The sequence below is a fragment of the Amyelois transitella genome, chromosome 14, assembly GCF_032362555.1.
Source record: "Amyelois transitella isolate CPQ chromosome 14, ilAmyTran1.1, whole genome shotgun sequence".
NCBI classification, from domain to species: domain Eukaryota; kingdom Metazoa; phylum Arthropoda; class Insecta; order Lepidoptera; family Pyralidae; genus Amyelois; species Amyelois transitella.
The window spans coordinates 9,252,768-9,310,200 of NC_083517.1; the positions used below are offsets into that span (position 1 = coordinate 9,252,768).

A 57,433-nucleotide genomic window follows, 5' to 3' on the forward strand; every position below is an offset into this window, starting at 1 on the left:
AGCTTTGCATGCCTTTATGAGCAGTCAGAAACTATCCAAAAAGGCTCGACTGGCTGTGCACAGGGGCGTGTTGGTCCCGACATTAATGTATGGGAGTGAAAGTTGGGTATGGCAAAAGAAGCATGAAAGCAGAATAAATGCAGTGGAAATGAGAGCGTTAAGGAGTATGATGGGTGTGAAATTGAGTGACAGGATAAGGAACAGCGTGATAAGGGAATGTTGTGATGTGAAAGAAGATGTAGTTACAGGAATAGAAAAGGGTATGTTAAGATGGTTCGGTCATGTGGAGAGGATGAATGAAAGCAGGTTGACTAAGCAGATATACAAGGAGAGTGTGGAGGGAAAGGTCGGAGTGGGAAGACCTAGACGAACATATCTTGATCAAATTAAGGACGTCCTGGTAAAGGGTCAGGTCAAAAGTACCCGAAACCGCCGAGCTTGTATGAAGAGAGTTATGAATGTGGACGAAGCGAAAGAAGTATGCAGAGATCGTGGCAAGTGGAAAGAGGTAGTCTCTGCCTACCCCTCCGGGAAAGAGGCGTGATTTTATGTATGTATGTATGTATGTATGTATAATACGTTAAATACACTTTCTTTAAGAGACTGATTAGTTAAAGCGTTGCCAGAATGACAATGTTTTAAAACCCGCGAATCTTATGGGGGTTGACAGAGCTAATAGTTTTGAAAAGACTGATAGACCACGTTCAGCTTTTCGGCTTAATATGATAATTCAGATTCAAATCGCTTAAAAAAATAATCCTAAGTTTATAAGCCTATCACCTTTTACGACAATTCCAATAAGTTCAAAGCTATTATATTTTTAAATATCGAGTTTTCGTAGCTCTCAAAAGGATTTTGATAGAATAGTAAGAAGCGTATTATGGTTTTGCTTTTTTTTTCGAATGTGTTAGAAAAGGGAGATGTTTCAACGAACATCTCCCTTTTCTATGCATGAAAAAAGTAATGAGCGTAGTAAATGGAAATCCACAGTCTCTGTCTACCCCAATAGGAGACAAGCATAATAGTATGTATGTATGGATTTTATTGACAACACCTTGAATCTAAAGGGTCTGATTAAGTATTCGGATATCTGATGTGAAAATAACTTTATGGGTACTCTTTTCGATTTGGCTACGGAACTCTAAAAAATTTCGCTTGTAGTAAAGTGATTAATTTTCACTTCACCACACCCCTACTTTGGGAAATTTGCTTGCTCGCTCTCATAAGGTTCACTCACTCACTCAATGAACTTTATTTAGTTAAACAAATCAACCAATCCAATTCCAAGTGTGCAGGCGTACAGAATTTTCTATTTAGTCTGTGGTGTACATCGTATACGAGTGCATGTTTTTCGTAGACCACTTGATATTGTTATTCGCTTTTGTTATTTCTATTGTATATAAACGTGTCTTTCGTGCAAAGATTCTTGAATTCTGAAAATATTTATTTTAAACAATGAAACCGTTCTTCTGTTGTTAATTTAAACTCTTGTTTTCGCGCGTTAGTGTAGTGAAGTACATACAAAATGAGTGCCAAGAAAGGAAACGAAACCAAACTCCATGAGGATGAAAACACAGACTCTGGCTTTTTATCTGGAGAACAGCTGTTCTCTAGCGAATTAGAAAGTGGAGCAAATTTAGATAGTGATAGTAAAAATTTGCATAGCGCAAGTGTAGATCCTGCTGATGTGAATCCTGATAGTGGTGTTGTGTGTTTATCAGAAAATTTGTCTTTATTGGACTTGGATACGCCTACTGAACCGCCACGGGTGGTGGAACCCAGAAATGCAGATATTGCGATCTTAAATGTTCTGTTTCAACAAGATGAGGATGGGGATTCGTAAGTGTCTAAGATAAATTACCAATGCCTTACGCTCGATCGTCAAGGTCACCAGAGCCCTGTGCTATTTGATTATTTTCAAACATGGTACTCTGCGCTCTAAGCTTAGGCTGTAAGCTAACATAACGTCTTAATGTTATGTTATGCTCTAAGCTTAGGCTGTAAGCTAACATAACATCATAATGTTATGTTAGCTTACAACCTAAGCTTAGAGTGCAGAATACCATGTTTGTAAGATATATTATATTATAAGAGTTCATATTTTAAAAGGGTTTGTTGAAGGTTTCTTTAACTATTTGGGGCATCATTTATTAAAGACGGTATTTACTGAAATTACTATTGATTACTTTAAAGTTTGAAGATGTAATATGAAACATATTACATCTTCATCATTTTATAGAAAAAAAACAGTTAACTGATTTAATTAATGTTTTTCATTGAGTAGTGATTTTGAATTATTTGTAGAATGATGATGAACCTTGATGGGAAGTAATTTAGAAGAAAATGCTATGTTTATTATTAATAATAATTTTTTGTGACTATTTATTTTTAACTATTCAATAATGAGGGTATGGGTAATATTATTTTTTGTGGAGAATGTTTTATGTATTATTATTTTTAGTTATTGTCTACTTATCAAATTTCAATACATTAAATATTGTTTTTGAAATAAATGAATATGAAACTTTAAGGCACAATGCTTTTAAATTTTGCCATGCTTAAACACCCTCAGCAAGTAACTTACTATAATTTTAATAAGTAGGTAGTTATCAATTGTAGGAGGGAAATAAAAGCTGAGGCTTCTAGGACTTAAATATGTGCTTTAAATGAAACTAAATCTGAACGCCAGATGTAGTCAGTTTGACTGGCTTATTATCTTTTGTTATGCAGTTATAGCTATTATTTGTGCAACCAAACCTAGCTTTTAACTTGTTAGGTTGAATGATTTCTTTAGTGATAGGCCTATATCCTACAGCAGACTTAAGGCTGAGACGTTAAATATGTCAAACTAGTGCCTCTAATTATATTTGAGTTTTGCTTAATTGTGACATGACATCCAACTCGACAGCTTTCTTTATCATGTTTTTTCTTGCAGTATTCTACTAGGCTTTCCCTTCAACTGCCTTAAAAATAACCTCACATTCTCTTCTCCAGACAATTACACATAGCCGCAGTCCATGGTTGCCAGAAATCAGTCAGCACGCTCATCAACTTGTGCCCCGACAAATCATGGCTCGATATGCCCAACGAATACGGCCATACACCTCTTCATCTGGCCGCTATGAGTGGCCACGAAGTCATAACGAGGATGCTAGTTGTCGCCGGAGCTTCAATAGCAGCCAGGGACCGAAGAGGTCAAACTCCGATACACATTGCTGCAGAAATGAGCCATGTGGAATGTCTGAAGGCGCTTCTGGCACCGGTCAAAGAACACCCTATGAGAAAAATGGCTGCGATATTAAACCAGAAGAATTATAATGGTGAGTAATTTAAAAAAATATAAGTATATTTATAAAAAAACTCTTCCATTACAGAGTTACTGACTGACAGACTACGTTTATTCAAAAATACTGGAAGTAGGAAGCTGAAATTTGGCGCGTAGATTCTCTAGGGTTATGGTGAGCATAGACAGAGGATTTAGGTACCGACATTCCGACGGGAACGGAAATTACCGGGATTTTAACATAAACACGGTGGAGCCGCGGACATCCTTTAGTTTAATCGATAATTTCATCATCCTATTTCAATCTTTCCTATCCAGTCGATGGTCCACCTAGCAATATATCGAGTAGTGGCTAGGTAAGTTTGTACGTCCACTTTCAAGCAGTGTTAAAAAATCTCTGTTATTGCTATTAATTTCGTATTACCTAATGACACTTGATTAATTTATGACTTTCTTATGCAATCGATTTCACAATTATTGTTATTGTTGGAAAAACTGTGTCACTCCTAAACCCCCGGATAACGAGATCTAACTTGTAAGTAATGTTATCAAACAAACAAAAGCAAAGCGATATATTTCTTGAAATACTTTTTTTTGCATACCTTACCTTCAAAGCCTAATGCAATGAAGGTTTTCTGCAAAAACACCACCACACCCTTACCTCACCTTTTAACCCTATTTGGAGTTCTAACTGTACTTATGTTTCTACATCGAATGAGCCATCATTTGGTTTTAAATGGTAAAAACCCGCGTCTGCCTACCTGTACAGGTTTTTCCAAAGATTCCAACAGCGGGCACCTTAACTTCTTATCATGATACCCTTGATAGAATGTTTTTTAACGGTTTAAACTATCTTTAAAGTCGTCAAATTGATGATTATTTATTTTAAGAATTAATTAAACTAAAGATCTTAGCCATTCAGGCTAAGATTGGGCCACACTTCACAAAAAAGTACTAACTACTATGTTGTTTCTGGAGAAGCTAGTTAATTTTTCCCAACAACTCCCAGCACAAGCATGAAGAAGATTTGGAACAGGACATTAACCTTACGCGATGAGATGATATTTTTTCGTTATATCTTGCTATCCGGACGCAGACCGGTCTTTTAACTTCACGTGACCTAAGTAGGTAACTTCATCAAACAATAGTTATGTAGCACCTAATCCTTCGGCGCCGACGCAACATAAAACTATCGAATTAATTCTTATGTCAACGGTTTAAGATTCAAAATCGTAGAGATGTGTTTATATTTTTTTTCTTAGACTGTACTATGTCATTCATTCAATTGAATTGGATTAATTAGAACTTGTTTCTTTTGCATCGCTAAGACGCGGATCTGCATTGTTTACGTGTGAATGCACCGCGCTTGGCGCATCCCAATGGTTGTGACGTAATAGATTGACATAGATTAAAAAAATTATAGATGAGCACTCATTGTGACACCGTGAAATTAAGTCTAGCGGTGGAAATAACTTTAAAATTTAAGTTGGAATAGGAAATTTTTGACGTTCAAATTTTAAACTACTAGCAGTTGCATTACGCATTAAAAGAAAGAATGTCTATCGCTACGGTTTGACTTCGCGTGAAAACAATATACGTAACTTGATATAATCAGTCTCATTCTTTGCTATGACTGCATATTTTGTGCAGTATGAAATTAAGTTTATTATGAGCTATTAAGTTAAATACATATTAATGATCTAATGTGGGTTTATGGACTACATTTATAAATTGACGTTTTATTTGTTTACTGCAACGGGAAAATCCAGTCCTAGATTTTCCATTGAAAGGAATGAATAAAACATTGTAACTTCGCCACGTGTGATAGCTCGGATAATGTAAACAAAACAATACAATAAATATTGAATCATTTAAAATTTAGTTTTTATTTATAATATATGGTTAAAACAGGTTTGCCTTTACTGGACCAAAATTAATAATTTAATGGACCACATAATATCTAAATAAGTATGTTGTTAAAGATATTTTTAAATAAGCAAGTGAATTGAAGGTAATTCTGCTAATGGAAATTCTTGAGGAGAGAGGAAAAGCCTTGTTACAATAATGTAAAACCAGAAATAGGGAAAGACGAACGACGAATATGAATGAATGAAATTCCCTTTATTGTACAAGGATAAAATGCTATTCATAGAATTATTGAATTGCAATTAGATTATAAATAAGAGAGTATTATTAGGTACGTCAAACATAAACTTCAAAAATTACTTCTTATATTTAAATGGAATTCTACAGAAGGATCTATAAAATAACTCTGAAAATGCTATAAGTGTCGACGAACATACTGGACCTTTCAGAGCCGAAACAATGAAACGATGACTTTAATAATACTATGCCGAAAAAGTAAGAAAGTCTACTCGATAATTTTAACCATGTATCCTTGGCAACTAATTATGCACAATAACCACCTTCTGACGCAGATATAAAGATATGCTTTGGCATTATCTAGAAAGGCTTAGCAACGGCGGCAAAGACGATCAAAGTTTCACCCACTGTCGTCATTAGAAATCCTTCACACATATCAATGAACCCAATGGAAATACCCATGCTTGTGTTGTGTAGATATACGTATCGGTAAATATCATCGCATCTGATTTGGGTTTTTCTATATTTTCTTTAGTTACGTGAAGTGTTACTGATTTTGATGTGCAGACAATAGAATTAGAATGTAGCGAGTTTCTAAGTTGTTTAAATTTAGCCCAACTTTGTGTTTTGTTTCAATTACAACATCTGGAAAAGTACGTGTTTGTGTTGGTTTGTGTGTCTGGCACACAAATATTGCATCCATTCCCGAATATAAGATTAAATTTAACGGCGGTAGTAAATGTTTTGGACATCGTCCAAATACAAATAAATGTGAATTCTTTCACTACGCTTGCATTGTTAATGGGTACCTTGAAATCTCTTTATTGTAACCATGGATAGAAGATAGAAAAGAACTCTTTTCGGAAAAAATCCGCCATTAGCCCACTTAATCTGTTTCCTAGTTTATAAATTTTTGGAAATGTGTTAAAATGTTCTAACAGGAATCAACACTTCAACGTTTTCAACTCAGTGCATTTGTTTTCTACCATGCATTGTCTGTCAGTCACGCAGCATCACACGTCACACTACTGTTAAGTAGTTGAAGACGATTTTTTTTTTATAAATTTAAATACAACAGATTGTATAACTGGTTATAATTTGAGGCCGATCACCTACCTACACGAATTTGTTGGGTATTTCCAACGCTTAGGCCTCCGTCTCATGCGGTGAGTGAAAGCGTCGCGCTCGTTTGGCTAACGTTTGGGATACCCCAGTCTGATGATAATTATCATTGGAATTGCAATCATTATGTATGCATACTAATGATACGGGTTTTACCTTGATCGATGATGGTTTTCTCTCTCTTTAAATCAGCCTTATAATATTTTTGTTTTATTTTAAAACTTTAATTTATTATTAGTTTGATGTACGCATCTCTATTTGAAATCATTGCTGTTATATCATTAACCAATATTGGTTTTTTACCTGCGTATAACAGCTACGATTTCCCTTGACTTCCATCCACGGTGACACGCTTATACATATCATTAACATTAATTCCACTTTATCAGCCATCGCTGTGTTATCAACAAAGCTTGTCCTTACACAAACATTGGCGCACCTCAGGAAAACCGCTGGGTATTTTAGAAGGTCGACTGTACTCGTAAAAGTGGAAACAGTTGATGTTTCACGGCGGGGTTATCCCCACGTGAAAGTGATTCGTGATGCTGCACGAGGCACAATGGTATTTCCAGTTGGGGCTTCACGTGGCTGTGCTGTGCTGTTGCAACACTCGCTGATTGTACTTTCTAACGGTTTGCTTTTTGGCCGGTTATCATTGCACAATATCTTTCATGTATCATACATACAGTCATGTCTATAGCCCTTGTGGGGTAGACAGAGCTAACAGACAGAAAGACTGAAAGGCACGTTCAGCTGCTTGGCCCAATGATAGAGTTGAGATTCAAATGCCTACAAGAAGAATCCCATGTTTAAAAGCCTATCGCTTAGTCGCATTTTACTACATCCATGGGAAAGAGAGTCCTGTTCTTTTAAGCATTGGTGCCGGGTACGACCCAACAACGGCACTTCTTATATCAAGCGAGATATAATCCAGTGTTGAGCAACATGTTTATGGAATGACGTCTTAATGGCAACTCAATGGGTATGGAAGGTTAGGGAATCATGAAGAAGATTGATGGATGAATTGATTTTTGGAGTTTACAGCAAGATCGTGCCTTCGACAAAAATACATGGAAGAAGAAAGGGGAGGTCTTTGATCAACGGTGCATCATAATAGAAAATAAAATACTTTTAGTAAAACACAGTGTAGGTGTCTTTTTTTAGTATAACGCCTCTCATGATACAAATTATAGTCGATTTGTAATTGTATCATGACATTCGAACCACAAAACAGCTGGTTGAAATTATTAAACAGCATATGTATTATTTTAAAAAGAAACAAATGGATATTAATAAATTTTAAACTCGTCTTTCCTTGTTTTATGAAGGCAGAATATAAAAATTTGATCATTTCATAAATATGGGTTTAACTAGACTTCAAGGATACCGGAAGCAGTTAAATGTCATGTCTTTATTTCCTGTTCTGTAACTAGCTCTTCAACGGCTAAGCATCGATTCTTCGTTCTTAAAGTTTAAGTGTAGCGAGACTTAAGAATCTGAACGTGGCTTTTCATTATTTTCAAGACTGTGACTTATGTCTACCCCGCAAGCTGTATAAACGTGATTATATCCATACATATATATGTACGAACGATGAAATTTATTCTGTTTAGTCTTCTAAACTGGTTAACTGTTAACGATCATCAGATGTTTTATCATAATTCCATGATTCATTCACCAAGCCCGCAGATCATGAGATTATAATGTTTCTTGGGTTGCTTTTTGTATTTCATGTAATCTGCGTATTTAAGTTAAACATTATAAAGTTAAAACTAATGACATCATCGTCTACCATAGTCTCAATGACTTTGTTTTGAACTGATTTGAGTCATTATGGAAACCGTCGCCTATGACCATATCGTCCATCTATACCATACCCTCATAGTCTCGTGATTGTATCTCTAATAACTTCTTCATCATTATTTTAAAACTTATGACATCACAATTTCCCATTATCATAATATGAATGGATATTTTTGTTTTGACCCTATTTGAGTCATTGGTAACCTTTCGAGTCGTCCATGTCCATATTTGTGTTCACCGTCGCTGCCACATTGCGAGTGCGCAATTGTCGCGAGATCGCATTGCTGGGAAAACCCCATCATGCGCCCGCGCGCGCCTCCGCTGACGTCAGGTTAGCTAGTCGTGCTCCCCCCCCAACCTTTCCCCGTTACTACTACTGTTTACAACGCGGACATAGCTCGAAATAGATGACGCCTGTAGTGTTCATCTTTATGAAATTCGAAATGTCATAAATAAATGGGTAAACATTTTGATTTTTAAGATTTTGACCTAGCGTGTTTTAAGAGTCACTGTGTATTGAATAATTTTTATACAACATACTTTAGCGTGGTCAAAGACGAGAAAGAACTCTCGTAATTGGCCACACTACTTTTACATAAAAAAAATTTAATGAACCAACATTTACTTTGGGAGTAAAGACGAAACCACGTATTTACTCGGAGGTATCTTCTTAATTATTTTCTGTTTATTACGTTAGTCTTCTTAAGATTTTACCGTTACAGATTTGGAACGAAAATATAGTGTACGTATGTAACATTCGCGGTATCTATTTCGATCTATATCTTTGGTTTGAACTCGCATTTATTTTATACCACGTTGCAAACAAACTATGTCATTTGTGTCCTATATTCAGCGAATCAATTTAAGACAAAATATAGATAGATAGACTCTATATTGCACCATAAGAAAAAGAAAAACAAAATAAATTATTTGCTTGCTTGGTATACTTAATGAAAAGTAACCATGATCGTACTTGAACCAATTTACTATGCGTGTAACGCACACCTTGTTTGTACAGCAATTTTTTTAACATATGGTTGTCTAAGAATGCGGCTCTTACGTTATTTATTACTGAGATATTAATTAGATCATTATTTGGTAAAAGATAATGATTGATTAGAAATTCAACGAAAAAGAAGTTTAAACGAAACGGTACCGCTTATAATTGCTTGTTCGGTCGTCGGCGCTCATACAATGCTTAGTATGGTCAATAAATAAATTTATTACTTTTAAAAATTCATATGAAACGTTTCATTGTTATATTTCTTTAAATTTTTATGAAACCATTTCACAACTTGTACCTATAAATGCCTCAACGTGCTTTCCGGAACTCTAAAATCTATTATTACAACATCCATCTAACTAAATTCATTATCGTTAATGATAATTATTTCCACACTTGATTCCTCATTGATAGTGGAAATTTCCATAACACAGGCCCTTATGATGAGCACTGGAAACCCCCATTTAGTACAAGGCCCGCCCTCAATGTATTTGTATCATTAATACTAATTGAAACGATATGAAATTTAATAGGTTTATTTATTGGCTGTATTTAAAAAAAAATCAATGCCTGAATGGTGTAACATCTATTATCATAACAATAACATTCAATAGATAATATGTAGTATTTATTGAATGTTATATCTGAAACATTACATATTAAAGACGTACACACAAATAATAACGTTTTAATCCCTTACATTACACAGGTTGAGTCTTGAAAATACTAAAAGGTCACTTTCAGTAGTAATGGCTTATGATGAAAATTAGATTTCATTCCATCATTGACCATGTAATTTATAATATTTTTTCTTTCTTTCACACGGTGTCGTGGCTGAAAGCAACTTCCTTTTTCCATTTATTATATCCCGTTAAATCTGTTTCAATCGCAACTTTATTCTACTTTTGTAAAAGTCTGGAATCGCCGACGAACCCGCCTTTTGCGCGTCGTCATTTAGGAATTAGTACATTTCTGCTTTTGTTAGAGTAGTTAAATAAAAAAGTTTTCGTATACTCAAGCTTTCCTACATGAACATAAAAAATATAAAATTCTGCTACGCTGCGCACATCTATACATATAATAAATGCTGTAATAAATTATGTCATCTTAATAAACTAACCAGTCTGCAATCATGTGACCACGTTTACTCTTGACGAGTAAGATCTAATAACTACGTCATTGATTTTGAGTCATTCGATGGAAAAAAGAAACTGTTTTTAGGAAGAACAGATTTTTGCAATATTTATTTGCACTTTTTCAGGCACATTGTGTCTTTTTTTTTACCTGAACTTTCTTTATCATATTGTCTGGTTAACGTTCACAGCTGTTGTTTTAAGTTTAAGTCTGTTCAAAACAGCATGTAAATCTTTTTCTATTGTCAATGCATAGAATGATATGACTTCTACCACCGCCGAGTCAGAAGCCTCAGCTAAATCTTTCCTATTTGTAAATAGGTAATACAGGTATTAAACGCGCACGTAACGTACCTTTATTTTATCTCGGACATTTAGAATCATTACCTTTAGTATATACACTTATATTATAAAGCTGAAAAATTTCTTTGTTTATTTGAACGTGCTAATCTCAGGAACTACTGGTTCGAGTTGAAAAATTCTTTTTGTGTTGAATTGACCATTTATAGAGGAAAGCTTTAGGCTATATAACATCACGCAGCTATCACTATAAGGAACAAAGAAATAATGGAATATGTGAAAAAAAACGGGTAAAATTATTCATCCTGGGGTGCTTCAATGATGCCCAAAATAACTATTCCATGCGGACGAAGTCGCGGGCACAGCTAGTTTATAAAATAATGCATGTAAATGACTCCTTAAAAGACATTACAATATAAAAAGTCTTGACATAATAAACAACAATCTTCCTTCAGACCCTAGAGAGGAAGATGTAGTGAATGTAAACTTCTCCACTGAAAACCACACCTAAAGTTATTTTTGTTCGTGCTAAAATTGTAGTGAATATTGGAATCGTTCCAAACCTACAACGCGACGTTGCGAGGATCTATACTCGTACTTATTGTGTATGTAAACAGGTATAGAAAACGCATCGAAGTCATTGGTTATCGAGTCAGTCCGATTCCGATGATGTTTTAGTTATAGAATCACAAAATTTATAAGGGTACTCGTGATTGTAAGAAATGGAAACCTATGAGATAAGAAGTGGGTAAATTAAAAAAAAAAATATGTTAAAATCATCTTAAACCGAGCTTGAATGAAAATATCGATGAATTTGGATAAAGCAATATAACTAGATGCGAGTGGGAAGATGTAGATACTCTTTCTATCTTTACTCTCTGGGTAAGAGTCGTGTTATCATGTAGTACCTGGGTGACCGTAACCTAACAACAATTCTTAATAGAAGTATGGATTTTTGGCTCTCCCATCTATACAGCAATATACTATACTTGGGATTCTTCTTTTAGGCGATGGGCTAGTAACCTGTCAGTATTTGAATCTCAATTCTATCATTAAGCCAAACCGCTGAACGTGGCCTATTGGTCTTTTAGGCACTGTTGGTTCTGTCTGTCTACCCCGCAAGGGATAAAGACGTGATTATACTTATACTTACTTTACTTAGACATCAATTTTCAACGAAATCGTTCGTTTAAGAGTACCGGATAGGATGTTATAATTAAATAACGTTTTATTATTCCTAATAAGCTTGCGTCAATCATTGCTACTATACGGTGTATTGGTCGCGGATTTGCACGTCCTTGACTCAAGAAATGTGCAGATAGAGGTCGTTGGTACAACGTTAACGTTAGATCATCGGGGAATAATTAATTGTATAGTTAAAATCTTGTCATCATCTGCCTGGCGTCCTGGTCCCTATCTGAAGAGGAGTCCTAATAGTACGAGATCCGGCTGCAAAATCACTACGTTCATCGCGTAGTTAATCAAACTCACATTTTAACATACATTTATGAATAGGATAATACATAGATAATAGGGTGCCAGTCAATAAGTGGCCGCAAGTAATTTTAATTAAATTAATGTTAATCAATTTTCCAAAAAAAATTTCGTTCACTTGTTTTTTAAATAAAATATCATCCACATCATAGAAATGTATGTAAAGAATTCGAAAATCAATGGGTGCCGTTACACACTCGGCCGCAACTACTACGCAGCCAGGTGTAAACAGGTAATATTTTGGTCTATTTATACGTTCATGTCGTACACGCATGTTTTTTATATCAAATTAAAGCTATTTTTTTTTTAATATGATGATATATCGCTGCCTGTGAATAAATGGCCGCAAATTAGGGTTGCTAGCTGTTAAAAACTCGAGGTATATTCAAAAAAGTCATATTAAAAAAAAAATTAGCTTTAATTTGATATAAAAAACATGCGTGTACGACATGAACGTATAAATAGACCAAAATATTACCTGTTTACACCTGGCTGCGTAGTAGTTGCGGCCGAGTGTGTAACGGCACCCATTGATTTTCGAATTCTTTACATACATTTCTATGATGTGGATGATATTTTATTTAAAAAACAAGTGAACGAAATTTTTTTTGGAAAATTAATTAACATTATTTTAATTAAAATTACTTGCGGCCACTTATTGACTGGCACCCTATTATCTATGTATTATCCTATTCATAAATGTATGTTAAAATGTGAGTTTGATTAACTACGCGATGAACGTAGTGATTTTGCAGCCGGATCTTAGACTATAAGTAAAGCGGACCAATGGCGATCAAACGTGTGACTTCTACGATTCCATTGTTTCCATGCTTGGTAGTGAAGCAAATCACAAATTGTATAATGTGCCAGTTGTTTCTCTTCTCGGTAAAAGTCAATCAAGACTTATATGTTTAGAATTCTGCTTGTAGACGATGGGCTAGCAACCTGTCACTATTTGAATCTCAATTTCATCATTAAGCCATAAAGCTGTACGTGGCCGCCTGCCAGTATTTTCATGATTGTTGGCTCTATCTGCCCTTTAAGGGATAAAGACGTGATTATTTGTATTGTATCATTTGTTACCTTACGGGGTAGATAGTGTCAAATGTTTCGAGTGATTGACTAAGTCGTCGTAAAGAGACTTTCAGAAGTGTAATCATGACGGTTGAATATGCTTCAATTCCAACCAACGAATTCACTTTCGATTTGGTTTGTTCAAATTAAAAAAATAAAATAAAAACTCGTTAGAAGTGTCACTTTAATATTTTAAACTCGTTGTCACTTTAATATTTTTTTAATTGCTTTAAAATGTAGGCAATATAAATTGCCTCCGGTCATCTGCCTCTGGGTAAATCCGCTCGGTCCAAATTCTTCATTTTGGGTTTTCCACATTTTTGTAATTCGGTCTAAGATGATTGCTTTTGTCTAACTACCTACCTAGAACCTACCTTCCTGGTACATAGAATCGCGAGATTCTGTATAGAAACATAAATTGTGTTGAAAGTATTACAGCTTTATTGAAGGGACTAAAATATTTACAATAAGTATTATATCATGATGAAAAACATGTGACTCTAAAATTTGAAAGTAATGCAGGTATTTTCAACTATTGACACGCTTTAAAAGATATTTATTATTAAAGGTTATTATTTCCCTTTAAGCATCTCGTCTTCAATTTTATTCCTCTACTTTAAAACGATATACTGTAAAATTACAGTTGTCTCTTAAAGGCCCATGCTTTTAATCCGACCTTTTCAATAGCCCTGCGGTTGCTTGTCGCCAGGAAATTCCGGTTGGTAGGAATTCCTCTTTCACTTTGGAATTCCCGCTTTTTTTTAACTCGGCCGAAGACGTATAAGAAGATCCTTTGTTCGACTGTAGGATATAATCACGTCTATATCCCTTGCGAGGTAGACAGAGTCAACAGTCTTAAAAAAAAACTGATATGCCAAGTTCAGCGTTTTCGTGATGACCAGTCCAGTAGTTTTTGAGTTGATTCGGTACAAACATTACAATTCTTTTCTCGTTATTAATGAAATTCGCATGGAATTTTGACGAAATTATTCCAAAGCACCTTATCAGTTCCTAATTTTCAATACTTTTCATTGGGATAAGTCCGCCATTGTACATATTCTTCTATATCCAATGAATGTTCTATTTTTGAAACATTTTTTTATGTGCAATTAAGAGTTTACAAACAAACAAACAAACATTTAGTTCAAATTTAACCTAATTGCAAATATGATGCGTGAAACTGCGTTGCGTTGTTTAACAGCAGACTATTAAGCATTCGAAACTGTCTTTGTCAGTTACAAAGACAGTACCGAATTTTATGGAATTCCTTTTGCTTATAAACCATCCTATTCAAGGGTCCCGCGGTTACCGGCCTCTGGACGAATCCGGTCTTTTGGAATTCCACATTCTGGGAATCCCACTTTTTTACAACTAAGCCGAAGTACCTTTTCTTGTTAAAATAAGGTACAATTGCAATTTATGGTGGTTTACTTAAAGTAATTTCAATTGTTTGTGTGATGAGTAATGGAGTATTATTATTTGTCTAATTATATCTGATGCAATACTTGTATATACGTATAAATATTTCCACGTCTACACCCCCCTTGCGGAGAGAATTAATGGAAAATTAAAGGGCACAAAATCCTTTGTCCATCAATGGTGTAAGGCATAGATTATAATAGAAAACATAAAGATGAACGTTTTTCTCTAATAAATATTTATAAAACTTATGTTTATTTTAATCACAAAGAATTACAAAAGAAAAAATCATATTTTAATTTGTATTGTCTTGTTAATAAATATATAATTCTTATTATGCTTATGGTATTAGTAGGTACTGGCTTTTAAGAACAGCATGTTGTTGATCAATATAAAAATATCTACAAGTTCATTATTACTCACTTATTATTACACATTACATTAAAACTCTTCTTTTCAGAACATGAGTCGGTGAATTGATAAATTTTATTTCCAACTTGTTCATAAGTTAGTCAGCAGAGGCAAACCACGAAAGCGTATGATACTGAATAGCAAAAATACCAAAACAACAGTCCGGTTTTCCTTGGGATTTTCACGAAACCGTCCCGGGGCGGTGCGTCCATTATTCACTATTTCTAGGTATTGCAATGGAGAGGAAAAACTTGGCCGCGTTCAGCCATGATAAATACACGTTTTCCCGATGATAAATTCCCCGATTTCATGAAAGTCGGCGGTTGAACAGCTAAGGTGCCCGTTTGGAAATGCCTGCGTCACTAGTAGATTAAATAGGTATCACTTGGAAAGGTATCACTTGGAAAGGCATGTAACATCTTCGTCTTTACCGTCACTTACCATCAGGGGAGATGGAAGACAAGTTCCTCATTCAATATTTTTTTTTTTAAACACAGGGTGGCATTGTTTCAAATCCTTACGCGGCCATGCACCAATGTCTTTTTCGAGTTATGGAGGACGATGAATACCCCGATTAAATTTTTTTTAAGGATCCGCATAAAATATGTACTTATAATTATTGCATATGTAATTCATAGGATATGTGAAATAATTTTATTACTCAGACTTGGAATACCCTCCCCGCGTCTTTGTTTCTCGATACCAACCGGTTGAACGCACTCAAATTTCTATTATAAAATTACTTATTTTTAATTGCTATATTTATATAATATATAAGTGTTTAAAAATAATCACAGACATAGATCTAGCTAGATACTGCTTGTTTACCTTTTTGTTTGTTCAACATGGTGAGGGTTAAAATCCCTTATTTCGATAAAAAAAAATGTAGTTATTTAAATTTTATTTTATTATTTTTCAGGTCAAACGTGCGTTCACACAGCCGCCAACACAGGTCACATCAAGACTTTACAGACGCTAGTATACTACGGTGCCGATATAAACATGAGGGTACGTTTTAAATTATATCCATACAAAAATACTTATATTTAATGTAAAATTTTGTACAGACAGAGTTATTTTAGTTAAGTTCAACAATAGCTATTAAGGTTTAGCCACTGGGGTCGTGTTTAAATTAATTTTTGATAGAGTCAGTTCAAGACAAGGTCAATGTTATATTTTACGCGAGCGAAGGCGCGTACAACAGCTAGTATTCCAAATAAATGGGAAGATAAACAGACACACAAAGTAGGTAAAGCGTTATCTTAGTTTATTACCTGTAAATAAAGTATGCCGTTTAGACAATACCTTAATTATTTTCGTAGAGCTGTTATTTTTTTACGGATTAACAGTTTAAAATTAATATATGTACCTCATACAAAAATAGTGAGGGATATAGATTTACTCATATGATGACAACAAAGTCTCCCAGAATAAGCGTGAATATTCTCAGAACACGATGACGTTGATGTGATGACGACGGTCTCTAGCAATTAAATGCATGAATAAATGAATTGTTTTTATTTACTGTTAATACAAGTATTAACGAGTACAAGATGGAATTTAAAGTTTAATTTAGGTGTAAAATATGTCTGCCAATGGATAGCATAACAGCATGTAGGTACATAATAAGTTAGTATTCGAGACATTTAAATTTTTTTTTGGTTTTAAAACATTAATATTCCAAGCTTGGTCATTATGAAACAAATTTTTGTCATTTTATTTTTATTAAAATAATTTAAGTATTAAATATTTAACATGATGGATGATTATTTCAAGTGCGGTATCTATCCAGCAAAATTACTCATTACCTTCGAATTTAGAAAAAAAAGTACCTAATCGGGAGTTGGCTTTCGAAATTGAACTTAAGGACTACAGTCACGTTAACCGCAGATATGACTTGACGTAATTGCCAAGGAAAACCCGCCTTAATCGCCAGATAAGATACCACTTATGGGTTTTTCATAAACCGTATTTGTTACGGCGGTAAGCAAATGCGCAATGCTGGTCATAAAAGCGCGTGATATCAGCATTCGTGGTGATTGTAGAGGTGTGTTTGTAAAATTTTAAATAATGTAAGGTATTTCATTTACTGATAAGAGCTAGGTAGAACAGCTATTTGATTTGTAAATTTTTTTAACTATGTAAATACACATATAACGTCTTCATCCCTTACGGGGAAGATAGAGCCAACAGGTACGATAAGACTGAAAGGCCGTATAAGATTAATATTTAGGTGTCGGATCTAGACATGAATATAGGAGTTAGTATCGTTATGTCCTTATGACACAGCTGCGAACTATAAGTTTGAAATGCAAAGGTGTAATCTATGAACTGGTACAAAAATATGCATTAAAATTTTCCAAAAATAAAATTACTACCACAGTAGCACCTTACATGAATAGAATAGATTAATTTTAAAAATTGGATACAAGGTATCATTTATTGACGTCACATCACTAAAATCTAATTATAACTACTTTCGCAGCATTTTCACCAGACGCCAATTTACAAATGTAGATCTTTTAAATATAAATCGTGAACGAATGCACATTGTCTACATTAAAAAAAAAACATGAATGAATGTAAAACTAATTATTTCAATACGAGTATTTCGTCAAATGTATGAAGCAGACTGTCCCTCAATGTATTCTACATACATACATACATATGGTCACGTCTATATCCCTTGCGGGGAAGACAGATCCAACAGTCTTGAAAAGACTAAATGGCCACGTTCAGCTATTTTGCTTAATGATGGAATTGAGATTCAAATAGTGACAGGTTGCTAGCCCATCGCCTAAAAAGAATCCAAGTTTGTAAGCCTATCCCTTAGTCGCCTTTTACGACATCGATGGGAAAGAGATGGAGTTGTCCTATTCTATATTGGTGCCGGGAACCACACGCACACGGCACTCAATGTATTCTCCCTTCGAAATAATAAGATAACTTCACAAATACAAAATTTTGTCATTTTTCAACAGGAGGGCCTCGCCGGTTCAACGGCGTTGCACATCGCGGCGCGTCGGGGCGACGTCCCGCTAGTGCAGTACCTCCTGGGACAGTGTCCCGGCGTCGAGAGGAGTCCCAGGGACTGGGCCGGGCGGACCCCGCGCCGGATCGCGAGGAGGAACAGCGCCGCGCGCGCATTCGCTGCATTCAAAGATGACAGCGACTCGGAATCTGATGAGGACGATGATGTGAGTAATAACTATGTGTGTATTGTGTGTTTTGATCACACTTTAGAAATAAATTTATACGGGACAAATTACACAGATTGAGTTAGTCTCGAAGTAAGTTCGAGACTTGTGAAATGTTTCCTACCTTGAACTCGAGGAAAATCTAAATACATAAAAGGTGACTGACTGACTCATATATTAACTAACGCACAGTCGTAACCACATTTCGCATTTTAATATACAGATACGTTTGGCGCAAACATCCGTTTAAATGGGAAATTCCCACGGGAACGAATCTTCGGGCCAAATTGTTAAGGTGATACGCCACTCGTAAAATGCTTTTTTTGTTATTGTTTTCCCGAAACGACATCCGTTTTCGAATTGGCATTCGAAAAACAAATATTCAAAGAATCGAACGCATCAATGATTTAATCACCATTGTCGTTATTTACGTAATACCTCCTTAACTGGCACGTAACGTTGAACTGATAGAAGCGTTGTTGTTTTGTTTCACGTAATTATTTCCTCGTTTTGACGTCCGCTTGATTAAAGTTACTGAATTATTATTTGAAAGTCTTAAGTGCACTAAAATTGTGCGCATGAGAATATGATGAGATATGAAAGGCCATTGAGAGAACAATGTATACCTATATCAATTTTTTTCCACTATGGTTATTAGAATAATATTAAAAAAAAAAAAAAAACTATGTTCATATTAATGTAGTTGCACAGATTGAGTTAGCCTCGAAGTAAGTTAGAGACTTGTGTTACGCTCGACGATAGTATATTTTAAAATAAATAGATAAACATCCAAGAACCAGCCCAATCAGAAAAAATTCGTTTCTCATAATGCACTGGCCGGAATTCGAACCCGGGACGTACTATGACACAGACTACGCTGCGTCGCATAGGCTGTTAATACATACATTTAGTCACGTATTTGCTGGCAAGACAGAGCCAACGGTCTTGAAAAGACGTTCAGCTGAATGGGTTTATGTTGGAATAGAGATTCAAAGTAAAATTAATAACTAACTTTATCGTTTATCTTGATTAATGTAACACCAGTTCTGACTAAAGCGAGATGCATGAACGTTATAGTTCAAATCATTCATCATAAAAAAACAATCGATTGTAAATTCAAAGATTTCCTCTTAAAATGATTCATTTGTTAATCGCGTATAATGATTGTAGTACCTACTACTACTTAGATACGTTTGACGCGTGTTTACAAATATGTACAAGGAAAACATGAAGTAAAATGTCTATATTTTCATAATTTTTGCGTTGTACAGTCAACAACATAAATAAACTTATCCACATTGATAAATCTCTTTAAGCGAACTCGTCGATTTAAAAAATTATATATTAAAAATATACCCACAGTTTCCTTTTCAATTATGTTTATGAACATTTCGAAATATTTTTATTTTTATTTATTTATTTCCAGTCATACGACAGCGACAACGACAGCCTATTCGAAAAACTCCGTGACACTCTGAACCCGATCAATGTGGCCTGAGAACGCGCCAAAACAGAACATCTAGAAGAATCCACCATATAGAAACTGATTGAAATATTAGGGTATCTTTTGTTGTCGTTCCTACTGCCATAACATTATAGCGCGATAATATTTAGAAAGTTACAGTTTGGCAAAAATTATTTATTATGGCAACATCTTAAGTGTGAGTGTTGCTATGTTAATGTCAAACCATTTTGAAGTTGCAATTGTTTTGTTTTTGGAAAAAATAATTTAAAAAAAAATTTTTATTTACAATTTTTGCTGAAATGTGAATATCAGCAATTTTTTGTACGTTAATCGTAGCATATGTGCCTAATATCATTGTAAATTTTAAATGATTTCACCCCCAAATTGTAAAAAATATTTCAGATTTGTTGTTTTTCATATAAGACGGGTTTTCAATAATTTATAATGTTTCCTTAATTTTATTCTATGTATTAGAGAAACATACTCATTATTTTTTTCTTGTAAAATAAATTAATTTAAAGGTGTGATTGAACATTAACCGTATTTGTATATGTAGTTATATTTATGGAACTGGTAATTTTTGTTCTGCAATAAAATATTCATTGTGGTGCGTTGTTAAGGTATTTAAGATTCATGTTAATAAACGCGATTATAGTATGTTCTATTATGAGGCCAAATTATGATGTTTTACTATTCCGTATTTAAACCAGGGGCCCGATTCTCACGCAAACGAAAGTTGAAATATCTTTATTTGCGCGGATTTGGCGCGGTTGATACATGAGAAAAAAAATATCAATGTTCCTAATTTTTTTTGTGATTTTCGAACATGATATTTTTTCGACGGATTAAAAATAGCAGCCGAAACCTTTTTTTTTTCATAATACAGCCAGTACTTAAATCGATTGGAACTTCATGACGTCTTTACTAAAAAGTCCAATAAAGATTAATCATGTTATTATTTTGAATCATTTAAAAGTTGTTGTGAGAGATAACCTATTGGTCAACAGAAATTATTATTACTCAAAATTATTATTACTCTTTGTATTAATATTATATAATATATTTTAAGGTTTGATAAAAAACTATCTTCCACTTTCTTGTTCTATTTTTTTTTTAAATTTGGTATTTTCTCTTGCTACAACCATTTTTTGTATATATATTTTATTATAATTATTAATATTTTATTTTATAATGAAAGCTATGTTAAAATAGACATATTTTATAAGTATATATATATGAGAGCGAAGCTCTTTGGAATTAAAGGCGCAATGATTTGTTTCTTTCAAATGTTAGTTTTTGTCTTCATAAAAATGTGAATAATATATTAAGTTGATATATTATTTTATATTTAATCCAGAAATATTTGTGTGAAGATTTTTTGTTTTCAAATATGAAGCAAAAGCTACCAACTAACTTTTCTGGTCTTGTTCTGACTTTCTCTGGAAAGTAGTAATCAAGACTAGAGCAGAAATTAAGCCACTTATTTTAAATGCAATTAAAATTCAGAGATGTGAGGAAAGTTTTAGGAAAAAATTTCAACATTCGCTCATTTGACCCGATGCGATACTTGCCGTTCGTTATAAAAACCTCTTTACTTTATTATAATGAAAGAAATGAAATACTTATGTAGTTATTATATTTGTCGATGAATGCATAACTGCTTGAGCATCAAAAACATTACAGCTAATTTACGTTGTGGCCAAAAATATATGTATTTTTAACCTAACCTTCATTGGTTGACAAATTTTACTGATAATCTTATTTTTAGTATTTTTTATTTATTTATCTACATCATGGAAAAAATACAACTGTTGTAGAAAGTATAGTGGAAAGATCGGGAATAAACACTCCAGAAGACAGGAGAACAGAGAAGAGAAATAATCAAATGAAAAGGACTATATTTTTGAAAAGAAATAAAAATCTGATATTTTTCGCTCACCAAACAAGTCATGGCAACCGTTGCTATGGCATACATGTGCATATGTATGCCAGCTGGCTTTGCCTGTTAATATTTATATAACTACAAAGAATACCATTTCTACAACTATTAACTATGTACTTTTTCTTCTTTTCCCTTGCTTACTCTATAGTTGCATATGATACTTTATACAAAATATCTAAACATTTTTGCCGAAGTGTCATTAAATATTTCGGGTCTCGTTCCAAAATAAATACAATGCCATTTTCGACTTTTGAAACTGAATATGTTTATTATGTATAAATAATTATGTGTGTCAGAATGGCGGGTGTACCTCACGGATTTAAATATCTGTTTTGGATTAAAAACGTACTTGATGTGTACCTTAGTGTACCTCTCCTAAAAATCTGTGTACCTCCTTCTATGTAAAGATTTTAAATAAAATAGGTACACCCGCCATCCTGACGTCAGGACCGCGGGTGTACTTCTAGTTAGCATATGTAGGTAAGTAAACTGTATATGTAGATTTGGTACCTCTTGTGTACCTGCAGAAACAAATATTAAATAAATAAAAAATATTAAGGGTGCTGAGAAAATGAAAAAAAAAAAGTTTTTTTTCTTTGACGTCGTTTTTATTTTATAAAAATAACTACAGTATAAGTAACTAAAAATAAATTAATTGTAACAGGTGTCATTAATATAATTTATTTTAAGTAATTAATACTGTCGTTATTTTTATGTAATAAAAACCGGCCAAGTGTGAGTCGGACTCGCGCACGAAAGGTTCCGTACTATCATTTTTAGTATTTGTTGTCATAGCGGCAACAGAAATACATCATTTGTGAAAATTTCAGCTCTCTAGCTATCACGGTTTATTTACAGCCTGGAGACAGACAGACAGACAGTGGAGGCTTAGTAATAGGATCCCGTTTTACCCTTTGGGTACGTAACCTTAAAAACTACGTCGAAGAAAAAAATTTTTTTTTCATTTTCTCAGCACCCTTATTATTTTTTATTTATTTAATATTAGTTTCTGCAGGTACACTAGAGGTACCAAATCTACATATACAGTTGTCTTACCTACATATGTTAACTAGAAGTACACCCGCGATCCTGACGTCAGGATGGCGGGTGTACCTATTTTATTTAAAATCTTTACATAGTAGGAGGTACACAGATTTTTAGGAGAGGTACACTGAGGTACACATCAAGTACGTTTTTAATCCAAAACAGATATTAAAATCCGTGAGGTACACCCGCCATTCTGACACACATAAATAATTTTAGGTGTTATTTCGTGCAATTGACAATGAGTACTTTATTTAACTATTAACTGTAGACAAGGATATAATAGTTTTATTTTCTCTTTTTAATTCAGTCTTGAATGTTTTATTTATTAGAAATTTATATGTTATGTTTATCATAATCCTGTTTCTTCGTAACTATGTATTGTTATTTTCATGAAATAAATCTATGTCATTAAAAAGTACATTTTATTTCAAACTCCATAATCAAGATTGTATTAGGTATTTAAAAATATGTTTACATATAGCAACGTACACATCCCTTGCGGGCAAGACAGATCCAACAGTCTGGAAAAGACTGAAAGGTCACATTCGGCTGTATGGTTTCATGATGGAATTGGGATTCTAATCGTGACAGGTTGCTAGCCCATCGCTACTGTCACTACAGGATCGAGTCTCAGGCGCCCCAGGGCTCCTCTCAGGTGAGGACGTGGCCAAAACTAACAAATGGAAAGATTTATTGTCCAAATAGGATACAAGGTATCGCTTATTGACGTCAACATAAGTATACCCAATTGTATTTACTACCGCTTCCAAAGCGCAGGTGTAGAAGAAGCGGCGGAACAAACTATTTCTTAATTTATTCTTTCATCGTTTCATTTCGATTTTACCCAATGTCAAGTCAGGTATTACACGAAGCGACTCACGTCTGACCTCTGTGACCGTTGCCGAGGAACCTGACCCCCAAGAAAAAGGAACATACATACATGGAAAATTATGTGAAATAAATAAAACAAGTGATTAAATAACAAATGTGATGTAAATAATTATTTATTGATGAATGGCAATGAATTAAGCTTATCACAATGTTGCCGACAGATGGCGTACAAATAAAACTAAAAATAAACGCAGGTACACAATAAAATTGACCTTGAACACTTTTGGAAGTAAAATTTTGATATTTAATCAAACAACTTAAGCTAAATATTATACCGTGTTTTTATTAAATTTTAATAAATTTAAATGGTTACGAACTGGACGGTTGTTTTGTATAAAAACAACTGATTGACAAATACATATAAATATCAATAAATTAACAAATATACATTAAAATGCTTTGCAGTTAAATTAAAAAAAGGAAATTAAAAGAAAAAACGACGAAGTACAGCTTTTTAAGAATGAGGCCATGTTTTTCTGCAGTCGACTGTACTTACTTTCTCAGTGTGATTCATTTTGAGATAAATATACTTATTAGAAGTTGAAGAAACCATTTCATTTTCCTTGATTGCAATATTAATAATATAATTATTTGGAATAATATGAACCTTAAAAACAATGATGCACCATCTTCAAGGCACGATTTTACATTCATTACAATGTTTAAATACTTTAATTGTTTCTCGTAAAGAAAACGATACCTTTTATTAGGCGGCAAATAAGTTTCCTATGCTCTTACGGTGAGAGAAACCTTCATGAACTGTGTAACCATGGATCCAATATGGGTTAGGTTCCCCTGCAAAGGTTGCGGACGTCAGACGAGAGTTGCTTCGTGTCTGACTGACTAACTCGCCCAATGCAGGATCCACGGTCAAGAGGATACCCCCGGCTCCTCTCCAGAGCGGTGAGAATGTAACCGGACTAAAGCCAGGAGAAAGAAGAGTGGTTGTAAATGATACTGCTATCCCTTTCTATAATATGTGAAAAGACAATGCAGAACGAGGATTTTTTTTTTCTTAAAACGAATTTTAATCTAATTGATAAAATATGATAATTGTCTTTGGCCCTAAGATTTATGATAAAATCAAACAAAAAACATTTAATGGGCTAATGAACAATCTCCAATCTATAATACAAGAGCCAATCAGGTCAATTTCTCGAAATCGGTTATTGTTAAAAGAAATGATAATTTTTCAGGTTATGTCCATTCCTCACTTCAAAATCTTTGTTTTTAAGCGTGTTGTAATGAGAAAGGCCTTAAGACTGGTCTGATACATGTCTATTTAACGTAAAATATATTACTAGTTAAGCAAAATAGGACGTGTTCACAATAGGTACTTATACTTTTAAAAAAAGAAAACGACTACTTGATTTGATAATAATACAGCCTATGGTTTTCGTTTTTTCTACAGTGTCCTTGATATAATTGATAAAGGAATAATATTAAGAAATATCTCATTGGAATGTAGGTACGTCTGATAAAGAAACAATCTTATCAGTTATTTAATGTCGCAATAGAGTTTATTTTACTATTTTGTCCTTTAAAGCAACATTAACCAGGGTCGAATTCCCTCCGAATTGGGATCAGCCCATTTTTTATTACAGAAAGTAAGATATAAATATTACGCGCGACACCATTTTGATCGCGCGAAAACTATCGCTATCCCGTTTCACGTCATAATAAAAAGCGAAATAGCGATAGATTAGATATATATATAGATTCTACGAGGGCAGTGCCCCTTATATATCTTACTTTTTGTCTTTTAATAAAAAATGTCCCTCTGTATGTATGCTTAAATCTTTAAAACTACACGACGGATTTAGATGCAGTGTTTTTTTAAATAGATAGAGTGATTCAAAAGAAAGGTCTATACCTATATGTATAATTGCAACTCGTGCGAGGCCGGGGCGGGGCGTTAGTAACATATAAAACTAACACATTATATTATTTTTACAGATATATATATATATATATATTATCTTAACGTGCCTTCTGAAGCGTCCTGTGTTGCCTAATAACATATCGCTCTAATCAAACAATCGGTAAATTACAAAGTATAACATGGACATAAAACACCTACCTATTAAAAGAATCCATCTATTTAACTATATGACTATCTCTATTTTGTGGGGCCCGTGTGGGAAATAGGTGCCTTAATCCGGCCCAGGTCAAGATTCAAAGATCAATTTGGCTTAACAATGCGCGATAACGATAACATGGTAGATTCTATGTCATGTCATATCGTAACATAGTAACTACATTATAAATAAGCCTCTTTTTAAATAAGCGGTGCACTATGAAAAATTTTTGGTGGGATTTCTAATTTAGTTTTAGTAATAAACATTTTTATACATAAACTTTATGACAAAATATACGAAATAAGAAGTATATTAAATAGAGTGATATGATATGGATGTTAAGTTTGTTTGTAAACTTTTTTTTTAAGACGCTACATACTTACATATGTATGTAGTTATATACCATAAACCTAGTTTGCCTTCTAGTGGACATAGGTCTTCAAATTTGTTGTAACAAAGTTCCCGAACTGACATCCAATACTAACAAATAACCCTCACATACGAGTATCATCATTCATACATACATACATATAATCACGTCTATATTTCTTGCGGGGTAGACAGAGCTTGAAAAGACTGATAGGCCACATTCAGCTGTTTGGCTTTATGATAGAATTGAGATTCAAATAGTGACAGGTTGCTAGCCCATCGCCTAAAAGAAGAATCCCAAGTTAATAAGCCTATCCCATAGTCGCCTCTTACGACATCCATGGGAAAGATGGAGTGGTCCTATTCTTTTTTCTAATGGTGCACAGCACAAATCATCACTCACATCATGGTTCACACATCACAACCTCATATATACTATCATATCTCCGTATAATACGTAGGTCTGTTAATGAACAACAGATCGAAAACATTGGGGAACACATACGTTGTATTAAAACCTATCATTCCATACGTGAAATACTTGTAACTAAGCTCCACGATAATCTTATTCTTATTGTCCAGACTATTTTCTGAGTTTCTCAACTCGTTCTTGTCTTTGCCTAGGAGGGCGCAAACGAATGCGTACGATATAGATTTACCAATAGCTCTGGTAGCTAGAACTCCACAAAAGCCGAGTATGGTGCGAAGTATGGTGCATCCGATCATGTCTATGGAGGGCCATATGATTTCGTATGGCGGATTTGAATCGCTGGGCGCCATGTTGCCTAGTTGGTAATTCGTCCATGATCCGGTAAGGATGCCGGCGCATACGCTTACTATCATCGTAGTGTCACCTCTGAAAAGATATAAATTAAAATTATAAGTGTAGGTACTACTACTACTACTCTAATACTACAAGTATAACCTTGAATTGAATTTAGTATTAAGTTTAATTATGTAATTAATCAATCAACACGTCTATATTGCTTGTGGAGCAGACAGTCTACAGTCTTGAAAAGACTGAAAGGCTTCATTCAGCTCGGCTTGCGCCTTGCTTTGCCTATTAGAAGAATTTTATGACATCCATATTAAATATATGGAGTGTTCTATTTCTAAAGTATGGGATACACTGAAAACTACTTGTACTAAAATTCAAAAATCCTTTACGGACACATTGTCTGTATGTCTAACATGTCAACACACAGCCAAAATCGTTGAGTCTTAAGAGATATTAAATTTGACATGTTCCTACATGACCAAGACTCCAGACCACCTGGTCCAGGGGCTGCACTAGAAGAGAATTTAAAAAAAAATCCTACACACACATATCAACAGAATTTACCTTTTTACGCCGGAATACTCTTGTTCAGAAAATAAGAAAATCATGATTTCGAAAAGAGAAGTACATACAATCAGGTTTGAAAATATATATTTTTTTTAAATGAGTAAACTGCTCATATCATAACTTGCCTAGTGGGCGTCCATTTGTCAGCATTAGGATGGAACACTATAACCAGTATGGAGACAGCAATGACTAGAGCTGGTGAGCAGTGCGAGGTGAGCAGTACTCCGTCCAACCAGTCCACTACGGGAATTAGCACAACTAAGAGGGCCGATGACAGCAGCAAACCTGCTGCAATGTCCTGTAAAAGTTCATTTCTCAGGCTAGTTCTATTTCCTTTTCTTTTTACTAATATAATATAAGTGCAAAACATTGTACAGATTGTTACTCTTACACACAATTTTTCCACAAGAACAAAATGCTAAGGTGATACATACATATGGTCACGTCTATATCCCTTGAGGGGTAGACAGTCTAAGGTGATACTGTAAAAATTTACATACATGCATATAATCACATATAGTATATCCCCTGCGGAGTACACAGAACTAAGTCTTGAAAAGACTGATAGGCCACATTCAGCTGATTGGCTTAATGATAGAGTTAAAAATATAATCTGAAAGAAGTAAACTTACCAAAACACTATGCATGCCGAGGTACACTCTACTGACGCATATCAGCGAGCACCACGCAACAGCTATGATCAGCCCCCAGTGTACCGGGTATTGATACCGGTCCATTGTGTACAGTAGTACGGAGAATGGTATAGACACACCGACCATGGCGTGGGTGGAAGGCATTCCATACTCTATGGCCCATTTTGTTTGTAACTTTTTAACTGGATAGCCTGGTCGAGGCCAGCGTATTATGTCTTTGAAACCTTGGCCTGTAATATCAATTTGAACTTTAGATTTATCACTTCTTTATTGTGCATAAATTCTATAATCTTGGATCTATATACATTAATATTTAAGCACATTTTAATTTAAAAAAGTAATCAATTTAAAGTTGCGTGATTAGTAATTTTATAATCATACCTATATACATAACAACAGTCCAAACAAGCACCACTCTTCTGCCGACAGCACCATCCACATTCCAAAACCAAAACGGAATGAATGTCGCATAAAATATCTCATCTCCAAGAGCTGTTCCTATCACGAACAGATAGTACCAGAACTTATTGCTTATAGTACACTCAATTTCCTCTTTTTCCACGGAAGAATCAGTCTCATACGACGATTGGGAACTGCTAGAAGTATTGCTCGGTATCCGTTTATGCTGTTTCAAGTCGTTTTCTTCATCTAGTCGCTCTAAATGCTCTGAATGTATCACAGATGATTCATTATTTTCCACATGCTTTTTGTATATAACGCCGAAGAAGTTTTGCACCTTTACTACTAGCAAAGGGTCGTTCAAATATTCTATTATATTTTCCCTCATGATTCCGTTTTGTGTTTCGCTTCAATTATACGACATTAATTTTATTAAATAAAATAGAATAGAAAATAGAAAGACTCAAACTCGGCTGGTTCGGTCCCGTGTTCCTTTCTTTTTAGTTTGACATTTATTTTGACATGACAGTGACAGCTTGACAATACGTAGTATTGCCAACCCTTACAAAAATTTCCCCTTTCTTGATTGAATGTACCGAAAAATCACGACTATAACAAGAATAATATATTTAATAGTTAGTGAGCATAAACAATTCACACATAAATGCAGAATGAATTATTGTCGTTAAAATGTTATTTATTTTTACATAATAAGACCAATCAATCAATTTGTAAGTACACATGAAGTGTACATTTTTTTTTACCTGTTGCAATTAGTTTTTATGAAAACCCACTAAGCTTCATAGTCCAAATATGTAGCGAAAATTTTTCCCATCAACTACCTCTTACTTACGTATTAATAAGCACTGGATAAAAGTCCTCCTGTTTTCGGAATAGACACGATTGCTTCCTGCCACATTGTTAAGGTAGTTAAAATTTTAAAAAGTACCAAAGTGTTTCTCCTTTGGAAAAGTGCCTGTCAAATAAGTTTTAGTCCTTTTATAGGTAAGGCCGTTCTTAAATCAAGGGGAAAAGTCCTAAGTTGGTAACTGTGATTGACAATTTGACGTCGTATTTTTTTTTGACATTGATTTAAAGTTATAGTAGATAAGGCCAGGACTTGACTACATGTCTTTAATCTCTTTGCTTATTATGAACCGGTCACAGACATTTAAAATTTATTTTATTACCAAAAATAAATCAATTAATATTACATTGAAATTTTCACAAGTAGGCAAATTGTCTAGTACTATTCGGTAGAAAGGTGCGCATTAAAACTGCGTTAATTAAAAATGTCATATATTTATTTATACGAAAACAATAGTGCAGAAACAGATAAATAATTTTGGTAAGCCAATTAATAACAGTTTCAGTATTTGCCACTTTGGAAAACTATAATAAATACTTAGTTTTAATTTGTACTAAGACTTTATAATATATTATTGTACGTTTAAAAATGGGCAGATCACAGTGATACATCACAAATGTCACAATCATGACACCTTTTAACCTCCATTCCATAATAAAGATATTTGAATTTCATATTTGAAGAATTATAGATTTGCCTCATATTTTCAAAGTAGAAATAAAGAAGTATAATATACCTTCCAAATTATTACAATACTATAGTTATTAATTACATAATATCTGAACACCAACGAATTCCTACACAAAGGTTTTATTTCTTAAAGCTTAATGGCTACATTTTCCTGTAGCTTTGTACTGGACAATTCATAATTAAAATATCTTTATACTTAATACCTATAAGTTAACCTTATAGATTGTATAATTATAACATCTAGTGACTTGTTTTTAATATTTTTAAACCTTATAAATATAATTCATTCTTATCAAATTTGTACTTTTTACTGAATACTTATCATTAAATAACATTGGCTTTAATCTTAGCTTAATCCTATATTAATTTGTCATTTACAAATATTATTTAGTCATATAATGTCACCATTTTGTGTTCGGGATGCTCAGTGATCATTACAAATGATCGGCGTAAAATTGAGTGACTGGATAAGGAACAGCGTGATAAGGGAATGTTGTGATGTGAAAAAAGATGTAGTAACAGGAATAGAAAAGGGTATGTTAAGATGGTTTGGTCATGTGGAGAGGATGAATGAAAGCAGGTTGACTAAGCAGATATAGAAGGAGAGTGTGGAGGGAAAGGTCGGAGTGGGAAGGCTTAGACGAACGTATCTTGATCAAATTAAGGACGTCCTGGCAAAGGGTCAGGTCAAGAGTACCCGAAAACGCTGAGCTTGCATGAAGAGAGTTATGGAAGGAAGTAATGAAGTATGCAGAGATCGTGGAAGTGGAATGATGTAGTCTCTGGCTACCCCTCCGGGAAAAAGGCGTGATTTTACGTATGTATGTGGTTCGTCGTCGTGGTCGAATAATAGCTGTGGGTTTCTTGGGACTTAATACTCCGTCTTTCTCGAGACTTTTGGGGCAATTTTAGAAGTAACTAAATCTGGTATGTAACACTCCCTGACAGTCATATTTTATCCTACCTAACACTTATCATTTATCGCATTGTTTTCCACTCCTGACTCTCACGCGAAAATCATAAAATTTCAGTGTCCTACCTACTCTCAGTATCGTGCGTTGTATACTATTTAGTCAATTAAAAAATAATTCAGCTACCTACGCATAGTAGTGTTGATTGTACCTTGTCAACAGAATAGTCAATAAGACAATCAAAATTATAACTGCGTGATAAACAATCTAGGCCCTATAATCACTTTCATGTCTGTCCGTCTTTTGCCCCATTTATCGGAAATCAAACGTGCACAATAATCGGGCGCGAGCGTCGCCACCACGGTGATTAAGTTCAGGATCCAGAAGTATTGAGAAGAGAGAAGCCTTATGTATACGCCGAGGGAGTCGCCATCTATTGACCTGTAAGGTAAATTATTTGTTTGTTTGTTATATCTTTATTGCATAGGAATTCACACAGTAACAAGAAAACGACATAGTTATAAATTATGTTACGGTTAATAATTTTAAAAAGATAAAACAGGAATATTTTCTTTCTGGAATTTGTCCCGGTTGAGTCGGTCACGTATGTATAATTAGATTTAAGTAAGTGATGTTACGTCAATAAGTGATACCTTTGTATCCAATTTTGAAAATAAAACTATGTTATTCTATGTAAGCGAAAGAAGTATGCAGAGATCGTGGCAAGTGGAAAGATGTAGTATCTGACTACCCCTCTTCGAAAAAAAACGTAATTTTATGTATGTAGCGTTAGAAGGTAATTGGGCAAATCGCGCCTAAACGATTAAGATTCTAATGTAAGTATATAATGGGTGTATGTATGAGTTGGTCATTAAAATTACATATATAAATTAAGATAATCCGAAAGATAACTATTATATTACTAAACTTAACAATGACTGAGTTGATATCGAACATCACTGCTGATTGATTTAGAACAAAACCAAGTTTCTTTCACTTATACCCACTAAATTCTTGCGTTTGAGAAACGCCTTGTCGATGGATTGCTTTTAGGGTTCCATACCTAAATAGCGAAAACAGGACCCTATCACTAAGTTTATAACTCTAGAAAATAACGTAATAATTTTAGCAAATAACCAAATACATATAAGGGATATAGGAAATTATTTTTTCTATCATCGTTCTTACGACGCGAAACGACTCATAGTTACGTTTCTTCTAAAAAATTTGTGATACGAGCTTCTGAATAAACTACTTATTTAATAAAGATGTTGAAATGACAAAAGGAAATACTCACATATTAAACATCGAGTAGACAATTTCAAATATGACATAGATAAAGATGCTCCCGAGTACTGAAGCGATGAAGACGTATGTCTGGTAGCGGGCCTGCATCCACAGCTTGAGGTTCACCACGACCACCGTCAGGTGGAACAGCACGGCGCCGTAGCACCTGCCGTGAGGTCATTTTACATACATATGGTCACGTCTATATCCCTTGCGGGGTAGACAGAGCCAACAGTCTTGAAAAGACTGAATGGCCACGTTCAGCTATTTGGCTTAATGATAGAATTGAGATTCAAATAGTGACAGGTTGCTAGCCCATCGCATAAAAAAGAAGAATCTTAAGTTTGTAAGCCTATCCCTTAGTCGCCTTTTACGATATCCATAGGAAAGAGATGGAGTGGTCCTATTCTTTTTTGTATTGGTGCCTGGAACCACACGGCACTTTACATATTAGGTAAAAAAAATCCCGCGGAAATCATATTGTGACATCTACTAATAGATGGTGCTACACGTCTTTGGCATTGACATAAAGGACTTGACATTATACAAAAAAAAATTGCGACGTGTTCGGTCCTAGCCATAAATATAAAAAAATGCTCAGTCATAGTGAATGGTCAATAGATAATGTCGACATATTCTTTTTATCGATAACGCATCGATAAAACTTATTATTAACTTATATTGGTGCTGTTGAACCGAATCATCGCTCGCACTACAGACGCTATTTGTACTTAGATCACGTATTAAGATTTAGGTGTCAGAACATACCTAGTTGTCATTCTAATATACTTGATCTTCAGTTTTAGCAATGTCATAAAGTCAATTGAAACACTACAGTGACAATTCTTGTAGTGAAACCCTTAAGGGGCAGACAGAATCCTACTACTATTATAAAGGCGAAAGTTTGTATGGATGTATGGATGTTTGTTACTCTTTCACGCAAAAACTACCGATTACCATGAAATTTGGTATGTAGGTAGCTGAAGACCCAGAATAACACATAGGCTACTTTTTATCCCAGAGTTCCCGCGGGATTGATAGGGTTTCCATGCGGACGAAGTCGCGGGCGGCCTCTAGTCAGACATACGAACGGGTGTGTTTTACAAAGTCTTACCACAAATCCGTAGTCTTAGCGTCCCTCCCAATGACAGCGGTCCTCATAGCGAGCCACGTGACCACATATATGACCAACGAGTGGTAACACGCTATTATACTCCAAGTGATGAAGTATGACCGCGACATGAGACGATTACGGGATATTTCTCGGTAGAGTGTCGGATTCCTAGAAAAAGAGTTTAAAAAATTTAATAAGGTTAGATTACATAATGGTAAAGTAATAGGGATGGAGCTGATTTTTTTTTAATGATTGTTTTTAATAAGATTTTATTAAATAAATAGACTATAGCCGCAGATCCGGCAACGCAAAATATAATGTCTTGTTAATTTCCGTTCCAGGGGGAATTTCAGGGTGAATCCTCTGTTGCCTAGACCACTTAAACTTTAGGCACATTAGGTCCTTAGTAAACATACCAAATTTAAAACTTAAACCCGCTGTGGGTTGAGCTGTGCATTGATATGTAAGTGAGTCCATCAGTTATCTAATTTATGTAGAAAAGAATTTAAATTGGAAGATCAAGTGATTCATTATTCATCTTTCCTCTCATGGGTCTACTGGAAGAGATTTCTTTTAAAATAAGTAGAACCTTTGTACTAGAATTACTTTAATAAATGCTCCTGTACATTATTTTGTGTACATAAATAAATAAATAAATAAAATCAAGTGAATGAAATGAAAACAATAGAATGATAACGAATGAACGATATTGCATAGACAAAAATAACAATACCGACAAAAAATTATGACCTAGAGATATTACTGGAAAAAAAAAAATAACGATAATTACAATTAAAGTAATGTTCACTTAACATACCACATAAGTAAATCGGCCGGCCATCTTTGCTCTGTAATGGACAATATCAAACACGGTAGCGTTGTGAAGAATAAGTTGTACAAAGTCAGGTACATCGAGTTGTATATGGATTGCGTGGAGAAAACGCTTTGGATTTGGAAAAAGAACTGGAAAGGGAGAAAAATATATGAAAATAAATTTTAAACTCAATCAATTTATACTTTCACTAACATGATAGAATTAATAGTTATAATTATGTACTCAAAAGTATGCGAAAAAAATCGATCCAGCTTGGTCATCCAGGAATCCATGAAAAATAGTATTTCCCATTTTTCAGCCAAAACATTTCCCCAAATTTTTTATGGGCTTTTGATTTTACTACTTTTTCTGGCGACCACCAAGCACCGCTCGGTCACTCAGGTACTTTTTTTTAATAATAACAGACTGAAAACAGTTCCTCATTAATTAATTATGAAGATACACTTACCATAATATTGCCAAGCACTAGATTTTTGTAAAAGAAATAATGTATTAACGTAGCTAATCTTTGGTAATACCAGTGACCCAAAACTAATATCATTCTCTTCACCATTGAAAACTTTGTGAACGCGAAATCGGCTGATCTGAAACAAACACAAATTATTCTTTAAAGTCATTAATCATTATTATCTAAATAAAGGATATTATGAATTCGAAAGTGAGTTTTTGTTTGTAACCTCTTCACAGTTATACCACTGCACCGATTTTCATGAAATTTGGCAAACATATAGTGTGGAGTACGGAGAAGGACATAGGTTAATTGTCATGCGGGCGGAGCCGCGGGTGAAACCTGGTACATATATACATACGTAGACCGAGCCAACAGTCTTGAAACGACTAAAAGGTCACGTTTAGCTGCATGTAGTATATTTAGTGTAGGTTTATAGTAAATAGGCGATAGTTATATCTTTTTTAGGCGATGGTCTAGCAACCTGTCACTATTTGCATCTCAATTCTATATTTAAGCCAAATAGCTGAACGTGGCCATTCAGTCTTTTCAGGACTCAGGCTCTGTCTACCCCGCAAGGGATAAAGACGTGACCATATGTATGTATGTATGTTATAGTAAATATGGTATAGTATGTTTAATATACATTATTTATTATCACTCATACAAAGGTTCTCTATTTACCCCCATGCTAGGCTGTTAGATAACGCTATTAGCAATAGATTTTACCTTTTGTACTTTACAAATTGTAATTAAATAAATAATAGTAAATATATACGGGACAAATTACACTGATTGAGTTAGCCTCGAAGTAAGTTCGAAACTTGTGTTACGAGATACTAACTCAACGATACTATATTTTATATTTTATAATAAATACTTATATAGATGAACATCCAAGACCCAGGCCAATCAGAAAAAGTTCTTTTCTCATCATGCCCTGGCCAGGATTCGAACCCGGGACCTCCGGTGTCACAGACAAGCGTACTACCGCTGAGCCACAGAGGCCGTCTGGTTTGTTACATTAGAGAATAAAAAAATATATATATAAACATAAACATTATTCACACGTGTAGGAAATGACAAATCATACCGCCGTTTGTATTGGAAAATGTCGGGGAAACCGCACGGCATTGTGAAAGCTAGTATACATATACGCTAGTGAACGTATATATATACGATTTGGAAGCGTTAGTAGTTATAATTAGATTTAAGTGATGTGACGTCAATAAGTGCTACCTTGTATCCAATTTTGAAAATAAATCTATTCTATTCATAGACGGCCTCTGTGGCGCAGCGGTAGTACGCTTGTCTGTGATATCGGAGGTCGAGGTTCGAATCCTGGCCAGGGCATGATGAGAAAAGAACTTTTTCTGATTGGATCTATTATAAAATATAGTATCGTTGAGTTAGTATCTCGTAACGCCAGTCTCGAACTTACTTCGAGGCTAACTCAATCAGTGTAATTTGTCCCTTATATATTTATATTATTTTATAGATTGATAAATTGCAAGTTTACCTCGCGGCCTGATAGCCCTCCTTGCCGAAAATGCCGAAACCGACATGCGCTTCCTGTATCATAGATATGTCGTTGGCGCCGTCCCCTATCGCCGCTGTTATCGGGTGGTCAGGACTGTTCTTTATTAATTTCACTATCTGAAATAAAATTATATTTATAAACTGAAATACTGCAAGTAAAACTGAAATATTTGTTCATTAATTCATATAGTCACGTCTATATCCTATGCGGGGTAGACTGAGCCAACAATCTTGAAGAGACTAATAGGCCACGTTCAGCTGTTCGGCTTTATGATAGAATTGAGATTCAAAAAGTGTCAGGTTGCTAGCTCGTCGCCTAAAAGAAGATACCCAAGTTTATAAGTCTATCCCTTAGTCGCCTTTTACGATATCAATGGGAACGAGAGAGGACCACTCCAGGTCCTATACTTTTTTTTATTGGTGCCGGGAACCACACGGTATACATGTTTGGATTTTTCTTTGATACAATATACATAATATATTGTCATTAACTTAATATTGAACTCACATTAGCCTTCTGAATAGGGGAGAGTCGACAGCACAATACGGCGTTGCACTTCATCGTTATATCCGAGAAGATTGGTGCAAAACGGGTATCCAGTATTGAACTCATAGTGGCGCCATCTACCACCAAAGCTAAGTCTTTATACGTGTGCTCTTGCACTATTCGTTTGCATTCTTCTAAATGATCTTCTATCGTGTCGTGTCCGACTCCGATCATGAACATTCTTCTGTCGTTCTCTGATATGTGTGCGCAGGATTGGGCGACGTTTATAGCGGTTTCCACCTGGGGGAAGAATTAATAAATTAAAATATATACGTGCCTTGTGCTTCCCGGCACCAATACAAAAAATAATAGGACCACTCCATCTCTATCCCATGGATGTCGTAAAAGGCGACCAAGGACTAGGTTTACAAACTTGGGATTATTTTCTAGGCGATGGGCTACCAACCTGTCACTATTTGAAACTCAATTCTATCATTAAGCCAAATAGCTGAACGTGGCCATTCAGTCTTTTCAAGACTGTTGGCTCTGTCTTCCCCGCAAAGGATATAGACGTGACCATATGTATGTATGTATGTAAATTATATACATTAGAATCTTAATCGTTTAGGCGCGATTTGCCCAATTACCTTCTAACGCTACATACATAAAATGACGCCTTTTTCCCGGAGTGGTAGGCAGAGACCTACATCTTCCCATTTGCCCACGATCTCTGCATACTTCTTTCGGTTCATCCACATTCATAACTTCATACTTCATGCAAGCTTGGCGGTTGACCCGACCCTTTGTCAGGACGTCCTTAATTTGAACAAGATCCGTTCGTCTAGGCCTTCCCACTCCGACCTCTAACGCTACAGATAGTGAATTGAACCAATACTGAATTGAACCAATCGCGCCTAAATGAATCTTATGGGAGGCTGTACCACTCGCCAATAGATGGCGTTGAATCACTATTTTATCAACAGATTTCAAGATCGGCCATTTTGTCTGTTTTAATGGCTTGGACTCTTAAGAAAAGGGATCTTAGTAAGTTTCACTAGTTTTATCACTGAAATTGATTTCTTTTTATCAAATCCCTAATATTAAACTCACCTTATCCCCAGTGAGGACCCAGATCTTAATACCAGCTCTTCTCAAAGCGGCCAGCGTGTCCGCGACGCCATCTTGCAAACAGTCCTCCACGGCCGTAGCACCAATTAACGTCATGTCCCTTTCTAGTTCTCGAAAACGTTTCGACATTTGTTCTAAGTCTTTCACACTGGTGGGTTCCACTTGTTTTATTGCTGAAATTTTTAAATATGTACCTAATCAAATACATATTTTGTCCGTGTAGATGCCACTTAGGATAGTAACCACTCGCATCTTTCCCATGGGTGTCGTAAAAAGCGACAAAGGGAATGACTAATAAACTTGGGATTCTTTTTGTAGCCGATAGGTTAGCAACCTGTCACTATTTGAATCTCAATTCCTTCATTCATGTAGTTGAACGTGACCTTTCTGTCTTCTCAATACTGTTTTGCTCTGTTTTCCCTGCTAGCGAAATATACCTCATAATATATATGTATGTATTTAAAAATTCAAAAAACTTACCTTCACACACTTTATCATACTCGTCTTGTGGCACTTCCCTGTACGCTATTGCGAGGGTCCTCAAACCTTTGTTAGCAAAACTGTCTATATCTCTGTTGACTTCCTCAACTATCACCGAATCTTTGCATAGTGGCAACACTGCACTTTCAGCGCCTTTGCAGTAGAGCCAAATCTGTAATATTTCATTTTTTTTTTGTAGAACATCAAACAATTACATTTTACTTACAACATATTCTAGGTATATAATTTTCGCAATAATAATTAGTAATATGTTATCGTTATTCACAATATTTTTTTTACAATAAAGAAAAAATAAGTGTATATTTGTTTATTTATATTTTGTTCTATTAAGAGGTGGAAAGTGAGATACAGTTAGTCATCTATACTACTAATACTAAAGAGGAAACATTTGTGTTTATGTATGTATGTATATTTATAATGTAATAAAAACTACTGGACCGATTTTGATAATATTTAACACAGAGACGGACACAATTTTTTATTATTTCAAAAAATTCCCTATGTATCGATATACCCACATTTAATTTAAGTTGATTTGCAATCAATCATATATATCAGTGCAATTGTACTACCAAGTTTAATCAAGATCACTCATGTTTTTACAAGAATGTGTTGGTTGTATAAAAACAGATATTAAAAAGATAACGTATTTTTCGGAATCTCATTTAATCTAATCTATAACGAATATTATTTTATCTATAACGGGGTCGGCGCGCAGTGTTTACCATACATACATACATAAATGTAAATGACAAGGTGCATTTTGGGAATTATTATCACATACATACATAAAATCACGCCTCTTTCCCGGAGAGACTACCTCTTTCCACTTGCCACGATCTCTGCATACTTCCTTCGCTTCATCCACATTCATAACTCTCTTCATGCAAGCTCGGCGGTTTCGGGTACTTTTGACCTGACCCTTTGCCAGGACGTCCTTAATTTGATCAATATACGTTCGCCTAGGCCTTCCCACTCCGACCTTTCCCTCCACACTCTACTTGTATATCTGCTTAGTCAACCTGCTTTCATTCATCCTCTTATTACCACACAAGGATATAAAGTTATGATTTGAAGGTATTAAGAAAATTTACCGGACATATTTTTTGCTATTTACAGCTCATTAATCGGTTTTAAAGATTACGAGATAACGTGAAATTAAATTGGTATTTCGGGATAAAAAGTATTAAGTATAATTAATAGTAAGATAAGATAAAAAGCTCCATTCTATCATTAAGCCAAATAGCTGAACGTGGCCATTCAGGCTGTTGGCTCTGTCTACCCCGCAAGGGATATAGACGTGACCATATGTATGTATGTAGATTTTAGTTCTGTTCTCGCATTAGTTTCAGCTGTACATCGTCTTGTCTGTCAGTAACTTTATACTTGTCTCGAACCCACGACTTTTTCGAGGTTTGTTTGTTAGTAATATCTTTATTGCATAGAAATTTACATAGTAACAAGAAAAAAAGTAAGTACATAGTTATAAAAGAAACAAAGGTCGTGGGTTGAAGTATGTCTTTAGTCAGTATATACATATATTGAGTTGAGATTAACAAAGAACATACGTTTTTTTTATTCGTAAACTTGATACTAGTGACATACTCCCACCGGGATTCGAACCCACGACCTCCAAACACCCCGATCACTGTACCACAGAGTTGTTTTAGGTATCTATATTCTTTGGCTTTATCATTTCCGGTATGAAGCTATCTTATTTCCAGTTACTGCTACATTATCTAAGTTGGCATTGACATATCGAGTTAAACGTGCCTTTATTTATATAGGTGATGTTATTGAATTCATTTTGCCGTGTGGTTCCCGGCACCAATACAAAAAAAGAATAGGACCACACCATCTCTTTCCCACGGATGTCGTAAAAGACGACTAAGGGATAGATACAATACAAAAATGCATAAAAATAATAATCATAAACATTTTAAAGATGCAAGCATGTTTAAAATCGCGTATTTATCCCTTACGGGGTAGACAGAGCCAACAGTCTTAAAAAAGGCCAAAAGAAATTAAGACCGGACTTAATTAAAAAATACGGGGTAGGCAGAGCCAACAGTCTTAAAAAGGCCAAAAAAAATTAAGACTTGATTTAACTAAAAAAAAATTTTACAATAATTTTAAATTATATCCTGTAGACATTCATATTCGTAACGTCAGCCCGTAGACCGTTTAGCAGTGACTTTGATGGTCAACTATTTCGAAATTTTCAATCTTATCATAATAAGATAAGATTGAAAATATATAAATCTCTATCTCTATAAAGAGATAAATTTAGAACACCGAGGACAATTTATTTCAAGATGATCAGATGACTAGCGATTGATAAGGGGCGGATTGATCTGGGATTTTTTCTACAGTCAACCTTAGTTTTAAGTCGGTAATTTATTTGACGTCAACCAATGTTGTGAAACCAAAAGATATGACAATTATTGAGTGATATGAAATATCCTATAAATCCTAAATATCCTATAAATAGAATTTTTAAATTTGAATTTGAGTTAATTTCAGCGAAATAAAATGTAAGTTAAAAATGCATGATACCATTTTTAGGATTCCGTAGTAAACAAGAAACGCTTATAGTTTCGACATGTTTGTTTGTTTGTAATATCTTTATTGAACTGAAATTTCCACAGTGCAAGGAAATAGTAGATAGTTATAAAAGAAATAAATCATGTCTGTTTGTCCGCGGTTTTGCTAAGAAACTATAGGTGGTAGAAATCTGTAATTAAGTATGGGCACGTATATTAATAATCGCAAATGGCAAATGAGTCGTAGTAAAAATTTATTTTTAACATATAAAACATATTTGATATCTTGAGGCAGACAAAAGCTTCATGAGTAACATTGTATAGGTAACATTACTTCTGAAAATTCCCATGGGAAGCCAAGTCAAGGAAAAAACGTAACTCAAAAAAAAAAAAACAAAAAACAACTTACCTTCCCATTCTTGTCCCGTAACACCACCGACATTCTCCTCCTCTCAGACGTGAACTCGATTATTTGCAAACGTTCAAACATCTCGATTCTCTGTCCGATCTTTATCATCATATTGTTACCGTCTTCACCCAAAAATGTCACCCCTATCCTGTCAGCCGCTTCCACCAACGCTTTCTCATCGGGACTGCTCGCGTGATACTCAATTTTAGCATTAATATCAGTGTCATTAATCAACGCCAGATCAGGAGTGTCATTAATATCTGTGACTTTCTTTTTTCTCCTTAGAAATTTAATCATTTGCCTGCTCTCGCGAGTTAGCGTGGCGCTGAGTCGTTTCACGTCTTGGTCCGATATTTGGACGCTGTGACATAATGCTAGTATGCTGAAGAAAAATTGGACGTCTGTCTGAAATAGAAATGGATCGCTGAAAACAAGCTATTACCATTCTTTTTACAAAAGTTATTATAGGTGATGGTGGTGATGAAGAGACCTATAATAACTTTTGTAAAAGGATTACCACCTCCAATGGATATCCTCCTTTTTTGACGTCGGTTTAATTTAATTGACGTCGGCTAAAACCTCCTAAGTGTAACTGAGAACCACCATTTTTCAAAGAAGGCGGTTAAAAAGGACAAGGTGATTGGCATATGTAACGTGTTTTATTTGGGTCCGCAATATATTTTTTATCTATTTATTATGTACCTACGTACCTACTACTGAAATGGCTGGTATTACAAAATATGTAGGTATTAACAAAAAAACAGACCTGAGAAATGCTTATAGGTGCCTCCGGTCTCTCCACGTCAAAGAACCCAGACCTCCTCTCTTCGTAGACAATGCCTTTTATAGAACACGCTTTGAAAACCATCATGTTCTTGGTCAAAGTGCCGGTTTTGTCTGAGAACAGCACTTCCACTTGTCCCAACTCCTCGTTCAGGTCCGAAGTATTGGCCACGGCAGGCTTACCCGTGTCGGTACAGCGAAGCTCTTCGTCCCAGGCTATGAAGAGGGACCCTGCAATGGTTCAATGTTATTGTTACCTTGTCGGAGTGGGAAGACCGTGGACGAACGTATCTTGATCAAATTAAGGACGTCCTTGTAAAGGGAATGTTATGATGTGAAAGGAGATGATGTAGTTACAGGAATAGAAAAGGGTATGTTAAGATGGTTCGGTCATGTGGAGAGGATGGATTAAGGCAGGTTGACTAAGCAGATATACAAGGAGAGTGTGGAGGGAAAGGTCGGAGTGGGAAGACCTAGACGAACGTATCTTGATCAAATTAAGGACGTCCTGGTAAAGGGTCGGGTCAAGAGTACCCGAAACCGCCGAGCTTGCATGAAGAGAGTTATGAATGTGGATGAAGCGAAGGAAGTATGCAGAGATCGTGGCAAGTGGAAAGAGGTAGTCTCTGCCTACCCATGTATTGTTACCTCACAAACAAGTTATATTTAAAAAGAACTTGAAGGAATACTATCTCTCTTCATAACTTATCTTTATTGTTCATATAATATTAATCTAGTTAAACTTTCTCGGCTATGTCCCACTTCTACATCAAAGAAAAAGAATAGGACCACTCCATCTCTTCCCCATTAATATCGTAAAAGGCGACTAAAGGCCTATTCATTAGTTATTATCCTTATTAACTAGGGATTCTTCTTATAACGGGCTAGCAACCTGTCACTATTGGAATCTCAATTCTATCATTAAGCCTGACAGCTGAACGTGGCCTGTCAGTCTTTCAAGACTGCTGGCTCTGTCTACCCCGCAAGGGATATACGGATTATACAGATGTAGGTTATATACTCACCAATAAATTTATAAAGCTCAATAGTCACATACAGCGACATAGGTATAATATAATAATAGAGTAGCAAGAACGAAAACAGATCTTGCACTGTTTGTTGGGCCATTGAAGAATACTGTAAGGCCGGCCCTAAATAAGACTGCCTTTCTGGGTTCCGATTTTCTATTATAATTTTCGCAGCTACCGAGATAATTATCTCTATGATGAGTAATAATATGAAAAATACTAAAAAAGCGTTAACGGCCAATTCGCAGGATGAAAATTTGTTGCTCGTGAATTTCGAATTTAGAGCCAGTTTCGTTTCTTCGCCTGAAAATTATGAAAAGAATTAAAAGAATTGTCTGTTGATAAAAAGGAGCTGTACAAAATACACATTGAAAATGTTATTTCTATTTAAGGAAAGAAATATATCGGATTGCAGTTTTCCAAATATTAGCAAAAAAATATCTGCATCTTTATTTAACGAGTAAAATGTGAAGACAAGTTTTAGCATAAAAATACTAAAATTTGCCTTTACATTTTACTCGTTTTCATTTATTTAAGACACGCTAAACAAATTGTTAACGAAACGAAAATCTTAATTGTAAATCTAGATGAAAACTCATAACTTCCCTCAAGTTACAGATTGTTACATAATTCTTATATGTATATGAATGCCAATAAATAATGTTTAAGAGAACTGACCTGTATAAACAGCGCATCCTATAGCCCACTCCGTATTCCGTACCCTGGATCCCCTCAACATGAGGTTTTCTGGGCTCAATGCCAACGGTTGCGCCTGCGCAGGTATTTTTAGACTCCCGTGAAACGTGTAAAGGTTCGCTTCCGGGTTGTTGACAGTAATTCGCATCCCTTGTGGTAGTATGTCTAAAAATAAGCTGTATTCAGTGTAAAAGTAAGCCTTTTTCAATGATAATTAATTATTATTCCCATGGATAATGGTATTTTTGAGTACCGGTACCGCTAGCCTGTTATGGTACCGGTATAAAATGGTTACAACACTATTGTTACAGGTAGTTGAAAAATTTAAAATGTACGTAATTCTAAGGTCCTCACAGTCGCTATATCGCGACTCAAATGGTATATGTTTTTAAAATAAATTATGTAGTAACTAGCTGACCCGCGCAACTTCGTTTGCGTGTATCCCGCTACTTCGACAAATACAGTCAACGCACCAACACATATTGGATACTAATTTTCAATTCACAATCGCCGCTGCGGCCGGCCCATACCGTGCCGCAATACTAATATCGTGATATCTCCTAAACTATATGTCTAAATAACACACTGTAAACTGCAAAAATAATCTAAATTAAATGCTCGTGATGATGAACTTACTTATTTTGATAAGGATATATGTATTATTGGTTATATCACCAGTTAAACATCACCCAACGAATTAAATGTTTTTTTAATACAGAAAAGTAGTTTTTGTGACTTAAATAAAAAAGCTGGATATATGTCATCGCGGACTTTTTTGTAGAACTAATAAAGACCAATGTTTTTGCTATACATTGTTCTTACTTGTATCCAACGGTATAAGCGGCGCACGCACAAATGCAATCTTCAATTAGATTTTTTTTCTGACTTCTTGGACATAAATCGCTATAACTCAGCTAATATAGTTTCAATGTATTTCAATTATATATAAAAACCTGTCGGAGAAAATAACTCTTTCTATTAGTGAAAACCGCATCAAAATCCGTTGCGTAGTTTTAAAGTTTTATGCATACGAAGGGACTACAGACAAAATGGGCGACTTTGTTTTATACTATGTAGTGATGATGATAGTGATATATATTTTTTGGCTTTTGTCAGCCGGTTGTCGTATTTCACTGCGAGACAAAGGATTTTCAATAATTAATTTTCGGGACAAGATTATTAATAACAGTTGCCATATTTTTAAATTTGGAAATAAATAGTGTTAAGGAAAAAAAATTGAGTTGCAAATTCTTAATTTTTTTAATTATTTTAATTTCCAAATTTTTTATTAGAAAATGTGATTCTGTATAAGCAAAAGTAGACCTTAAAATTACCTGCAGAACATCCAATGAAAGGCTGGGGCACCCTCAAAGTCTTCAGATTGGCCTCGCCGTCCAAATTAGCCGTGGTCACGTAGCATTTCCCCTTGTCTGACGAGGAACACAGGAGCACCAGGTCGGCTGGAACTTCCTTACCTCGTTTGACCCTGACCAGTGCACCAGGGGCGATGCTGGAGCTTTTGACCTCTTGGATTACGTTGTTGTGGACTATTTCCACTGGGAGAGAAAATGTTCATTTAACTTTATCAAATTAAATATTAAATTTACTTATACAGGTTCTGTGATGTGATATTGTTTGAGAAAACAATTTTGACCAATGCGGTGGAAATGAGGTCTATTTTCAGACAGTCATTAGGCCTATGAACAGTTCGACGATATAAACTTCATTCGACTAACACTTTTCATATTCGAATTATTCGTCGAAATAAAAGACTGGTAGGTACTTTTATTTTGACGAATCGTTTTATAATTAAAAAATTGCTGACGCTCATCCCCAAAGAGCAAAATTTGTTCGAAGAACAGTTTCGGCTTCTTTTTTATTGGTAGTTTTTTTTTTTACCAAACGTATATTACACAAGAAGCGGCAGTAAAAGCTACTATTTATATTGACTTACCAGTCTGATTATTGATTTTGTTATCCGACTTATGCCGCAGCCAGTCTTCATACCCTTGCTTTACTGCTGTCACAAGCACCATAAAAGTCAGAGGTGCTATACTTGTCATGGGGGAGACGGGACTATCTGTGAACAGTTCAGTCAATCAGTCAGATCATTTATTCCGAATAAACTTGGAACATATCTATGTTTTTACGAATAAATTATTCGTAAAAACATAGATATGTTCCAAGTGTTTTACAAGTTCGCTATGATTGACCGGCATTAAGACAAGTTTCGAACTTACTTCGAGGCTAACTCAATCTGTGTAAGTTGTCCCGTATATATTTATTTATTTATTTATATATAGATAACAAAATATTAAAGAAATATTGCAACGGCAGACTTATGCCATGAAGATCTCTAGTATCTCTCTTTGTATGAAGAGATCTCTTTTCATTCTTTTGGTTGAATATAAATTAGAAAAATAATTTTAAGTTTATTTGTATTTTAAGCTTTATGAATTATTTCTTCGTCCTTGCCTCCCGGAGAGGAGTCTATGAGGTGCTATTTACATATATATTTATTTATATATAGATAACAAAATATAAAAGAAATATTGCAACGGCAGACATATGCCATGAAGATCTCTAGTATCTCTCTTTGTATGAAGAGATCTCTTTTCATTCTTTTGGTTGCATATAAATTAGAAAAATATTTTTTAGTTTATTTGTATTTTATGCTTTATGAATTATTTCTTCGTCCTCGCCTCTCGGAGAGGAGTCTATGAGGTGCTATTTACACGAAGCGACTAAATTTACGAAAAGATTATTTATCTCATACATCATTTGTAATAAAACCCGATGCGGCGTGTTGCTAAAAATAAGATAACTAATAATATATTTTTATTATTAATTTAAGATCATCATTGGCAACCCTATAAAGAAAATTAACGTCAGCGTACGTTCTATTTAACTTGTATAAATTTTTAATTGAATAATCATTCGTATGAACTTGCTCATAATACAAGTTGTATATAAATCTAAACTTTCCCATACCAGTTCATATTGTATAACCCGGCCAAGGCTGCGTTAATTCAAAGACGATTGAATTTTGTATTGCGTAGTATGACTATTGAATCTCAATTCTATCAAGCTAAACGTGGCCTATCAGTCTTTTCAAGAATGTTGGCTCTGTCTACCCCGTGAGGGGGGTATAGACGTGTTTTTATGTATGTATGTGTGTAGGTAAGTCACATTCTAATATCCGATTGCGTATTCAGCATAAAAAATTTAGCCTCCCCAAAAATTGACATGAAACTCAGTTTTTAAATGGATTTTCTCACTTTCGCTTAGTCAATGTCACTTATGCGAATTTAAAACTTTCCAAATATATTTGTAGGCACGCATGACTTAATTTTTTGCCAAAAAATAAAAATTATATCTTAATAAACAGATTTCACAGGTATTTTTTTGCAGTAATATTTCATTGTGCACTTTTATTTCATTGTTCTTGTGCCATCATAATCCAAGCAACTCTTGGTATAAAATTTAATTTTCTATAAATTACGATGAACTAGAAGTCCACAAATTACTGTTAGAAAATACAGCTTTAAAATTGCTAATCCAATTCTCAGAATTCTTTTTTAAGTCTACAGCTGACGATTGTTGACATACAAGATTAGATAAAGTAATATTTATTGAATTTAAATCAAACTTTATCTGAGTAGCCAGAAGCCTTTACGAATTCTGAGATAAAAATAAACGTATACGATAGAGTACAATCGCAACACGTTTCGTCAAAATTTTTATCTTTTAATGGCTTTGTATAAATTAATAAATTTGGATATATGTATTGATAACGACTTCTTATATGGCCCAGAAGTTATTTTTCCGTGAAAGGCGATCGAAGGTCAAAACTGCTTTCATGCATAGATACTCCTGGATTATCTCAAGGAGTGTACAAATTATATTACAATGTTGTATAACACGTCCACATTATTTAACATTGTTTTATAAATTTTGCAACATAAAACAACACTGTACACATTATAATAACAATATTATATAACACCAGCTGTGCCCGCGACTTCGTCCGCGTGGAATAGTGATTTCGGGCATCATTGAAGCCGTCAAGGATGAATAAATTTACCCCTTTTTTCCCATTTTCCATTATTTCTTCGCTCCTTATAGTTGCAGCGTGATTTTATATAGCCTAAAGCCTTCCTCGATAAATAGTCTATTCAGCGCAAGAAGAATTTTTCTATTCGAACCAGTACTTCCTGAGATTAGTGCGTTCAAACAAACAAACTTTTCAGTTTTATAATATTAGTATAGATTAAAGAGCGTCGGTGGTCCAATCGGTAAGCTGCCCGATTAAAATGCGTGATGTGCAGAAAGACACAGGTTCAAATCCCACCTCGGCCATGTACCAATGACTCTTTTCAAAGTTATGCACATTAGTTTGAATACTAACCGATGCCCTTACGGTGTGGGAAAACAACGTGAGGAAACATTCAGGCAACTGGATGGGTAACCATGGATCCAATACGGGTTAGGTTTATCTGCAAAGGTCGGAGGGAATCGCTTTGTGTAAAAACCTGAGTCACCCAATCCAGGATTCATGGTCAAAGGCATAACCCGGGCTCCTCTTCAGAGAGGTGAGAATGCAACAGGAAGGCTAAGCTAAGCAGGAAGCTAGGAGGAAGAAATTTTATCATACAAACAAACATAATCATATCTGTATCCCCTGTGATGTAGACAGAGCCAACAATGGCATTCAAACATGCTAAGAAAAATTATATCTTATACTTATATAAAATTCTCGTGTCACAATGTTCGTTCCCGTACTCCTCCGAAACGTCTTGACCGATTCTCATGAAATTTTGTGAGCATATTGAGTAAGTAGGTCTGAGAATCGGCCGACATTTATTCTTCATACCCCTTTCTGACAAGGGTTGTCCACCCTTAACATTTTTTTTCAACTATACAAAATAACTTAAAAATTATTTATATTGCAAAACAAAGTTTGCCGGGATAGCTAGTAACCAATAAAGATTCACCCTGTACAAATTATATTGACTTACCAATGAGTACAGCAATAACAGTGACCACCAAAAAGTAGAAATTGACGACCCTACGAAACTGCTCCGACAGGTTCTTCGGCACAAACATGAGTAGGGTGTATTTGGATGTCTTTATCTTGTTGTCCTTCTTCTTGCCTCGGACGGCGACACCCACTTCAATCTGACGGGTGTCCGGGGCAGTTGATACCTTGCTTCCCTGGAATGAAATATGCAAGTTTAACCCTTAAAGCTATTACAATAAAGACTATTTTTTGAGAAGAAAATAAAAGTATGTTTGAATTCGGACCAAACCATTAAACTGATTTTGCATACACACGTGAATTACCGAGGACATGGGGTAATTTCAATACTTAACACGTGAAAATAAAGTCTACTAAAGTTAGTAGTAAGCAACGATTACATACATATATTTTTGTTTCGTAATAAATAAAGTATAGTATAAAGTACTAATGCGGCGATGGGCTAGCAACCACTCACAATTTGAATCTCAATTTTATCTTTAAGTCTATCAGATGAACGTGGCCTAACTGTCTTTCAAGACTGCAGGCTCTGTCTACCTCGCAAGGGATAAAGACATGATTATAATATAAATAATTTAGTGGATTTTACGTATGAAGTGTCGTAAGATTCGTCTTGACAGTCCGAGTGCTACTTTCCTAAAAAACAAAATGGTGGATTTATGACGCCATATTGTGAAATATTATGTAAATAAAAAAGTTAAAGGATTTCAATGTATGAGGTTATGCTCTTTTCATTTGAATAAAGAGCTTGTTGTTCATTTTCACGTATCACTAAGTAGTCGGGTATTTTAAGTTTTTTTTTTTTAATTCATTTTGACGCCCAAGTTTACTAAGTTTCTTCTAAACGTACATGATGTAGGTATGTGACATATACTGAAGGAGAATCGAATAGTACGAGTACCAATCTACAACAAAAGTTTTATTCGCGAGACAATTATATATTTCGGTTAATTAATCGCAGCAAAATGTGATAAAAACTCGGTTAACCGCCTGAAAATCGGCGTGGGAGCCGTCTGTTATTAGTTCCCTTATCGGCATTATCAACATTATTATAAAGAGGAAAGATTCGTTTTTTAATTGCAATTGACTTGCTTTTGCGCGGGGCATCGCTCCCGTGGCAATTTCTTGAAAAATGTAGCTATTAGTATGTTTTTCCGAAAGGTTATTCTCTATTCCGAAAGGTCTATTTGTGTACATTTCAATTCTGGATGAGAATAGAAGAACGACGTGAGAAATGATGCGAGAAACAGGAAGACTAAATGGGCTTCAATACATGTATCTAATTAGGGTCAAATCAGTGAAATTAGGAAAGCCTTAAAACTTTCTATAGGTGACACTAATCCAACAATTTATAAAAATGAGAACCTCCTTTTTGGAAGTCAGTTAAAAATGTCCGTCAATAGCCTCTTGCTAGCTCGGGTGCTGAGAACAACATTTGTGACGTCGTGCCGCTGCGCACGCGCACGTTCCAGGTCTTCACCTTTGGTCTACTTCAACGCTTACTAAGTTAAGTAGCTCGCTATCCTCTGTCGGCTACTTACTAGATCTCATGTCTATAGCATAAGCCCACGCCCTCTTAAAGATCGTAAAACAAGTCCTAATAAAGGTTGTAGTTATTCTACTGATATTTTTTAATAACTCTCATCACTCTCACTAGCGACGTTTTACCTAAACGTCACACACTGTAGGTACTCTTGTAGAAAAACATGACCTTCAATCCATACAAACCAAAACCATATGAGGGCCAAGTTTCTCTGCAGACAAGTGTACATAAATACGAGGTTAATTTTTATGTGCTGAACCGTGGGAGTGGTCATATTGTCGCATATTAAGGTCTCAATTAATACCTAGGTAAGGGTATTTGCAATCGATTGAAGGTCGTCATGGTAAGTCATATAATATTAATCGACATTTAGTGTTTTGATGGCGAAGAGCTGGTAGTACAACATTGGTGCAAATATATACATACAGGGTGTTTGGTAAATCGCGTTGCATATTGAATGGGGACGCACAGTATCTGATTATCGTTCCATAACTTATAATCACGTATATATCCCTTGCGGGGTAGACAGAGCCAACAGTCAACTAAGACTGAAAGGCCAAGCGGTTGAGCGTGGCTTAATGATAGAACGGAGATTCAAATAGTGACAGGTTGCTAGGCCATAGCCTAAAAGAGGCATCCCAAGTATATAAACCTAACCCTTAGCCGCATTTTACAACATCCATGGGAAAGAGATGGAGTGGTCCTATTATTTTTTCTAATGTTGCCGGGAACCTCACGGCACGGAATTCTCGTTTCAAATAATAATAAAAATAGGAGGTTAAAATTTTACCTATTTAAAAAAAAATAGTATTATGGGAAACCATGCGGGCGGCGCGAATTCTAACAACAAGTCAAAAATTCAAACGATGCGTGTAGTGTAGATGAGCTCTATTGCAATTTGAACTGTATTCTTAGATACAATTGGTTCAGTTCAACTTAAAAACAAATAAGTATATGACAAAGGGTATGGTAAAGGGTCAGGTCAAGAGTACCCGGAACCGCCGAGCTTGTATGAAGAGTTATGAATGTGGATGAAGCGAAGGAAGTATGCAGAGATCGTGGCAAGTGGAAAGATGTAGTCTCTGCCTACCCCTCCGGGAAAGAGGCGTGATTTTATGTATGTATGTAAGTATATTATATGACACCGCATCGGAAAATAACACGAACCGCAAGTTTATAAACTTACTAGGATTGTTTTTATTTTCGCAGGATCTAAACGAGAGACGAACTGTAATATCTTACGTCCTCCTCCCACCCCTCTAAAGGGGCAGGCAATAGAGAGGGTCGCTTATTTCACATTGTGTACATTAAAATATTTATTTAAGACATTGCGCAGTGAATTAATTATTTGGCCAGTGTTCTAAGTTTGCTTCGGTGATGTTGGAACCTCCGTTTTATTTGTTTCTTTGGACAAGTGATAATTAGAATTCGATTTGATATAAACTAATTGTGCTAATGAACATCTACTATTTTATAAATTTTTGTACCCTTAGACTCCTAAATGAGACCAAGGGGTGTAAAACCTTCAAATGAATCTAGAAGTGAATCAACAGATTGCAGATTTAAAGACACATAAGTGAAACAAAATTGATGATTAATAAAAGAGTGTTACCCTTGATAATTTCTTCGCTGATCCAGTCATGGTATGCAATGTATGTGCAAAGTACAAGCTACTAGCTGCAATGAAATGTCTCTGACAAGGGCTAGGTCTAAGGGTGTTCGTTTTGCCGTGGGAACCCAGACACGTGATAAGCTGCGTTCTTTTCTAATCAAGGTTATAAAGTAGGGTTTGCGGATACGCTAAGTGAAAAAGAACGAAACGAAGTTTGCGAACTCTTTAACACAGGTTACGACGAAATTATGAGTTGTCATATCTAGCGGATTTTACGCATGAAGTGCCTTAAGATTCATCTTGACAATTCGAGTGCTACCTACTTTAAAAAAAATGGTGGATTTAAGACGATTTAAGGTTAGGACGAATTTATGTGTTGTCATATCTAACGGCGTCCTAATCGACTCAGGCGCTGTTCTTCAAAAAAAATGTGACGATAACTCAAATTCTAGAGCCATATTCAAGGTTTTGAATTAGGGTTCACGGATTCGCTTGATATTGATATTAAAAATTCAAACTTGTCAGCATTTGCTCGAAGATAATACAGTGATGTCATTACAAACAATGTCCTTATAGGTAACAAGAGCCACTAACATATTAAAAACGAAAAGCAAAATACATTATTTTTTATCAAGCTAATTAAAAATATAGTAGTATCAAGTTAATAAAAAAAGTAGTATTCGCTAATTCGCTTATGCGAAAAAGTTTGTTGAAACTTAAAAAGTTATTAGCACCGTCATCACTAATTGAAAGTTTTTCTGTTTGGTCAACCGATAAAGAATACCAAACGGCATTAAGTCTGTCTTCTGTAAATTTCCTGCGCAATAAAGTTTTAAATAATAAAATAAAAATAATAGTTTGGAGAAGGACATTGGGTATCTTACATCCCGGCAAAAAGTAAACTTCCCGTAGGTTTTGCGAAAAACCTGTATTCTTTTGTAGGTGGCTTGGTGGTTTGAAGTTTGCAGCTCTGCGCCGTCGTAGCAACTGCTACGGTAAGTTCTACGATGTCGTAGCCTATCAACTAGCCGTAGCCGTAGCCTACGAACTAAGGTTGGTAAAATTCGTTGTGTATCTTTTTCCTGCTTAGATCATAAATTATGATCTCAGTTTTCTTTGTGCTGTGTGTATCCTGTCACCAATAGTAAAAGAATAGGACCACTCCATCTCTTCCCCATGGATATCGTAAAAGGCGACGAAGGGATAGGTTTATAAACTTGGAATTCTTCTTGTTGTCGATGGCCTAACAAACCTTGAATCTTAATTCCATTACAAAGCCATACAACTGTGCGTGCCTTCCGGTCTTTTAAAGACTGATGACTCTGTCTACCCCGCAAGGGATATAGACGTGATAATATGTATGTAATTCATGCATACATTGAATAACACGGTGGTCTATGAAATATTTAATGCAGCCGGTTATTACAGGTTAAACGATATGACACCATTAATATTTATGTACAATATAGCCCTCATAATGGTTCGCACGAACGAAGGACGAAGATATGTGTCTACTGACACTCCTCATAATTGGAAACAGCCTATTTCCCGGAGGGGTAGGCAGAGACATCTTTCCAATTGCCGCTATCCCTGCATACGTATTTCGCTTCATCCACATTCATAACTCTCTTCATGCACGCTCGGTTTCTGGTACTCTTATACGCTATATTTCCTCATCATGCGATAAGTATTCCGCTGGAATGCATATTCTCTTCAAGACCTAGCAGTTTCTTGTCAATTATCTGCTGGTACAAATGTCCAGAGAGTCTGGACATTCGTCAGTTAGGTGTAATGAGAATAACATCACACATACATTTAGTCACGTCTATATCGCTTGCAGGGTAGACAGAGCCAACAGCCTTGAAGACTGAAGGGCCACGTGCAGCTGTATGAATTAATGATGGAATTAATGGATTAATGAATGGATTCAAGTTTCAAATAGTGTCAGGAAACTTGTTATTTTTAAGACAACCTAATAAATTAATTCCTTTAAGAATCGCCGTGTGGTTATTGGCACCGATATAAAAAAGAATAGGACTACTCCATCAAAATTCCCACGGGTGTCGTAAAAGGCGACCTTAGGGTTAGGCTTATAAACTTGAGATTCTTTTCATGTCTACAAACCTGTCACTATTTGAATCTCAATTCTATCATTGAGTCTATAACCTGAACGTGGCCTATTATTATTCTTTTAAGACTGCTGGCTCAGTTTACCCCGCAAGGGACGTGACCACATAAATAAAATAAAAAATTAAGAGTTATTAAATACGATTGAAACACATTACGATGTGCTGTTATTTATTTTCCCCTTTGTCTTAAACTAAACAAACAGATAAACGGACATTGATAACATTTTATGGATGTAATATAACCAAGATACTGAATATACCTACATATAATCAATTGACTTAACTCGGTTATTATTTTTTTAATGTTTTATTTTACTAAAAAGCCTTTATGACCTTTGATGAGGAAAGCGGCACTGTATGTGACTTAATCGAAACATCCATAAGTAAACACGATTGAGTATTTACTTATGGATGTTTCGAATTTCGAATTTTCGAATTTCGTTTGTTAATGTCTATGGCAGACAAAGTACCTGTCGTGGGCCTACTGGAGGAAATTTCTTAAGATATAAAAAGAGCCCTTGTACAAAGTTTATTTTTAGCATAAGTATTTTTTTCCTATGAACATACATACACCAGCTGTGTTTCGTCCGCATGGAAAAGTTATTTTGGGCATCATTGAAGCCGTCAAGGATGAATAATTTTTCCCCGTTTTTTTTTTCACATTTTCCATTATTTCTTTGCTCCTTATAGATGCAGCGTGATGGTTTATAGCCTATAGCCTCCCTCGATAAATGGTCTTTTCAACGCAAAAATAATTTTTCAATTCGAACCCGTAGTTCCTGAGATTAGCGCGTTCAAACAAACCCCGTTCCATAAAAAAATACTAGAAGCAAAGATGTCGGGAGACCAAGATACACTAGTGTCTATGGTTTTTACTTATTTAAAACTGAACCTTAAAGGTACAATAGGTGAATTTACTCTACCAGTCAAGTTTTGGTAAATAACAAACAGGAAATGACAATTTCAGAGAAGAATAAATCATTCTGATGAATAATATTTCTTGTATCAAGTTCCTTAATCGTCCACCAGAAGTGCTGTATGAAATTGCCAACACCTATGGACGGACCTATCACAAACGTACCTCATCATGGCCGTACACAAAAAAATAATAAAAAAAAAGAAACATAAAGGTACTTACACAACATTTGCAGAAACAGAACAGACATGTGAAACAGGAGTGTACACATCGCCTTATTCTCTGGGTGCAACTAAAAATAGCCGTGCCACACTCCCTCATGGTGAAATCCTCACATATCCCACAAAACACCAGCACACTACACGTATCAAAATACCTGTGACAATGAAATCGTACGGCCGCCGATAGCGAAAAATATCTTATCAATACGATATCGATATTGGAACTCGCACATTAACATCGCATTGTTTAATAGTTAGGCGTATTAGCTGTGTCACCGGGTTCTGCTTACATGGGAATTTCATATAGCAACTTGGTAATATGTCCTGGGTTCGATACAGATTAGGTCTAAGTGGAAAATGATTTTTTTCTTGTTCAAGAGAAGTATAGTCTCGTCACGTCTATATCCCTTGCGGGGTAAACAGAGCCAACATTCTTGAAAAGACTGATAGGCCACATTCAGCTGTTTGGCTTGATGATAGAATTGAGATTCAAATAGTGACAGGTTGCTGCCCATCACTTAAAAAAAGAATCGCAAATTATAAATTTGCCTATCCCTAAGTCGCCTTTTACGTCATCCATGAGAAAGAAATGGAGTGGTCCTATTCTTTTTTGGTTTTGGTGCCGGGAACCACACATAAGGACTTCACATTAAAATTTTTAAAGAGAAAAGACCATATTTTCATGCTTGTCACAGTAGTGTAAAAGAACCACTAAGATGAAATAATTCAACATAAGTGGAGAACTTAGTTTACCATGGAATCATTTTATTGTTTGTCTAAAGTGACTATTTTTATTTATTTTATTCTTTTCTCAATAATTACATTAATTTGATTGCTAACCGATACAGTAAGTGAAACTGTTGTGAGGAAAGGCACACATTCACATTACTTGATGACCTTGACTTTGATTCAGTATGACCATATTCTCCTGAAGTGGTTTGCCAGTTTGTTTTTTATAATAATTTGAGTGCCTTTGTCTTCAATCTGCCTGGAGGTAAGTAACATGAGGCCCAAGTTGGTGCATGTAAGCTCAAAAAGCTCTTCTTCATAAATCCCAGTTTTATCATATTAATTTTATTACTTACCTAGCTTAAAACTAGAGTCCATATTCCAACGGCAAGTTAATTTTCAACAGTGGAGTGATTAAACCGAGGAATGTGACAATAATATTCTTGGACTTCTTTCGAAACATTTCTAGATGAGATGCAGTGTGGCATGGATGCATTACAAAGTATGGCCGAGATAATAATGGGTGCTCTTGCTGAGTTATTACAGAGTAGAAGTCCTCCTTCTTAATCCTGAAAATTAGGTAAAAGACACCCAAAATTTTATTTTATCTTAAAGTAATTGAGGCATTCAATAATTATTCATAAAACTAAATAAAAAATATATATCTGCTGTTTGTACTACACTATATTGCTACAATTTTGTGGACTCTATCTCATCATCACAACTGTTATTATATGAAAATCTAAGTGAAATGAAACTTACTTTACAAATGACATTTCTCTTATTTGATCCAAAGTTAAAAGGACTCCAGAGGAATTCCAAATGTTAAAACTGAATGCAGGGACTCCATAGCTAAGATTGTAAAAAATTACATACTCAGCTTTGCACAACGACACCCCATTTGTATCCTCCAGAGAAAGGAATGTGTTTTTCACAATATAAGTTTTATGCTGGTTTTCATTGTCAATATTTAATTTCCAACCATCGTTAATTCTATCAGATGTCTCACAGAATCTTTTAGCAGCGTCTATAAATTCTTCAGGAGTTACTGTAGAATCCATTTGGGAATTGGAACTTTTTAATATATTGTGAAGTGTGAATATTAATCAAAAAACTGATGTAGGAGTAGTTTTAATCTAAGTGATCCATTGCTTGCTTATAAAATGTACAATACACAAATATATTGTACTCTAGTTTTCGTTTAGTTAGGTTTATTTAAGAATTTAAGATACAAAACAAAACAATGCAAACCAAGAAACCAAAACAATTTCTATTACTGGTTGACAGTGACACTTAAACTGATAACATTGTCAATGTCAATAGTGTCGCCGCTAAATAGTCTATCGATATCGATAATATATCGCTTGAATGAAGTAGCGGGGCTAGCATGGCACGCGCGACGCCGTTTTTATCGCACTATAAACTATCGCTATCCCGTTTTACGTCA

General features: G+C 35.0%; 3 protein-coding genes across 5 annotated transcripts; 1 reads left to right on the plus strand and 2 right to left on the minus strand.

The window, feature by feature from the left end:
• The first annotated feature begins 1,289 nt into the window (after positions 1 to 1,289).
• LOC106132442 (NF-kappa-B inhibitor cactus) lies at positions 1,290 to 22,036 on the plus strand. The gene is made up of 5 exons (XM_013331862.2): positions 1,290 to 1,839; positions 2,995 to 3,320; positions 16,065 to 16,153; positions 18,127 to 18,342; positions 19,769 to 22,036. The coding sequence occupies exons 1-5, from the start codon at positions 1,526 to 1,528 to the stop codon at positions 19,838 to 19,840; spliced, it is 1,017 nt and encodes a 338-aa protein (XP_013187316.2). The 5' UTR covers positions 1,290 to 1,525; the 3' UTR covers positions 19,841 to 22,036.
• A 2,308-nt stretch (positions 22,037 to 24,344) lies between these two features.
• On the minus strand, positions 24,345 to 29,113 carry LOC106132317 (sphingosine-1-phosphate phosphatase 1). Its single transcript, XM_013331683.2, has 4 exons — positions 28,514 to 29,113; positions 28,112 to 28,362; positions 27,605 to 27,777; positions 24,345 to 26,990 (listed from the first exon to the last, which is right to left on the minus strand). Exons 1-4 carry the CDS (start codon positions 28,917 to 28,919, stop codon positions 26,573 to 26,575), a joined length of 1,248 nt encoding a protein of 415 aa, XP_013187137.2. The 5' UTR covers positions 28,920 to 29,113; the 3' UTR covers positions 24,345 to 26,572.
• Positions 29,114 to 31,061: 1,948 nt separating this feature from the next.
• Positions 31,062 to 56,361, minus strand: LOC106132397 (phospholipid-transporting ATPase IF). Of its 3 annotated transcripts, none has more exons than XM_060947616.1 (17): positions 56,343 to 56,361; positions 48,817 to 49,012; positions 45,753 to 45,878; positions 45,133 to 45,354; positions 43,781 to 43,963; positions 43,100 to 43,405; positions 42,058 to 42,305; positions 41,292 to 41,696; positions 38,319 to 38,490; positions 37,821 to 38,011; positions 36,732 to 37,010; positions 36,204 to 36,340; positions 34,685 to 34,820; positions 34,219 to 34,364; positions 33,402 to 33,569; positions 32,298 to 32,453; positions 31,062 to 31,441 (listed from the first exon to the last, which is right to left on the minus strand). In XM_060947616.1, exons 2-17 carry the CDS (start codon positions 48,902 to 48,904, stop codon positions 31,246 to 31,248), a joined length of 3,159 nt encoding a protein of 1,052 aa, XP_060803599.1. In that variant the 5' UTR covers positions 48,905 to 49,012; positions 56,343 to 56,361; the 3' UTR covers positions 31,062 to 31,245. The 3 variants fall into 3 exon arrangements, with proteins under 3 accessions (XP_060803599.1, XP_013187250.2, XP_013187251.2); XM_013331796.2 differs by lacking the exon at positions 56,343 to 56,361 and adding an exon at positions 55,259 to 55,442; XM_013331797.2 differs by lacking the exons at positions 45,753 to 45,878; positions 48,817 to 49,012; positions 56,343 to 56,361 and having other exon boundaries at positions 43,781 to 43,974; positions 45,133 to 45,275.
• Between the last annotated feature and the right edge of the window lie 1,072 nt (positions 56,362 to 57,433).

Excerpts from the sequence above, each read along its gene's own strand:
- LOC106132317 (XM_013331683.2), bottom strand. The coding sequence starts at position 28,919 with ATGAGGGAAAATATAATAGAATATTTGAACGACCCTTTGCTAGTAGTA. Across the intron at positions 28,363-28,513 it reads GACTGTTGTTATGTATATAG|GCCAAGGTTTCAAAGACATA; the intron begins GTATGATTATAA and ends TTGATATTACAG. Across the intron at positions 27,778-28,111 it reads TCGGCATGCATAGTGTTTTG|GACATTGCAGCAGGTTTGCT; the intron begins GTAAGTTTACTT and ends GAACTTTTACAG.
- LOC106132397 (XM_013331796.2), bottom strand. The coding sequence starts at position 55,357 with ATGAGGGAGTGTGGCACGGCTATTTTTAGTTGCACCCAGAGAATAAGG. Across the intron at positions 45,879-48,816 it reads TGTTATTGCTGTACTCATTG|ATAGTCCCGTCTCCCCCATG; the intron begins GTAAGTCAATAT and ends AACTGTTCACAG. Across the intron at positions 37,011-37,820 it reads GGGTCCTCACTGGGGATAAG|GTGGAAACCGCTATAAACGT; the intron begins GTGAGTTTAATA and ends TTCTTCCCCCAG.
- LOC106132442 (XM_013331862.2), top strand. The coding sequence starts at position 1,526 with ATGAGTGCCAAGAAAGGAAACGAAACCAAACTCCATGAGGATGAAAAC. Across the intron at positions 3,321-16,064 it reads AAACCAGAAGAATTATAATG|GTCAAACGTGCGTTCACACA; the intron begins GTGAGTAATTTA and ends ATTATTTTTCAG. Across the intron at positions 18,343-19,768 it reads AATCTGATGAGGACGATGAT|TCATACGACAGCGACAACGA; the intron begins GTGAGTAATAAC and ends ATTTATTTCCAG.